At 38.9% G+C, this 72,089-nt stretch overlaps 1 protein-coding gene across 6 annotated transcripts; it reads left to right on the forward strand.

The window, feature by feature from the left end:
* Positions 1-32,813: 32,813 nt before the first annotated feature.
* On the forward strand, positions 32,814-56,431 carry LOC149191628 (uncharacterized). 6 transcript variants are annotated; one of them, XR_016254285.1, is made up of 16 exons: positions 32,814-33,660; positions 34,278-34,364; positions 35,314-35,391; positions 35,676-35,819; positions 52,016-52,093; positions 52,261-52,338; positions 52,462-52,491; positions 52,619-52,672; positions 52,804-52,907; positions 53,032-53,110; positions 53,327-53,398; positions 53,733-53,825; positions 54,076-54,315; positions 54,942-54,995; positions 55,302-55,385; positions 55,498-55,650. XR_016254285.1 is itself a non-coding variant. In XM_089404366.1 (15 exons), exons 1-15 carry the CDS (start codon positions 33,559-33,561, stop codon positions 55,912-55,914), a joined length of 1,734 nt encoding a protein of 577 aa, XP_089260492.1. In that variant the 5' UTR covers positions 32,818-33,558; the 3' UTR covers positions 55,915-56,431. The 6 variants fall into 6 exon arrangements, 4 of the variants coding, with proteins under 4 accessions (XP_089260494.1, XP_089260492.1, XP_089260491.1 ...); XR_016254286.1 differs by having other exon boundaries at positions 55,504-55,650; XM_089404366.1 differs by lacking the exon at positions 54,942-54,995 and having other exon boundaries at positions 32,818-33,660; positions 55,504-56,431.
* Positions 56,432-72,089: the final 15,658 nt, after the last annotated feature.

Here is a 72,089-nt window from a genome sequence, read left to right on the forward strand (position 1 = left end):
CATTATACATTGTGGGCTAAGCACATTATCTCATCACGAGTTTTTCTTCACTTTTGGTCATAAGTTTGTCGATTCTTGGTAAGTTTTGCAAAGTATCGCTTTTGTTTTCCTTAGTGGCATTTCAATTTGCTTTTGCATATTAAGTGTCATTTTTATCCATTCTTTCTCGTACAAGTGTCATCTTGATATTGCAAGTGGCGTTTCTATTGATGCTTCACATTCCATAACCTTTCACATTCTAGTCATGATTGTGACAAGATATATGAGCACTTGTAGTGTGTTATTGACTATTACTGACCATCACTAAGCTATTTTTGAGCTAATCCTTCTCTCATTTAGTATAGCACACTTGCAGGCATAAAGTAATCACTGTGATTCCAAACTGCACCCAGTTGAGGAAGGCTTCCTTCCATAGCACATAACGCACTTCTAGTATAGAGTAGACCATCCTTTCCCACTACAATTATGACTTGTTCCCTTGCTGATCCTCCCTAGTCCATTGCGCACTTCCAATCAATAATGTGCATCTCCTTGTCTCTTATTTATGTGACCTGCGCCCAGAAGGAGTCGGTTATGAAACCGGCTCACAAAAAGATACAAAAGAAAGATCAACGCCTTAGAAATCAACCTCTTCAAGGGGGAAACCTCCTTTACATTGCACAAATGAATAATTCTTGGATGATACAAATGAAAAAAACCTCCTTTCTATATATAGGAGTCTCAGGGGTCACAATATAATCAAAGCTGACATAACCATAATAATATAAGGGCACAATAATAACAATAGTGGGCTTCTATGGGGCACAATAATAACAATATGGGGACATTAGGGGCACAACAATAACAATAAGGGCTACAATGACAATAGTAATGGGGGAATCACTAGTATTATAGGGACCTAACATGCCCCTCTTCTTCAAAAAAGTGTTGTCCTCAATGCTTGAGTAGTTTTGGATGCTTCTGTATAAAATTCTCATCCTCCCATGTGGAATATTCCACAGGTAAGTTCTTCCACTTGAAAAGATACTCCAAAATTGATCGATTTCATAGTTGTCGAGTTATTGTTTTTCTAACTACTTCAGGTTCCAATATGATTTTTCCTTCCTCATCAAGTTCTGGCAATATTGTTTGAATTGGGAGCTTGTCATCAGTAACCTTCTTTAAGCATGAAACATGGAAAACTGGGTGCACTCAGGAAGCTGCAGGATGTTCCAATTAGCATGCCATAGTACCAATCTTTTGCAACACCATGTACAAACCATAATACTTTGGTGATAATTTATTATCCTTCTTAGCTTGCTTGAGGGACATTTGTTTATATGATTGTAGCCATAGAAATACCCAGTCACCTATATCAAAACTTGTTTCGTTGCGATGTTGATCTGCTTGTTGTTTCATTCTATTATGTGCCAAAGTTAGGTTATCCTTTCAAACTTGGAGAACTTGTTGTTGATGCTCAATGTGATCTTCCACTGCTTGAACCTTAGAATTTTCTCTTAAATATGATGTGATGGACGGTGGGTGATATCCATAAAGTGCCATAAATGGGGTCATTTTTGATGCAGTATGGAAGGAAGTGTTATACCACCATTCAGCCAAAGGCAACCATTTGACCCATTGTGTCTGTTTATCAGATACAAAGAAACGAAGATATCCTTCCAAACATTTGTTTACTATCTCAGTTTTCCCATCAGATTGAGGATGATAAGATGACCTATGAGCTAACTAAGTACCAAGACAAGAAAATAATTATGTCCAAAAATTTTCAGTGAAATGGGATCTATGTCGCTTACAATAATCTTTGGGTTTCCATGTAGCTTTTGAATTGTTTCCATAAATGCAGTAGAAATTGTACTAGCTTTAAATGGATGAGATAATGCACAAAAGTGTGCGTACTTGGTAAGTATGTCAACTACCACCATGATGACACTCCTTCCTTCGAACTTGGGTAAACCTGTGATGAAATCCATTAAAACCTCCTCCCAACATTGACTTGGAATGGATAAAGGTTGTAATAGACCTAGGATCTTAATTGTTTCAACTTTATTTTGTTGGCAAACCAAACATTCTGCCACAAACTTTTGAATATTAGATTTAAGGCCATTTTAGATTTAGTTTCCATAAGAATCTTTTATTTGAGTTGGGAATTATGACATAGGTATAAGTGATCTTTGTACCATAACGAATCATTTTTCCATCTAAATGTATCAGATGTACTGGGATCTTGTTGTAACTTTTGAATGAGTTCCCAAACTTCTTTGTCATTCTTCCATTCATCCCTTGCTTCATTTATCCAATTTGGTTGGATAATAGAAATGGCAGAAAGCAATGCTTCCACATCCTCATCCTTTCTTGAGAGTGCATCTGCCACAACATTTTGCTTCCCTTTTTTGTATATGATTTCAAAGTCATAACCCAACATATTTGTGACCCATTTTTGTTGCTCTTTTAAAGATAATCTTTGTTCTAAAAAGTATTTCAGACTATCATGATCTGTTTTTACCTTGAAGTGTCTTCCCATTAGGTAGGGTTGCCATTTCTTAAGTGCATGTAGTATTGCCAACATTTCCTTCTCATAAATTGTTGAAAATGGCAACAAGAAATGCTAAAAATAGCACTACTATAAATAGCAGTTCAGCCAATGTTGATCTTAGCAACAATGGATGGAAAAACGGAAGTGCCAAAAAATAGCATTCTATAAATAGCATTTCGGGATACCTTCCTATTTTAGTCAGTTCCTAAAATAAAATAGTGAAGTAAAATTCGAATTTGATCTAAGCAGCAGTTTGTAAAATAATTAATTAATTCATCTTGAGTTAATTAGTTAAGGAAAATCAAACTTGAAGTCTATGTGGGGATATGCAATAGTTTCTCCATTAATTGAGGGATTTATCCATCAGTTAAAGAGATAAGGATGAGTTGTAATATTGAGTTGTAATTAGTTGGCTCTGTTAACATAGTCAAGTCCAATAAATTTAATTCAAACAGCTTGTTGAATTAATGTGAGTTTAGTTAGTTAATGGTTGCATGCATGTAATTGCTGCTCTCCAGATAACTGAATATTCTCTCATAAATAACTCATGCATGTCAGTTCAGTCAGAGACCCAATTGAGATCAAAGGAAGGGACAGTGTACTATCAGTTGGAGGATTTTTCCTATATAGGAAACTCATCCATGCAGAAGGAATTATCTCCTTCAGGATTACGCAGTTAGATCAGAGGTTAGTGAGTGTGTGAAGAGGGAAATTCACACAGCTGGCAGCACTGGACCCCAAGGAAAACTGCGCAAGGAAATAGGAGGCTTGGAGGGCAGAGGATAAGGTTGTGAGAGCCTTTGACTGTCTATGAGCAATATTGTTTGATTACAGAGAGAGCAGGATAGCTTGAGAGCTGATTCTTTTTGTAACTTGAAAAAGATTTCCACTTGTATGATAATACAAAGATTGGGGTTGAGCATTAAAAGTGATATAAGGAAGATATATTGAGATGGAGCGTGGAAGCATGGTGGTCGCTCGCAGGGTTTTCGATCAAATGCCTGAGCGCAATGTGTGTTCATGGACTATGATGAATGGATCTTATGCAAAGAATGGCCCTCCCCAGGAGGCCCTATATCTTTCCCACCAAATGATGGGAACATGCGTCCAACTGAATCACTTCACCTTCGCCAGTGTTCTTCCGTCATGTACTGCCTTGCCATCTCTGCAAGATGGTATGGAGATCCATGGTTGAATCAGAAGGAGAGGATATAAGCTTCATGTTGTTGTGGCGAATGCCCTTCTGGATATGTATACAAAATGTGGGAGGGTAAAGATTGCACGCGAATTGTTTGACGAAATGCCTGAACGAGATATCATATCCTGGACAGTTATACAGTTTGGATATGCGAAGAATGGGTTTATAGATGAAGCTCTGAAGCTCTTTAATGAAATGCCTGAGAAGGATGTGGTCTCGTGGAATGCAATGTTTACGGGGTTCATGCAGAATGGACACGTTGACGAGGCCTAGAAACCATTTGAGGAAATGCCCCAGAGGGACATAGCCTCATGGAATGCAATGATTGAGGGGTTTACACAGGCCGGGCTTGTTGACAAGGCTCTGAGACTTTTTTGGGAAATACCGCAGCACGATGCATTCTCGTGGAATTCTATGACCGCAGGGTCTGCACAGAATGGGCTTGTGGACAAAGCCGTTGGTTTCTCTGAAAAATGCCTTGCGGGGATGTGTTCTCGTGGACTGCGATGATTGCAGGATTTGCACATAATGGGCTTGTTGACAGAGCCTTGAAGCTACTTAAGGAAATGCCTCGGCCGAATGTGGTCTTGTGGAATGCAATGATTTCAGGATTTGCACAGAATGGGCATGCTGAGGAGGCAATGAAGCTCTTTAACCAAATGCAGGCAGCTGGCGTGAAGCCAATCTCGAAGACATTCCCCAGTATTCTCCCGGCATGTGCCAACTGAGCAGCTCTGGAGCAGGGAAATGCGACAACCCGCTTTTCTGTGGAGAAGATATGCAATGGAAAACAACAGTCTGATCACTCTGCCTCGTTCCAGATCCAGATCGTGTTCCTTTCTGGAAAAACTCTGCTACAATGGGTTATATCTTCGGATCTAGTGTAGGACCTCAAGCAAATCCTAGAATTTAGGCTGGTTATTCCCTCTGCTTCTCAACGACTCCTCCACGAAGGCAAACAACTTGAGGATCTTTATCCCCTTTCTTTTTACAGCATAAAGAGAAATGCCTCCTTCATTTTTACCCTTCGTTTGAGAGGGGGAGCTGTTGGACAGTCATCTTCAGCTGCAGATTTCTCATACAAAGATGTTGTCCATGCTCAGAAGCCCAAAAAAACAGCTCCACCAGCTCAGGCTCCCAAACCTTTTTTGGTGGACAAACTGGAGGAAACCCCCTCCATTGAAATAATGCATCCTTCACTGGATGAGCAAATCCAATAGTATGTAGAGCATGCCATTGTCTGCAGGTTCAATGGGCTATGGCCTCGCACAACAGATCTCTATCAATGGATTCACTCTAACTAGACCAACAACTGCAAGGTTCTTCTATGCGCAAAGGGTTTCTTCATTGTAGTATTTGCTTTCAGTAAAGACTACCAAAAAGCCTTAACCGAAGGCCCATGGTTTTGGGGCTCAGCAGGTTTATTCCTCAACCCTTGGTTCCCAGATTTCGATCCTTCTTCAGCAATCATCACCAAGATCCCCATCTGGGTCAGACTTCCTAATCTCCCAACGCATCTATGGCACTTTGCTGTCTTCCAAGGAATCGGCGACACTCTAGGCCGCTTTCTAGCCACATACACGTCTAGAGGGGAAAAAGGCATATACACCTTTGCCAGAATTTGTGCAGAAATAAACATGAGCAAAGGTCTACCGGATCAGATTAATCTCAAAATTGGAGACTTCCATTGGACTCAGACCCTTGATTACGAGAACACAGCCTTTCGCTGCTGAAATTGCCATCACACAGGGCACCTTCAGAGCTCTTGTCCCTCGATGCATGTCCAAAAGAAGAAAGCCAATCTTAAGCTGAAATCCAAAAGCTGGAAACCTCATGATCCTCCTTCCATGGATGATACTAATTCCAGCTCAGATGAAAAGGAAGGGGATGCAGAAGGAATGGAAACAAAGTCGGCATAGGATCCGCCTTCGACTGATCCTGAGGAATCTCCTGTCCCACCAAACTCACAGAAAAGAACTCATGAGTCCTCTCCCTCGGATTTAGACAAGGAGACCTCTCCGTCAGCCCAGCTCAGTTTGCAAATCATGCCAACTCAACAGAGTCATCTTGATTGGGTCAAAGTTGGTAAAAAGAAAGGAAAAAAATGTCGAATAGTTGATTCTACCCATGTTGGGTAGAATCCTCTACCCGCTCTTGTTTCTCTGTTCTTCTGGTTACTTCTTGCTTAGCAATGCTCTCTTCTTGGTTTCTCTTAGGGGCCGAGGTGGATAGTCAATCCTTTCCGGCTTCCCGTTTTCTTGCTTCTCTTGGTTGTAACTTCATATTGTACCATATTTCCTCTTAATAGAATTAGCTTTTACCGAGAAAAAAAAATACAAAGATTGGGGTTTTAGGTTGACGCTTTCCCCGGGTTATTTCTTCTGTGTTATGTGTGATTTATTTCTCATTCTCAGTTATATGTGTTCTCATTGATCTTGCTCAATTCGATTAAGCTTCCGCAAAGTGTTGTAGAAGTAGATCTTGTATTATGTTTTATTATATTGCATAATCTATTGATCTACAGTGGGAATTTCTACATGGTATCGGAGCCAAGTTGATCAAAGGAGAGAACAATATACAAGAAGGGAGAAGTTCTAAGTTTGAGGTTCCTGAATATAGAAATCGAGTTCTTATCACATCTCAATTTCACCAATGGCGTTCAACGGTTTAAGACTCGAGTATGCCCTTGATGGCATCTCGAACTATATATCCTGGAAGGATCACATGGAAGCAATATTAGAGGATAATGGTCTAAAGGACTTCATTGATCAAGAAGTCCCCAAGCCCGTAGCAGCTAATGCTACAGAATTGGCGGAATGGAAGAAATGTGTGGCTAGAGCAAGGAGAATCCTCCTTGAGGGAGTTCGAGACCACATTGTCTCGAGCCTCCATGGGAAGGAGGCACCATTTTCAATGTGGAAAATAATGAAAGATCTATATTAGAACAACAACAATCAGAGGAAGTTGGTGCTGAAAGACAAGCTTGGGAAATTAAGTGTGAAAAGGGCGACACAATCTCTACGTATCTGAACAAGCTCACCACCACCAGGGATGAGCTTGGAACTGTAGGGATCATGACAACCGACGATGACATGGTGAGTCTTGCTCTTCTTGGTCTTCCTAAGAGCTGGCATAGCTACCAAGACTCGGTTAATGGAAGAGAGAAACTGCCAGATTGGGAACGAATTTGGTCGGATCTGATGCATGAGGAGATAAGAGGAAGCACCAAATATGGTTCTTCATCCAAGGAGGATGAAGAAAATTATGCCTTAGCAAGTAAGGCAGAAATGGAAGGAGAAGGACTCTCATCCCAAATTGAGTTCTTCCTATGGTGGGAAGAAGAATGACAAATCGAAAGTGGAATGCTTTCATTGTCATGAAGTGGGCCATTATGCTACGAATTGTCCACAGAAGAAATCCAAGAAGGGTTCCTCGAAGGGATCTGATGGTGAGGCACTGGCCTCATAGTTTGAGCTAGATTTCTCACTTATCGCATGCATGGTTTCATCCATGGTGGGATGTGGTTGGTTTCTTGACAATGGAGCTTCTTTCCATATGACCAGTGACAAGATTTTGTTCAGTACCTTGGAGGAAAAAGATCTCTAGATACTCATAGCAATGGGTAATGATGAAAAGTATAGTGTCTTAGGTGTAGGCACGGTTGTTTTTCAGAGGGAGCATGGAGCTCGCATTACCTTGACCGATGTCAAGTATGTACCAGGACTAAAGAAAAATTTGGTGTCGATCGCAATGCTGGAAGACAAAGGCTATGATGTAGTCTTCAGTAAGGGAAAGGTTTTCCTTCGACACATCACCACGAGACAGGTGAAGCAGATCGGTTCACGAGTCAAGAACCTGTATGCTCTTGAGGTTCAATATGCATGCAAAGCCTTGAGGAGTAAGGCAACTATTAGATACTTGGTGGTTGAGAGGGAGAGTACATTACCCTCAACATGCAACGCCAGAAGAAGTCTCAGACAATTGTGGAGGAGCAACAATTGGTGAAGCAGCTTCAAGAGGTTGTGGAGCAGCCACAACTAGAGAAGCCGAGAGGAGATCAAGTAGAGACATCTACTCATGCAGAGACCTCCAGTAAGGGGAAATTTCGAGTCAAGTGGGCAGAGCGATCGCATGCATCCATACCTCGAGGTGGGAGGTGGGCCAATGTGGAGTGATAGTCCCAAGAAGGCTGGAATGGGGGCAGGATCATTGAGGTACCCAACCTCTTTGATTAGACCTTGCTACGGGAGCCCCGATGAGGAGTAGCAGGACTGGCTGAGTGGCTAGAGGCAGATGCGGATGGAGCAGCAGAGAGAGATATAGTGCAGGAATCCCAAGACAGTGCAGAGCTAGCAGTCTGCAACAATGTGAGAGGCACAGGAGTGTTGCACCAGTGCAGGATGGCACAGAGAGGTGTGCAACAGTACGAGATGCATGGAGTGTTGCAGCAACTCAGAGGTCACAGAGGGAGCACTTGTCAATGGCAGATGGAGCTTCAACATCAGAGGGTGTTTCTAGCCCAATAGAGAGGTTAGTTGGGAGTTTTTTTTTTGTTTCTAGAGTTGCTAGAGCAATAACACTTGGGAGAAGTGTTGCATGCAGAACATTCCAAAGGTTTAGGATCAGGTTCGAGTTGAATGCCTTTCTTGTTGAGAGGGAGTGTTGAAAATGGAAACAAGAAATGCTAAAAAAAAAGTGCTAAATATAGCACTGCTATAAATAGCAGTTCAGCCAATGTTGATCTTAGCAACAATGGATGGAAAAATGGAAGTGCCAAAAAATAGCATTCTATAAATATCATTTCAGGATACCTTCCTATTTTAGTCAGTCCCTAAACTAAAATAGTGAAGTAAAATTCGAATTTGATCTTAGCAGCAGTTTGTAAAATAATTAATTAATTCATCTTGAGTTAATTAATTAAGGAAAATCAAACTTGAAGTCTATGTGGGGACATGCAATAGTTTCTCCATTAATTGAGGAATTTATCCATCGGTTATAGAGATAAGGATGAGTTGTAATATTGAGTTGTAATTAGATGGCTCAGTTAACTAAGTCAAGTCCAGTTAGATTAATTCAAACGGTTTGTTGAATTAATGTGAGTTTAGTTAGTTAATGCTTGCATGCATGTAATTGTTGCTCTCTAGATAATTGAATATTCTCTCATAAATAACTCATGCATGTCAGTTCAGTCAGAGACCCAGTTGAGATCAGAGGAAGGGATAGTGTACTATCAGTTGGAGGATTTTTCCTATATAGGAAACTCATCCATGCAGAAGGAATTATCTCCTTCAAGATTGTAGTTAGATCAGAGGTTAGTGAGTGTGTGAAGAGGCCAATTCACATAGGTGGCAGCACTGGACCCTGAGGAAAACTACGCAAGGAAATAGGAGGCTTAGAGGGCAGAGGAGAAGGTTGTGAGAGCCTTTGACTATCTATGAGCAATATTGTTTGATTGCAGATAGAGCAGGATAGCTTGAGAGCTGATCCTTTTTGTAACTTGAACAAGATTTCCACTTATATGATAATACAGAGATTGGGGTTTTAGGTTGTGGCTTTCCAATGGTTATTTCTTCTGTGTTATGTGTGATTGATTTCTCATTCTCAGTTATATGTGTTCTCATTCATCTTGCTCAATTTGATTAAGCTTCCGCAAAGTGTTGTAGAAGTAGATCTTGTATTATGTTTTAGTATATTGCATAATCTGTTGATCTACAGTGGGAATTTCTACATAAATAGCTTTGTGTAAATGCTTTCCTTTGATTTGATGTCTTTCGAAAGCAATGGGTCTTTCTTCTAGCAATAAAACAACACCAATTCCATTTCTCGAGGCATCACATTCCACAATAAAGGTTTATGTGAAGTCTGACATAGCTAAGACCGGTGCTTGTCACATTACCTCTTTAAGATGTTCAAAGGCCTTCGTTTCTTCTGGAGTCCATAAAAATGTATATTTCTCCAATAATGTTGTTAGAGGTGCTGCTATTCTCCCATAATTCTTAACAAACTTGTGATAATACCCTGTCAACCTGAGAAATCCTCGCAAATGCTTTATGGATGTGGGGATTTTCCATTCCTTAGTGCCTTTAATTTTGCTAGGGTCTACCTTAACACCTTCATGAGATACAATATGACCGATATATTCCACCTCTTGTACTCCAAAGAAACATTTGGAGCTTTTTGCATATAATTGTTTCTCCTCCAATAGTTTGAGCACCCTATCAACATGTTGAACATGATCCTTCCAAAACTTGTTATAGATTAGTATATCATCAAAAAATACTAACACAAATTTTCTAAGGAAGGGTTTGAAAATGGAATTCATCAAACCTTAAAATGTAGAAGGTGCATTGGTAAGGCCAAAAGGCATGACCAAAAATTCATAATGACCCTCATGACTTCTAAATGTTGTTTTCAGAATGTCTTTAGTCTTCATTCTGATTTGATGATATCCTGAACAAAGATCCAACTTGGTGAAGTAAATTGATCCATGAAATTCATCCAATAGTTCATCAATGACAGGAATGGGAAATTTATCTTTAATAGTGAGCTTGTTGAGCTTCCTATAATCCGGACACATGCGCCATGATCCATCCTTCTTATGCACCAATACTACTGGAGTAGAGAAAGAACTTTGACTAGGTTGAAATATACCAACCTCTAGCATTTCTGCAACCATACGTTCAATTTCACTCTTTTGGGCATAGGGATATCTGTAAGGCCTGATGTTTAGAGGAACACTTCTTGGAATCAAATGAATAGCGTCATCATGATCATGAATATGTGGGAGACCTTTGGGATTCCCAAATACCTTGGAATGGTTGTCCAAGGTTTTTTGGAGATCTGGAGAAATAGATGATTTTGATGTGGGAACCTCTAGCGAACATAATTGTGCAATTACGCCTCGTTGTTCTTTCTTTGTAAGCTTAGAGCTGATTACCTTTCCTGGTTTCCCTACGATACTTCTTAATTCTACTTCCTTTCCTTCCGAAGAAAAATTCATGAAAAGTTCTTTAAAATTAAAAGCTATTGTACCCAAAGATTATAGCCATTGGACTCCTAGTACAACATCAACACCACCCATTGGAATGGAAAGCATTGGGCTATTCAATACATATTATCCCATGGATAGCTTTATATTATGGCACTTTCCATAACAATTTATGGTTCCTCCACTTGCAACCATCACTTGAAACTATGGTGCTGGATATAGGAAGAAATTCAATTCCTTAGCTATATTACAATGAATAAAATTATGGGTACTGCCTGAATCAATCAACACTATTACATTTTTCTTCTTGATATGTCCTTCTATCTTTATAGTTTGAGGAGTGGTAATTTCGGCCAATGCATTACAATATATGGTCGAATTCATTTCTTCTTTCTCTAGGGTTTGTTCCTGGAGTATATCCTCTTCTTTTGATGTTTCTTGTTCATTTTCTTCCTCCTCTCACAATCTATGTAAAATAATTTCTTCTCAGCACACTTATGACCTTTAGTGTATTTGCTATCACAACTGTAAAAAATCCCTTTTGCTCTTTTTTCTTCCAATTGTTGGAGTGTAAACATTGTAGGTTGTGGAACTCTAGGGGAAACAACACTTCCATCCTTATAGTTGTGAGTGGTATGCTTCCTTGTTGCCGTAATTTTTCTTTCCATTTTTGTTTCCAACCTGAATGCCTTCTCCAATGATTCAGGTTCCCAAAGGCGAACCTCATGTTGGATGTTATCCTTTAAATTCCCTATGAACACATCAATCCTATGATCCTATGGAATATATTTTACCCTAATATTTAATCTTTGGAAGTCCTCAATGTGCTCCATCATTGAACCCTTTTGTTTGAGGTTTATCAATTGACTAAAAAAAGTGTTGCTTTCTGTATCCTCATAATATGCTATCATTTCTTCCATAAAAATTGTCCAATTGACAATTTGTTTATGAGAGAAAAGTCGTCGATACCATACAAACTAATTTGGTTCCAAATATAAAGTTGCAATGCGTACCTTTTGTGTGTTTTGCACATTATTGAGATCGAAATATTGCTCCATTTGTAGTATCCATGTTACGGGATCCTTGCCATCAAACTTCTTCATATCGATCTTTGGAACATGGTGGGTCTTCAATCCAAAATTAGAGTCTATGAAATCATGATTAAAATTTCTTTTGTTCTCATCATGAGTTTCCTTAACTGCCCTTTCACCAGTAGTAAGCATTTCTTGTAGCAACTTAGTCAAATCTTTTTTCAAATCTTCCATCTTAACGTCCATGCCATTCATCTTAGCTTCCATGCCATCCATATTAGCTTCCACGCCATCCATCTTACCTTGCACGCCATTCATATTAGCTTCCACGCCATTTATCTTAGCTTCCACGCCTTTCTTTAAACCATCAATCTTAGCTTTTGTTACCTTTTGTGAGAGTGGAATTTGTTGCACTTGATCTCATAATTTTGATATATCATGTTGTATTTATTCCTCTTCTTCATGAGTCATGCTAGAGATTTCAGGTTGCTTACTAAGTGTTTCCATTTTCTTTCTTTGGGGCATCAATTAATGATAATTATTCTTCATTATGCCCTTTGAACTTCAACCTAATTTTTCAACCCAAACTTATGCAAAATTTTAAAAAGACTACACACATTTTTTCACTTTGTAGAAGCTCGATATTGAATCTGTTGTAGCTCTATAATTGTAGATCTCCAAGGTTTGAAATTTCTTCCTGCGGTAGCCCTCTGAGTCCTCTTTCCAATGCCACTAGTCTGATCACAATTGGATTATCCAAGAAAGATTTATGCCCAATCTCCCAAGATGACATGCTTATATAATTTTTCAGTAGAGCAAACTTGTACGACGTGCCACATGTCACTTTTTCGACCTTCAGATTTGAAAAAGATACACAGAAAACTATAGTCTGTCATTTTTCTGTAACTTCTTACAAAATTTCAATCTGATACTCTGAGAGAAAGTTATGACGATTTTCCCAAGGTCACCTGTTTGGAATGTAATTCGGGAGTCTGCAAAAACCCTAACTTCCTGAGATCATATCTCTGAAAATATAGCGATACAAGACCTGAAATTCAGACCCAAGGTTCATAACGATTTAGACTCAAATGGGTTTTTTTTGCTTTTGAAATGTCACAGCAAAAAAATAATAATAAATTTATAGCGAAAATTCCACGATGACCTGTTTGGAGTAGCGAAACCCTAGAATCCAAAGCTTTGATACCAAATGTTATGAAACCAACTCACAAAAAGATATAAAAGAAAGATCAATGCCTTAGAAATCAACTTCTTCAAGGGGGAAACCTGCTTTACATTACACAAATGAACAATTATTGGATGATACAAATGACAAAACCTCCTTTCTATATATAGGAGTCTAAGGGGTCACAATATAATCAAAGCTGACATAACAATAATAAAATAAGGGCACAAAAATAACAATAGTGATCCGAATTTAAACAGGAACATAACACATTACAGAGATAACCATAAATATAGAGATGAGATAACCATAAATACAGAGATGCAGTGGAAAGAATACTTCATTTCATTACTGTAAAATACTGAAATATGCTTACAAACAGAAATAGACATAAACCAGCTAGGGCAATCGTAGCTTATCTTTGAGAAGAGATGTGGCAGCTACATGCCTCTGAACTGTGTTACAATGAGGCTCGAAGGCCTATTTATTGTTGAGAAACAATGGAAACCCTTAACATCCCAAAACCTAACCCTAGAAGATGAAACACCAAATTGTAGGCCCCGTCTTGGGTAAGTTGGTACATCAACTTCCTGGGGTCATAACTTTGGCACCCTATCTCCATTTGACACGTACAATAGCTCGTTAGAAAGATCTATCTGAGCACTACAACTTTGGGAAGAACAACATTGGTCAATGGACCCATGTTGCTCCCAGATTTCCCAAAAAATGTTGTTTAGGGCCTCAAAACGGCTTTAGAAGTTCAGGACCCGAAAAAAAACTGCTAAAAATAATAAATTTTGCTACAATTAAGGAAACTAAAAAACTGAAAGAGACAGTTGTGAGTGTCCAAATGGGATAGGTGGGTGGCCACCAACATCCATCTGGATCAAATAGTGGGCTTCTATGGGGCACAATAATAATAATATGGGGACAATAGGGGCACACCAATAGCAATAAGGGCTACAATGATAATAGTAATGGGGGAATCAATAGTATTATAGGGACCTAACAAAGTCCCTCTCTCTAACAAGTGCACATGGTGCAATTTTAAGCCCCATTCTTTACTTTCTTATGCACTTTGATCCCAACTTGCATCCTCTCTTCCTTGCCTTGGTGCAATGCACACTTCCAATGGCTAGTAAAGATACCTTGTCTCATCTTTACAAGCTTTTTCTCCCAACTTGTTGCATCCTTCTTAATTACTATATTTTGCATATTTTACATGCAATGTCTATGAGATTTCCAAGCAATGATCTTTTCTCACCATGAGTGATCTTCCACTTGCAAGTGCTACAGATACATGATACATTAGTCTCTCATTATATGTTGAGACAATGCCTCCCACCACTCGATAGGCTACATCAAAAGAAACTTCAAAAGCTAGTACTAAGGAGGCAGTGGAATGGCCTAGGCTAATTGTTCCCATCTTATCATACACGGAATGTTTCATTGATAAGTCTCTCAAAGTCTCATGGAAATATATAAAAGATGCCTTCATGCAGAAGTAATTCTTGGAAAATCTAGAGGGCAGGGAAGTATACATAAACATAAAGAGGTCTAGGATGCATAGAGTAGAATGTAGATTTTCAATACTATCATGTGTAGAAGGCATTGAATGGATTTTGCTACATATGGACAACAAGAATCTGGTTCTCAGCAGTGAAAGCAGGAATGAGATTTCCACCTACCATCCACATGATTTGCATTCCTATTATAAGATGGTAACTCCTAAGCACTATTTGAATACACAATATTATGCAACATGGGCTAACTTGAATACCTAGGGGATTATCAAATCATGGTGGCAAGAGCCTACAAAGGTTCTCCAAAATCCAAGTGTGGTTTACAAGACTATGCCTTTGAGAAAATTCTACCAATATCTTATGGTGATGTGCTGCAGATTCCATGGACAGAAGAATGCATAATAATTTGAGGAGAGATGGATTTATTTACTCAACCAAGTTGTTTGCAATGGAAAGGTCTTCAACTGGGCTAAAATTATCTCTCACGAACTACAGATTAATATACAGCAGTCCAAGACAACTTTACAAGCCAAACAGTTGACAAAATTATACATGTCTGCTTATCTACTAGACGGAATTTGTACTCACTGTGCATTTATAGGGATGGGATGGAATTAGAATCCTCAAGAGAATTTGTTTGTCTATTTCCATTGCAGACTATAATCAAAAGTCAGTTTCTGAGGAGTATATACAAAAATGGTTGAGATTGCAGTTTTATATCAGTTGATTTTTTAGACTTAACATCCCTGCATGACACATCAAGTGAAGGAGGAACTCTATGAGATTGTGGATTGGTTTGCTTCACCACAAGGCACATACATCAGAGTTTTTGGGTGCCAAACTACCCTCACGTTATCTTGAGATATGTGATAAACAAGGTGGTCCTATAAGAGGTTTCCAAAGAACGATATGAGGAATTTTGATGGCAAGGATCCAATAACATGGATACTACAGATGGAGCGATATTTTGATCTACATGACACGCAACGTGGAAATTTCACCACTGAAATCCTATTGCAGCAACTAGAATTATTTCTTCTAACTATAAATTAATTAACAGATTATTGTTATAGTAACAACGAAATAATCACATTGCAACCTTCACAGAAATATTGCGGAAAATAAAAACGCTAGAAACTGAGAAATATGCTGGCACACACATAAAAAAAATATGACACACTTATTTTCGGACAAATGTCCCCTAAAAATCCCAACTTGGGAAAACCAGTGTAGCAGTTGAGGGTTTTAATTATTAAGCAGTGGTGAGAAAATTATGAGTACAATATATGGATGCCCAACTGGAAATCCAATCAACATAATGAACTCGCCATAATATTTGTGAGGCAAATACCTCAACACCATGCCTGATCCTTCTCTAACAACTGGAAAAACTAGCCATTCATACAACCTCTACGTGAGCCTCTGCATAATTCTTGTGTAGAACCTAACTCGCTAAGCTCGAAAATGCTGGAAAAATGACATCCTAGCTGACTCTGCCTCTCAGAGAAATCCGCTTGGCCTCCTAGAGAATTTTTGGACAAACAACAACTAAAATTCTCTTCCCTTCAGCAAAATAGATCTCCCTTTGAAGTTATCTACGGTGCCTTTGTGAAACTTCTCTGGGAAATACGGCCCTTCTACTGTTGACTCTCCGGATCTAGACGACTTCCTCTGGACTCACTGTCTCTGCCCGTCTCTGTCTCTACTTCCCTTCTCTGGCTCGAACTATTTTGGTAACTATTGTTGCTCTTTGGAAAATTAAACTGCCCAAAGAAATCGATCTTAAGAGTGTCAAGTGTACGTTCTCCATCTACCCATCAAAATCCTCTTATAATCTCCAGTTGGGACTCCAATGACCAAGATTAAAACATAATCGATGGCTAAGATTATTTCTGAATCAATCTATGTGATTTTCTAGATGATTCACACTTTTCTCAATTAATACTGATCAATTAACCCTTTTTCCTAAGTTTAGACTTAGGAAATATTTAAAAATAGGCTAATAATCTATTTGAGATACTTCTAGGTGGAATTTCCATAAAATATTTATGGGTTACGGATAACTCTTGTATTTTAGCCTCTCCACAAAATTTTGACACTAGAACACCTCCGATGCTACAAAAACTAACACTCCCTCTTAGCAAGGAAGGTGTTCTAGTGTTGCACTCGTGCTACAACACCATGTCTTTGTATCACCCTCTGTCACACTGCTAAAGTTTGGCCATTTTGACTGCTTGCCACTGCTCACCAACCCTTGTGCAACTTTGATGTTGCATCTGTGTTGTTGATGACACTTCTATATTGTTGCCAACTCTGCATATGCATTGTAACTCCCTCTCATCTGTTGTTGCTACTACTGCAACTACTACAATTGAGAAGCATCCAAAATATTGAATCAACTATGTCTTTGTGTTGCATCTATCTCCTAACATTTGACTACTACTAGTCTCTGCACTATCCACTGGGGAATCTGCGTTGTTGTTGACTCTGCTACTGAGCTTCCTGCTCTACTGTTAATAGTGCATCTATGCTCCTCAGAATCTGACTGCAACTATCACTATGGAATCTGACTGCATCACTGACATTGATCCATCCTGCTACTGAATACTATGGGCCCCCATAGCAAGGTAATTATCCATGAGGAGGACATCTCAATGGACCCTACCCAAACACTGCAACTCTAGGGCTATAGCTCCACATCACCCCAACTCACTCCTCGAGATATAACTCCTATCATGGTGAAATCTTCCTCCAACCTAGAGGATAACTTATCTATCTATTTGTGTTAGTTTCTGTCGCATCGGAGGTGTTATAGTCTCAAAAATTTGTAGAGAGGCTAAAAAACAAGAGTTCTCCATAACCCAGAAATCGTTTCTAGAAATTCGACCTAGAAGTGTCTCAATTATATTATTAGCCTATTTTTAATTATTTCCTAAGTCTAAACTTAGGAAAAGGGGTTGATTAATCAAAATGAATTGAGATAACGTGTGAATCATCTAGAAACTCACACAGATTGATAGGGAATTAATATGGGCCCTTGATTAAGTTTTAATCTTGGTCATTGGAGGTTCAACAAAGGATTATAAGAAGAAGTTGATGGGTAGATGGAGAACACGTTAGTGGAGTTAGATTTCCTTGGAGAGTTCAATTTTTTCAGAGAGCCAACAATTGCTAGAAGAGTTTGAGCTTCAGTAAGGAATTAGATATAGAGAAGGGAAAATACAGTGAAGTCAGAGGAATATTTTCAGATCCAGTGAGTACATTGCAGGGAGAGGCTGAAATTTCTCTAGGAAGTTGCGCAAAGGCTTCAAAGGGTAGTTCAATTTTCTGAGGAAGGAAGACATTTTTAGTTCTAGAGGCAAGGCAAAGGTTCCAGAGGGTCAAAGAACCATTTTCCCAGTCAACAGTAGGCACGATGGCTAGACTGGCAATCAATTCAAGTAGCATGTGTGGTAGGAAGCTCAGGTTGACGTAAAGCCTGCGCAGGCAAAGTTATACGACTAGCCTTTCAGAGCTCAGACAATGTCAGGATTTCTCGGAGTGAGGGTAATTTCCCTCAAATTACTTTTACAAGTATTTTATCTGCAGGATAGCCAACATTTGGCATCCAAATTGTACTCAAATTATTTCACTCTTGCTTAATAATAAAAACCCTCAACTGTTGCACCGGTTTTCCCAAGTTGGGTTTTTCCGGGGACATTTGTCCAAAAATAACTATATTAATTTTTATGTGTGTGTACTAGAATATTTCTCAATTTCTAGCACTATTATTTTCCTGAGTTTTATTTATGAAGGTTTCAGTGTGACTTATTCGATATTTGTCATAGCAAATAAATTATTAAATTAATTAACAATTACAAGAATAATTTTCAGTTGTTGCAATAGGATTTCATATTTGGAATTTTCACACAGTGGATGTTGCCACCTGGTCCTACTTCTCCTGCTTGTCCTTCTTCCTGAGAGGACACTGAGTAGTGTAGTGGCCAAACTCATCACACCTGAAGAACTTGAACTTAGATAGGTCCTTTTTCTTCTTCTCATGTTGTCCCTGATTGGGACCCTTTGATGTTAGGGCCACATTCTCCTCTTCCTTCTCACCCTTCACACACTTGTTGTTTCTTCTACTGATGGTGCTCTTTAATAGAGCTCACCTCATCTCCACCTGTTGTAGGTCTGACCACATCCAGTCCCATCTAGGCAAATTGTCTCGGCCCAGAATACATTGGACAAAGAATTTCCACTCCTCTAAGACAATGTTTAGTTCCAACTATACAAGCTTTGTCACTTGAGGTGCCTCCCTAATGGTTGCAAGATGATCATGGGCCTCCTGAATCCTAGTCAAGAAGGGATCTATGCCTTCACCCTTTTGCATCCTTATGCTCCTAAACTTTTCTTATAGGAACATCTTTTGTTGCTCGGAAGTATTTTAATATAGCTGGTCGAGAGCATCCCACATCTTCTTGGCAGTATTCTTATAAGATATATGTGAAGACTATATGGTTCCTGACTCCATCCAGGAATTTATTTCCTGTATTCCTTCAACTGATCTGCATCTTAGAGAATTGCTACCACATTATCTACATATGATTTCAGGCCATATTCATCCAGAAGGAAGGACATTCTAGCCTTCCAGATGACAAAGTTGGAGGCTCCATCCAACATGTCCTAATATCTAAGCCAAGTTGTGGGCATCTTGAGTCTGATTGAAAATCTCCCTCTCCCCTACTTGGTTGTTGAATATGTTATTCACACTCCCTTCTGAAGTGAGAAAAACTGCCTGTAGCAACTGCCAACTGCAATATGAGAAAATCAGATTTCTAGGCTAGAAACCCTCTGAGAGAAATTATATTTGTATGTGCCTTTCTCTTCCACCCGACGTTGATTATGCTATTGCAAACTGCTACAAAACCATTATGCACCCAAACAAGGAATCTACTCAGTGAAAGCTACTGCTGCCCCCTCTGCCTGTTGGAATCACCTTTTCTAGCAAGTCGAAATTTTCTACCCACCTACACTGAAAAAAAAAAAAATTGAACTTGCTCAAGCAGATTGCACTGCCTGGCTTAGGTTCCGCACAACCCCCAAAAAATTCGTCTTATTACTCCCTCTAAATAACAATTTTTTTTACTTTCGCTTCCCTTCAGATCAAAATTGCTCTGATACCATGTGAAAATTTCACTACTGAAATCCTATTGCAATAACTGGAATTATTTCTTCTAAATATAAAATAATTAACAGATTATTGCTACGACAATAATGAAATAATCACACTACAACCTTCACAAAAATACTGCGGAAAATAAAAATGTTGGAAACTGAGAAATATGTTGGCACACACAAAAAAAAATATGACATACTTATTTTTGGACAATTGTCCCCGGAAAAACCCAACTTGGGAAAATCGGTGTAGTAGATGAGGGTTTTAATTATCAAGCAACAGTGAGAAAATTCTGAGTACAATCTATGGATGCCCAACTAGCAATCCAATTAGCAAAATGAACTAGCCAAAATATTTGTGAGGAAAATGCCTCAACACCCTGAATGATCCTGCTCCGACAACTGGCAAAACTAGTCAGTCATATAGCCATTGCGTGAGCCTCTAAGCAGTGCTTGCGCAGACCCTAACTCGCTAAGCCCAGAACTGCTGGAAAAATGATGTCCTGGCTAACTCTGCCTTTAGGGGAAATCCACTTTTCCTCTTGGAGAATATATGTACCAACAACAACTGAATTTATCTTCCATTTCACAAAATCGATCTCCCTTTGAAGCTATTTGCACAACTTCTCTAGGAAATACGACCCTTCTACTGCTAACTATCTGGATCTGAAAGGCTTCCTCTGGACTCACTTTCTCTTCCCCTCTCTATCTCTTCTTCCTTTCTGTAGCTCTAACTCTTCTGGCAACTGCTACTACTCACTGGAAAATCAAACTCCAAAGGAAATCGATTTCAAGTGTGTCAAGTGTATGTTCTCCATCTACCCATCAACCTCCTCTTATAATCTCCAGTTGGTACTCCAACGGCCAAGATTAAAACATATTCGATGGCTGAGATTATTTTTGGATCGATTCGTGTGAGTTTCTAGATGATTCACACCTTTCTCAATTAATACTGATTAATTAACCCATTTTCCTAAGTTTATACTTAGGAAGTATTTAAAAATAGGCTAATAATCTAATTGAGATACTTCTAGGTGGAATTTCTAGAAACAAATTTTGGGCTATGGAGAACTTCTGTGTTTTAGCTTCTCCACAAAATTTTGAGACTAGAACACCTTCAATGCTACAAAAAATAACATGCAAAAGACACAAAAGGTACGGATTGCATCTTTATATTTATAACCCAATCAGTTTGTATGGTATCAGTGGCTTTGTTCTTGTAAACGACTTGTCACTTGTTCAATTTTTATGGAGGAAATGATAACACATTATGAGGATACAAACAGAAACACCTTCTTTAGGCAATTGATAAATCTCAAACAAAAGGGTTCAATGGCGGAGCACATTGAGGACTTCCAAAAATTGATTATTAAGGTAATTGATATTCTAGAGGAACATAGGATTGACGTCTTCATAGGGACTTTAAAGGATAACATCCAACATAAGGTTCGCCTTTGGGACCCTGATTCACTAGAGAAGTCATTCAGGGTGGCAATAAAAATTGAAAGCAAAATTATGGCAACAAGGAAGTCTACCACTCACAACTATAAAGATGGAAGTGTTGTTGCTCCTAGTCTTCCACAACCCACGAGGTTGACACCACAACAATTGGAGGAAAAAAGAGAAAAAGGTATTTGTTACAATTGTGATAGCAAATACACTAAAGGTCATAAGTGTGTTGAGAAGAAATTATTTTACATAGATTGTGAAAAGGGGGATGAAAAGGAACAAGAAACATCAAAAGAAGATGATATACACCAGGAACCAACCCTAGATAAAGAAGAAATGAATCTGACCATATCTTGTAATGCATTGGCGAGAATTACCACTTCTCAAACTCTCATGGTAGAAGGATATATCAAGAAGAAAAAGGTAACAATGTTGATTGATTAAGGTAGTACACATAATTTTATTCATTGTAAGATAGCTAAGGAATTCAATTGCTTCCTATATCCAACACCAGAGTGTCAAGTGATGGTTGCAAATGGAGGAACTATAAATTGATTTGGAAAGTGCCATAATATTAAGCTAACCATGGGGGAATGTGTATTGAATAATCTAATTCTTTCCATTCCAATGGGTGGTACTGATTTTGTACTAGGATCCTAATGGTTACAATCTTTGCGGACGATAGCTTTTAATTTCTAAGAACTCTTCTTGATTTTTTTTAAGGAAAGGAATGGAAATTGAATTGAGGGTTATCAGTGCAAGGAAACCAGGGAAGATAATAAACTCTAATGGCATGACAAAGCTTTTGAAGAAAGAACAACAGGGTGTAATTACACAATTATGCTCGCTAGAGGTTCAAACATCAAAATCATCTATTTCCTACATCTCCAAAAAGTCTTGGACAATCATTCCAAGGTATTTGAGACTCCCAAAGGCATCCCACTTAATCATTATTATGATCATGCTATTCACTTGATATCAAGAAGTGTTCCTCTATACATCAGGCCTTACAGATATTTGTATGCCCAAAAGAGTGAATTGAACGTATGGTTGCATAAATGCTAGAGGTCGATATAATTCAACCTAGACAAAGTTCTTTCTCTGCTCCAATAGTATTGGTGCACAAGAAGGATGGATCATGGTGTATGTGTCTGGATTATAGGGAGCTCAACAAACTCATTATTAAAGATAAATCTCCCATTCTTGTCATTGATGAATTATTAGATGAATTACATGGAGCAATTTACTTCACCAAGTTGGATCTTCGTTCACGATATCATCAAATTATAATGAAGACTGAAGACATTTTTAAAACAATATTTGGAACTCATGAAAGTCATTATAAATTTATGGTCATGCCTTTTGGCCTTGCTAATGAACCTTCCACATTTTAAGGTTTGATGAATTCCATTTTCAAACCCTTCCTTAAAAAATTTGTGTTAGTATTTTTTGATGATATACTAATCTACAACAAGTCTTGGAAGGATCACATTCAACATGTTGATAGGGTGATCAAACTATTGGAGGAGAAACAATTATATGCAAAAACATCCAAATGTTTATTTTGAGTACAAGAGGTGGAATATTTGGGTCATATTGTATATCATGAGGGTGTTAAGGTAGACCCTAACAAAATTAAATCCATTAAGCAATGGAAAATTCCCACAACCCTAAAGTACCTTTCATGATTTACCGGGTTGAGAAGGTATTATCACAAGTTTGTTAAGAATTATGGGCGAATAGTAGAAAGATGCATTTTCTTGGACTACAGAAGCAACTAAGGCCTTTGAATATCTTAAAGAGGCAATGTGTTAAGCACCAGTCTTACCTACACTAGACTTCACAAAAACCTTTATTGTGGAATGTGATGCCTCGAGAAATGGAATTGGTGTTGTTTTAATGCAAGAAAGAAGACCCATTGCTTTTGAAATTCATCCAATCAAAGGAAAGTCTTTACACAAACCTATTTATGAGAAGGAAATGCTGACAACACTACATGCACTAAAGGAATGGCAACCTTACCTAATGGGAAGGCACTTCAAGGTAAAAACAAATCATAATAGTCTTAAAATACTTTTTGGAACAAACATTATCTTCAGAAGAGCAAAAAAAATGGGTCACAAAGATGTTGGGTTATGACTTTGAAATCATCTACAAAAAGGGAAGCAAAATGTTGTTGCATATGCACTCTTAATAAAGGACGAGGATGTGAAAGCATTGCTCTATGCCATTTATATTATCCAACCTGATTGGATAGCTAAAGCAAGGGATGGATGGAAGAATGAAAAAGAGGTGTGGACACTCATTCAAAAGTTGTAGCAAGATCCTAGTATACCTGAAACATTTATTTGGAAAATGACTCAGTATGGTACAAAGATTGCTTATATATCTGTAAGAATTTCCAACTCAAACAAAATATTCTTTTGGAATCGCACACCTCCCCCTTAGGAGAGCACTCAGGATTTTTAAAAACTTACCATAGGGTTAAGAAGGATTTTTTTTGGGATAGCCTTAAATTTGATACTCAAAAGTTTGTGGCAGAATGTTTGGTTTGCTAACAAAATAAAGTTGAGACAATTATGACCTTTAGCCATTCCAATTCAGCGTTGGGAGGAGGTCTCAATGGATTTTATCACAGGTTTACCCAAGTTTGAAGGAAATAGTGTCATGATGATGGTAGTTGATAAACTTACCAAGTGCACACTTTTGTGCATTATCTCATCCTTTTAAAACTAGTACAATTTCTACCCCATTTATGGAAACAATTCAAAAGATACATGGAAACCCAAAGATTATTGTAAGTGACAGAGATCTCATTTTCACTAGAAATTTTTGGACGAAATTATTTTCTTGTCTTGGTATTCAATTAGCTCATAGCTCATCTTATCATCCTTAATTTGGCAGGCAAACTGAGACAGTGAACAAATGTTTGGAAGGATATCTTTGTTGCTTTGTATATGATAAACAAACACAATGGGTCAAGTGGTAACCTCTGGTTGAATGGTGGTGTAACACTTACTTCCGTATTGCAACAAAAATGACCCCATTTATGGAACTTTATGGATATCATCCACAGTCCATCACATCATATTTAAGAAAAAATTCTAAGGTTCAAGCAGTGGAAGATCACATCGAGCATCAACAACAAGTTCTCCAACTCTTAAAGGATAACCTCGCTCTAGCGCATAATCAAATGAAACAACAGACAAATCAACATCGAAGTGAAATAAGTTTTGAGGTAGGTGTCTGACATGTATTTTTAAGGCTACAACCATACAAACAAATGTCCCTCAAAGAAGCTAAGAAGGATGATACACCCAAGTATTATGGTCCTTACAAAGTGTTGCAAACAATTGGTGTTATGGCATATAAACTGGAGATGCCTACATCTTCCTGAGTACACCCAATTTTCCATGTTTCATGCTTAAAGAAAGTTATTGATGATAAGCTCCTAGTTCAAACAATATTGCCAAAACTTGTTGAAGAAGGAAAAATCATATTGGAGCCTAAAGTAGTCATGGAAACAAGAGCCCGACAGTTACAGAACCAATAAATTTCAAAGTATCTCATTAAGTGGAAGAACTTACCCGTTGAAGATTCCACACAGAAGGATGAGAATTTTATATAGAAGCATCCATAACTACTCAAGCGTTGAGGAAAACATTTTTTTTGAAGAAGAGGGGCATGTTAAGTCCCTATAATACTAGTGTAGCCCCCTTGTTGTCATTATTAGTGTAGTCCCTTTATTGTTATTGTTAGTGTAGCCCCCTATTGTTATTGTTGTGTCGATGTAGCCCCCATATTATTATTATGGTGCCCCATAGAAGCCCACTATTGTTATTGTTGTGCCCTTACATTATTTATGTAGGCTTTGATTATATTGTGATCCCTTAAACTCTTATATGTACCAAGGAGGTCTTGTGATTTGTATCATCCAAGAATAGTTCATTTAGGTGATGTAAATGAAGTTGCCCCCTCGAAGAGGATAATTTTCAAGTCGTTGATCTATATTTTCTTCTGTTTTGTGATTTGGTTGCATAACAAATTCAACTTCCACTACAAGTTTGAAAATTTCAGTGATTTGACCTGATTTCAGAGATTTAACCAGTGTTGGCTTTTGTTGACTTAAATTTGTTGGAGGAGACATGGGATCATTGTGATAGTATTGATCTTGGTCTTGGGTCTTAGATATCTCATTTTGATCTGATTCTATAAGAAGGATTGTTTGGGTTTTCCCCCTTGTGGGGTTTTGCCCTAGCTTGGAGCCAAACTTCTATGTCCTTTGTCTTTTGTGATCTTCATGTTTTGTACATTTGGTATTTGCTTGATGAAGAGAACATTATATAAGTAATAAGAAGCCAACAAACATTAACAAGTAATTATCAAGTTAAGAGACACCAATCATTTTCTTCTAGCACTTGTTTTCTCAACATGGTTTCAGAGCTAAGGTGAAGGGAAGGCAGTTTGAAGAGCACTACTTGTTGGCATATTTGAAGACAATATTGTAGTAGTCATATATCCAAAGAAAGAAGGCTTGAATATATTATTATTGAAGATATCCTCATAACAACTATCTCTCTCAAAAGCTCTTGGAAATATCATCAAATTCTCTCTCATTCATCAACGTTCTTGAAGACACTCTTACAACAGACATGTCCTTCTTTGACAAGAAAGTCATCTATTATTTTCTCTGGCTAATCCTCCTAACAAAATGGAACTATTTGCAAGGAATGGAACAAGCTTGATGAAGCTTCTAATTACAAAGCTTGGAAGAAAGGAATTGATCTAGTTCTCCTGGAAAATGAAGTTATGCAATTTGTTGAGGGAAAAGCTCCAACACTGGACAAAAGGAATGCTCAAGAATTGGTCAAATACAATAAAGGAGAGATAAGATCTCAAATGATTCTTTTTGAGTTTATCAAAGATCGTCTTGTCTCTTTTGTTTTAGATCTATCCACATCCAAAGAAGTCTATGGCAAATTGGTCAAACTATATTCCATCAATACTACCAGTCATAAGATATCTCTTGGGAATCAATTATATAGAACTAGAATGTCCAAAGAAAAAGATGTGGCCTCATAATCTGTGAAGATATCAAAAATAAAGGATCAACTTCAAGGACTTTGAAAAATCATATTTGATTATGAATTAGTTACTTCCATACTCAATTCTCTACCTCTATCTTGGAATAGGTTTTGCTAGTGGAATCTATGTAAAAAAATATACTCCATCTTTTGAGGAAATTTCGGCTCTATGTGTCCTAGAAGAAACAAGGTTGAAGGAAAAAGATGATATTGAACCCCTTAATGAAAATTCTCAGGTATTTGCTACCAAATCAAAATGAAGTTTGGGAAATTTGGAAGATTTCGATCTCATCACAAATACAACAACAAATCTCATGGAAACAAGGATATGTCCAAAGTGAAATGTTTTGGTTGTCATGAATTTGGACACATAAGCATAGATTGTCCTAAGAGCTCAAACTCTAAAGATGATAGAGGCACAAAAGGAAGTAAAGAGATGAAGCACATCCAACAAAAGATGAAGAAGCTGAAAATAATCCCAAGGCTGAAGACAATAAGGACCTCTACTATTGAAGAATTTTGGAAAGTACCATGTTTGCAAACAAATTTGTTTTCAATTGTTGTGTTGAGGCTTTTGTGATCCATATCAAGTTTAAGAGAGATTCTTCGACGTAAATCACATGATATTTCATTTGTGACACGTAAATGTCATGTGATTTACGCCGAAGAATCTCTCTTAAATTTGTTTTCATTTATTATTAGAAGATGTCAGTTAGAGTAGCAATTGCAATTACATTTAAAGGATGAAAGTTTCTTTTGGAATTCACAAGTTTGAGGTCATGGAGGTCTAGTTTAAGAAGGAGCATATAGTTTAGAAAATACGAGGTCATCAAAAGTTGTCTTCACACTATTCCACAAGTCACAAAATTCTACAGTCAACGTAGCAAAGTTTAGAAGCAATCAACATGACATTTAACAAGAAAGTACTACAAGAGTAGCAGAACATAGCAAGAGACAAGGTAATTTTTGCAACATCATAAAGATTTCTTCAACATTATATTTGTTTCTAGTACCAATGAAGATAAGAATATCTCAATCAAGCATTTCAGAAGCAATGATAGGTTTTAACAAAACAAATAGAAGGATTAAATGAACGTGGTAAACTTTATACTACAAGTTGAATATACATTGAATACAATCAATTTAAGGGCAACATGGAAGCTAGTTTCAAAAGATAATGCTATTATGTAAAATAAGTCTCATGATCATAGAAGATCTTGCAATCTAGAATCAAATCAAATTCAAGCTCGACTCATGGATATTATATTTAGAGGGAATTAGAAATAAGACAATTTACATGTTGATCAAATACTTTACTTCTACATAGTTGGGCAGTAAGTCAAAAGATACTTATTTTCCAAAGGAAGTTGGTTGACAATTGGTAAATATATGGAAATATCACTGGAAGGTTTTGATCCAACAATTATTTGGTTCAAACATTTAATTACATCTATGACAAAGCTAATGTTGATACTACTGATGGACGTTTCCACTTAATAGTTTTTCTTGCAGGAATATAAAGCTAGATAATGCGAAGGAGATAATATCGACTTTAGGGGGAGCTAGAAGTAGAAATTAACAGGAAGGATCTTACAACTTGAGATTTGAGGCTACATCGATTGATTTAGTAGTAATAAGAAAATATAATATTGGTGATTGAAACATCATATGGGCTCCTAGAAGAATACTTAGCAGATTCTCGCGCATATGATATGTTGACTGGTATAGTCAGTAATGAAGCAAAATGTTTGATGGGCTACTTGATGACATGTTAGATTTTTTTTTTGATATTGAACAGGGCTATGTGAAGATTGGCAGAGAACTTGGAAGGTCGAAGTGCTTTATGATTCGTGACATGATGCAGAAAGAAGTCATGAAACAACAATATGTCTCCATTGACGAAGCAGATAGTCGATGCATTGATGATATTTATTTCTATAAAGAATGATGGTTATGGCAAGCTTAGGCTTGTGGTTATTTCTCCTTGTTTGAGAGGGAGAAAGGATCTCTTCTCTGATTGATAGGGAGTGAGGGTGGACACTATATTCTCCATGTGTCATGTACTATGGCTAGGACTAACAACCATAAGCCTAGTAAAGGCACTAGCTTGGAGAATGGTGGATTGGGTAAGCATCAAGGACATACATTCTTGAGTCATGTATTGTGATTGACTAGGATTAACATCCTAAGTTGGATACATGGACTTGGTAAAGAATGGTTCGGAGGACGTACTTTTCCTTGGATTAGGAAATGGTCCTATGAGGTCATACCTTAGGAAGTGTCCAAATTTATGTGCCTCCCAACATTATGCTCTGATCTGGTGGAGAGATAGAGCTTGTTAGTCAAGGCATTACTATTTTGACAATGTTGTTTATGATGATGTAAATCATCATTGATGCTCACCAATCTAGATCCTTTCTTATATGAATATTTCAACTTGAGAGTATCCTGTTGCGTCATTATGAATACCTTCCTAGTTAAGAGGGAGTGTTGAAAAATGTAGTTAGTGTCGGTCTTCATAATGTAATAAAATGTAATTTTTATCCTTGATTATATTCATTATTATTATTCTATTTTTGGTCAGATCATGTTCATCATGCTTATAGAATCAATTGAGTAAAAAGTAATTTATAAAGAGTCAAAAGAAATGTATCTGAGTCTAGTCCCATTTGGACTTCTTGTAAGAAAAGAAAACGAATTTAATTTTTAAGTCAAAGTGTCATCACAAGACAAAGTCGGCCCTCCTTGGACAAGTGGACCCTAGAGGCAGTTATTCGAACTTCCTGGACATGTATAAATAAGTCCACTTGACTTCATTCAATTTTCATCATCATCACATCGATTTCTATGCTAAGAAGAGAAAATAAGACAACCAAAGTCAACGGAAAGAGAGCCAAAGTCAAAGGAGAGAGAACGAAGTCAAATGAGAGAAAAATATGGGTTTTATACCCTAATTCTATTCACACGTGTGAAATTCTTGTGATTTTTTGAAGCTACTACAAGGCTGAAATTCGGCCTCCACTGTAGGTTTGAAAATTTCAATGATTTAACCAGATTTCAAATATTTGACCAGTGTGGACTTTTGTTGACTTGAATTTGTTGGAGGAGACTTGGTGGAGGGCTGACTTGGGATCATTGTGACAGTCTTGGTCTTGGCCTTGGGTCTTGGATATCTTAGTTTGATCTGATTCTATAAGAAGGATTGTTTGGGGTTTTCCCCCTTATGGGGCTTTGCCTTGGCTTGGAGCCTAACTTCTTGTGTCCTTTGTCTTTTGCGATCTTCATGTTTTGTACATTTGGTAATTGCTTGATTAGGAGAACATAATATAAGTAATAAGAAGCCAATAAACATTCACAAGTAATTATCAAGTTAAGAGAAATCAATCATTTTCTTCTAGCACTTGGTTTCTCAACATTCCCATGCAACTAGATGATAGGTGCGAAGTTAGAAGGTTGTCAAATGATGTAGATGGAGATCAATGCCAAGTTTTGTCAACTGCATTGAAAAGGGTGATATCCAAGTATTTGGGCATCCAAGGGTATTTACAAAGGTTTCCTCTCAAAGGGCCCAGATGTCGAATGTCCTAGATGATGTAACATGAGAGTGATGGAACTTGGAGAAGATAGAGCAATATGCATCTAGGAATCCAAGCATCTAGATCATAAGTGTGGATGAATTATAGTAAATTCTTGGATGCCGAATGCCAAATGTGGAACCCATGCATTGGAATTTGGAGGCAACATAATGGGATGTATCTAGGTATTTGGGAATTTGGGAAATTTTGTAAGTGCACCCTCTAATGAACTCTTGGATACCAAATGTCGGATGCTAGAGATGTCAATTGTGTTGGGAGTTATGTGGAGTGTACCTGAGTATTCCTAAACCCTACATGTAATAAACACTGATGTGGCACATTAATGAGGCACAAGGGGGAAATTTTGGGTGACATGACATGCTAATGTGTTGCAAAAATGGTAAGTTGACGTGGCAAGATGACATGGTGATATGTGGTCAGAAGGGTTGACATAACAACCAACATGTTGTTTATGTGGCAAGTAATGTGGAATCTAGATGAATCAAAGATACACAGGAACTCAAATATCCAAAGATCTAGCTCAAAGTAAAGAGGGACACTTACATTGTCCTCAGATTCAAATATCTTAGATTTCCTAAATGTATTAGGAGGCTGGAGTTTCTGAATATATCCCGAGGTCCAAAATTTTGTATAATGATAACGTTTATAAAGTCCTGGATCTGGATGCAAGGGGTGGTTGACATGTTGAGTTGTGATGCGACCTTGTATGGTGGTGACAAGTGGGAACGAATGTGATATGCTAACCACATGTTATCTGACATAACATTGTACAAAGGAGACATGAGGAAAGCGACTATCACGTGTCAATGGCACATATGTAGACATGACACTTAGGGTGCAAATTTTTCCTTTGGGCATACTTTTGTGTTCAAAGCTCACATTTTGGTGAATTTTATACCATAGAAAGCTCTCAGTAAGAAAGATATGACAGTAGCCTCAAAAGGAGCTTTAAGGTGGCTTCAAGAAAATGAATTTTTGATAACCCCCATCTCAATAAAGTAACTTTGGAGGTCGAGTCTAGACACCTATTCCCTTAAAAGGGCCTTGAGGGGTTAATGTCATTACACACTCTTGAATATGGTACACTTGATGCTATTTTTCAATAATGTGAGTTGATGTTTTGGGCTAATGGAATTTTATGTGTAGTATATCTTAAAAACAAGAGTTCATGTCATGCTCTTGGGAACGAGACTCTTTGTGAAATGTTGTATGGCCACATTCCTTTAGTGAGGCAGCTCATGGTTTTGGGTTCCACCCGTTATGCCTTAATTCTTAAGGAGAAAAGAATCAAACTTGGTGTAAGGAGTCAAAAGTGCATCTTCTTGGGGCACTCAAATACCACCAAGGGATATCATCTTTACACTGAGGTAAACAAGAAGTTCATTCTTTCCAAACATATGATTTTTCTTGAATCCACCACGAATGACAAAAATGTTGAGTGACAACTTGATCATTTGGATAACTTCACCCATGTAAAGACATATCATGAGTTTGTTGATGAGATTTCACATCTTGAAGGGAAGAATCCCTATCTTAGGTTAATTGTTGGAATCTCCTTTTGAAGTGCCATCTCCCCTTCATGTAGAAGATCCAACTACCTCATCGAAATCGTTGGTTCAATTAGAAGATGTGATTAGGAAGATTGAAAGGTTGAACCTCGATGAGAATTCAACACCATCTCAATCAATGGAGCAGCCTATACCATCTTAGAAAGGCCTCAAGTGGCTCATAAAGATACTTGAAAGATTTTGTCCTAATGATGTTGGAAAGACATGAACCTATAGTTCAACGAAACAAGATGGAGGTGATATAGGTAATTTAGAGTAAAGTGATGTAAATGATAAGGATGTTTCATATGATTGTGAATTGACTTTATACACTAACTTTGAACCAACTTTATTTGAAGAAGATGCTTCTCATGATGAGCAAAAAGTAGCCATGTAGAGGAGTATGATGCTCTTCTTGAGAGTGGGATGTGGCAGGTAGTGGATCCACCATTTGGAACCAAACCAATTAGCTGTAGGTGAGTCTCAACAAGTACAAATTAGATGGCTCACTTGATAAACATAAGGCGAAGCTTGGGTTGAAAGGATGTACATGGAAAGAAGGCATAGACTATGACGACTTTTGCCCCCATAACAAAATGGGCAACCATTCATGCATTGTTGGCTTTGGCAACGTGTAATAAGTGGATGATTCATTATATGGATGTGAAGACATCATTCTTGAATGGAAACTTGAAAGAAAATGTGTACATGCATCAACAAAAAAGATTAACTATAAAAGGTCAAGAATGTAAGGTATACAAACTCATCAAATCTCTATATGACCTAAGAAAACACCTTGCACATGTTATGAATCCCTTAATAACAACATAAATCCCATAATAGTAATGGAAAATAAACTATCCTATGGAATACTGAAAAAAGAAAGAGAAGAAAGGCTACTTCAATGTGATGAATTTGTGCCTAATAAATTGATATAAGTAAGGGATTAATGTTTAGTGAAAAAAATTAGATTCAGTCATTACAATATTCCTGGTATGAATTTAAACATACTTGGAAAAAATATAATAATAATAATATCCATTTTTAAGGTCACAGCCAAGCCAGACACCAAATTGGTGTATGAGACCCCCGATTTGACTGCTAAGTCTACGAAGGCATACATACTCTACCCCCCTCTGGTTTTGAACCTGTGACCTCTTAGGAGGAAACACATGCTCTTAACCATTAGGCCCACTCAAGCTGTATATTAGGCCCACTCAAGCTGTATTTATGAGACCCCCTTGTTTGTGGGACAAGGGACCCACCTCCGCGCAGCGATTTGACTGCTAAGTCTACGAAGGCATACATACTCTACCCCCCTCTGGTTTTTGAACCTGTGACCTCTTAGGAGGAAACACATGCTCTTAACCATTAGACCCACTCAAGCTGTATCACAACCATTTTATCAACCACCCTGAATAATCCCAATATAAAACTAACTAACCCACAGTTATAGCATCTCCATTCATGCCTTGGATGGCATCAATATGGACAGGATGACGAAAATAATAATTAAAAAACAGTATTTTACCAATGGTCCACCGATCGTCGAATCGTCGCCTCGGTTGGTTCTCCAGTGTTGCGCTTGTCGCAAGTCTTATCTTTTTATTGCGCTCCTCTATATTCCATGGTTTATCAATGTCTTGTTTCTACGGGGGTTTGTACCAATTTCTGTGCACTTTGCGCCCACTTTGGCATAGATCAGATTAGTACAGTACAGTACAGTATAAATCTGAAATACTATAATTCGTAAAAATCACAGGTACGCGTTATACACCACACAAGTTCTCGTCAACATGATAGCTTAAACAAAAAATAGTTAAAGAGTTCAATCTGGGCTTTCAAAGACCAGGTCTGAATCAATGTATAGCATGAAAATACCCTGCAATGAGGAAAAGTATTGAACAGTCGAAGTAGAGAATATAGCTTCCGAAACCGATGCGTGGCAAGCAACGTATTTCGAAAATTTTGCTTGAAACCCTTACTGGAGGGTTTATATGCTTCCTGAGCAAAATAGAGCGTATAGATAGATATATTAAAGTTAGGGCGACATCATCTCTTTGTTTTATGTTTTAAACCTTTTTCCATCTTCTTTCCTTATTCCTTCCACTAACGAAGAAGGGACGGAACATAGCGTTCGTTGGGGGGTTGGCCATAAATTTGGTGTAGTTTCGACAGTTGGAGGCCTACAGATAGGTTTACAGTGGGGGGGGGGGGAGAGAGAGATATGGGGTTCAATTAATTTGACAAGAGTGGCATTTCTCAAGTTATGGAAGGAAAACTTTACTTTGCCGTTTTGCATAGACAGGATGATATCAAGGCGTCATGGCTTCCTCGCCCAGCCATTTGCTTCAGCGTTGATAAGGAACTGGTATGCTTAATTCTAATTACAATTTATGTCCGTGAGTTCATTGTGATTTTGATTTGATCAGCAAATGAATGGTTGGCAGGGCAATTCATTCCGCTAACTAGACAAAACGGGGGTTGTTGATTAAAAATCGTGGATGAGAACCCTCCAGTATCCATTATTTTTGGGTCATAAAAGCACTATCCCTTTCTTTTTGGTTTTTGCTTGCAGTCAGTATACATGCTGATTAACCGGAGACATACCTTTTTCAATTAGAAAGGCTTTTCAACGTCTGATATATATATGTCCTCTTCTCCTGGTATCAAAATAAAAAGCTGAAGATAATCAAAGCATCTGATTAAGAATTTTAGGTTTTTTCTAAAATTTTGTTTCCTTGCTTGAAAATTGTGCTATGAGATTTCCTTTTTAGTTGTGGTTGTTGTGTGATGAAATCTCTTGGAGAGACTATTAATTGAAAGTAGTTATTTCGATGTGTTTGTAGGGCAGGGAAATGTAGAAGGAAGCGTTCTTCCTCTTCTTTAGCTTTTTCCCCACAAATTGTGCTGAATTTGAATTTCTGGTATAAATGTTACAATGATTTTTTTTAATTGTTTAAATTAATTATGGAATTGACGAAGCAGGTTTATGAACCCTTCTACGCTGATTTTGGACCTCTTAACCTTGCTTGTACCTATCGGTTCTGCTGGAAGCTTCATGAACTCTTGAAGGTGATTTATGAGCTATTATCTTATTTAGATTATATATTTTATAATAAGTGTTCTAAACTTTTAAGTTTTAACAATTTGCCTCTGGACATTATAATCTGGATTCTGGTTGACAAAGTATTTTAATTCTGCAAGCTGAAATCACTATTATGCTCCTCAGGCCTTGTGCCGTATTTTGTTTCTTATTTACTTGCCTCATAAAACTGATGTGGTATTCTTTCTTTGTCATTTATTGGAACTCTACTTTATTACACTGATTTGTAGCCCTTGCCAGTTTGATTAGACAATTTATTCAATTTCGAGTTTTTTATGTTGCAGAAGCTTCTACTGAAGTGAAACATCAGACTCCTAGTAAAGTAGTTTTGAATTATGGCCACTTTGGGCAGTTGTGAAAGAGATATTGATATAATTTTTTTTTTGTTATTTTTATTTTCTGGTTTGCTGCTGGTGCCTCAACGTAGGTTGGCATCTTCCTTCAGTCGTGCCTTTTTCAACCATTTCATGAAGTCTGTCCTTAAAAGGAACACACAAGTTGATAAATGGATTAGATCCATTGGTTTTTCTATCACTGCTTGGAACTCTACTTAAAATTGGCCCATCTGGGCAATATTTTTTCTCAGTCTATCTCTATCTCAGTAGGATTGCATGCTGATGTACAATAATTAAACTAAAGAGGGCAGTAATCTTGTTATCTTTGTAACTTCTCGCCAATTTGTAACTTCTCATTGTAGTTGGTGAGGAAGTCATTATGTTATCAAGTAATTTATCACAGAACCAAATATTGGAAAAGTGTGCAGATAATCAAAATTATTATTGTTTTGAAATTGTGCATATGAGCAATTTTTTTAAAATATTATTAATTCATTTTTAATGTGAATCACCAATTCCAAATATCTCTTGGACTTTACAATATGTTAATTTGATTGGTTTCTTTTCTTTTCTGAGTGGTCAGGAAGGAGAGGCACATGGACGCTGTGTATGCTTCTACTGCAGTTCAGATCCTAAGAAGAAGGCAAACGCTGCTGTTTTGGTTTGTGATCTTTTTCCTCTTTCATGCTTATCTTTTTTTGTTGGCTTAGTTGGGAGAGCCAACTATGCCATTATTACGCTAAAAATGAATCCTTCTATTGTTATGGCTGAAGATGAAGCTTTCTAGCTCTTTGATATTAATTTCTCATATTGAAATTATCTGTGTTTTCATGATTAAGCAATGTTTTCTTTAAGATATATAGTTTGTGCAGAGTATCACGAATTGGAATCAAACAGGTTCAGTATGATTGTATATCCTAACTACTGTATTCATCTTTCTTGCAGCTTGGAGCTTACTTGGTGCTCTTTGAAGACTGGGATCCTGAAGTTGCTTACACTCCACTGGCACTATTTGAATCATATTTGCCATTTCGGGATCCTACTTGTGGAATTTCAACATATCATCTTTCCGTTCTTGATTGCCTCAGGGTAAAATTCTCTAGAATGCTATTTGCTATTTCCAGGTTTTTTTATTAGATTGATAAGGCAAGTTGTTAAATTTGGCAACTAGGGCCAAACTCCACCTTGGACAGCTCAAATGATGCAGCTGATTTTTTCATTGAATTCCTCTTTCCGAGAAGTGTAGGATTGATCTAAAGATCATCTCATTTTGACATGTACAAATGGAACTATGAATTTCGTTTATGGACAAATTGTCAAGGTCGGCCAATGATCTAATTTAGGCTCAGAAGCTCAAAAATCACGTCTCTTCACCCTCAATGTTGTGTATATATAGAGGAGTCATTTCCCTCATTTGGACACACATCAATCACTTATCTTTCTCTCTCCTCTCCTCATTGGTTTGTATAGCAAGCAGGAGCATCCTTCTTCTCTATGCGTTGACCTGTTTTGACTAAAATTGCAGGCCGAAATTTCAGATCTGTTTTTGGGCTATAATAGGGACGTTGACCAACTTTGACTGAGGGTCAAACTTCATCTTTTGACTGCATTTTTCAGGCAGGAAAATCATTTTTCTGAGGCCGCAGCTCCGGCACAAAAATCGAGGTGTTTGCAGCTGTTTGGCCAATGTTGACTGCAGAAGTTGACTGTGCGTTGACCAAGTTTGACCAGATTTTTCGTGACTATTTTGGGCTGATTTGGTCTATCCTTGAAAGCCAAATTGACTGGGTTTCACTGAACTGATTTTGAGGAAGATTTTTGCTAAGTTGACCAACATTGACTTTTTGGTTAGGGCATCCTGTTCGCTGCAGCTTGATTGGACAGATTTCACTGTAATTGGGCAAGTGAATTTTGTATATTGTACTCTCTTGCTACTGAACTTTTGAAGAATAATAAGAAGACTTGATGAAAGGGTTTCCCCACATTGGGGTTTTTCCCTGGCATCCGCCAAATATTGTGTCCTCTTGTCTTGGCTTGTCTTCTGCTTTTTATTTATGTTCTATCTGCATTTACTGTCATGCTAATGTGATTGCTAATCTGAAAATTGATATTGGGCTAATAAGAACAATTGAAGTAAATTGCTCTTAAGCATATAACATACCATTGTTACCTAAAATTAACATGGTATCAGAGCTGAGGTGAAGACAAATCCCAACCAAGAGTGAAGCTCAATCACTGAGAAGAGCAATCACTGAGATTTGTTGAACAAGGACAAGAGTCAATGGCCTCCGCATCTTTCTTCAAACCTGATGACAAACTCAATGATAATTTTGATTATCATGCATGGAAGATGTCTCTTGATTTGACTTTGGAAGGGCAGGATGTTATGGACTATGTGCAAGGAAAGATTACTGAACCTCCTTCAAATGCACTAGTTGCCGCTAAGACAAAGTACAAGAAAGGTGAAGTCAAAGCTAAGAAGATCATCAGGGATTCTATTAATAAGCATTTGGTTACATACATCTCCAATTTGAACACATCTAAGGAGATGTATGACAGTTTGGTTGGCATGTTCAAAGTTAGCAATGCAAACCAAGTCCTCTTTCTCAAAAACAAGTTGAAGGACATAAAGAAGGGAAAAGGTGAAGATATTCAATCCTACTTCATGAAGATTACCGAGATAAAAATGATCTTTCAATTGGAGAAGTTATCGCTGATAGGGAGCTCACTCTTATTGCCCTTGGAGGTCTCCCTCGTGAATGGCATGTGTTCAACACTACTATCCTCAACAATGACAGGATTCTAGGTTTTGATGAATTGTTGACTAAATGTACTTAAGAAGAAACAAGGATGATGAAGAGAGACATGCCTTCAAATAGGAATGATCCTACTGCATTTTCGCTCATGCTAAAAAGAAAAACAATGTAGTTTCAAAGAAGCAATGTCAAGGAAGACCGAGATTCAAAGATGGAAGGAAGGGAAGATGCTTCATTTGTAACAGGTTTGACCTCTATGATAGGGAGTGTCCGAATAGAAGGGATACACTTCATGATGATGACAACCACAATCACAACAATTTCAGGAGTAAAAACAATCAAAGGAATGATAGATTCAACAACAATGGAAAAAATAATGCTCCTGCTACTCAACATGGAAATGGTCGACCTCCCAAAAGATCAAGAAACTCTAGGTATGATGAATCTAATGTTGTAGATAACAAGCAAAAATAATTTTATCTTATATCTACCCTCTCTACTGCCTCTCCTCCAGATACTTTGGGAAATTGGTCGATTGATAGTGGTGCCTCAAGGCACTTCACTAGGTATAAGGAAGCTCTTTTGAATCTGATAGAAAATGATACAAATTTGGAAATCATTCTTGGAGACAATGCCACCTATTCCGTGAAGGGAGTTGAGAATGTTACTCTTTAATTGAATCAAGGTAACACCATTCATCTACAAGACGTTCTATATGTACCTGATCTAAAGAAGAACCTGGTATTTATTTCAGCGGTGGAGGACAAAGGATTCAAGGTGGCATTCATTGATGGAAAGGTACATGTTTGGAATAGAAATTTCAAAAGAAGCATTTACTCTTGGATTCAGGGTTGATATCCTATATCAAGTTGGAGGAAGCCCATTGGGAGCTATGTCTTATGACACATCTCTTCAATCCGAATTATGGCACCAAAGGTTTGCTCATCTACATTATAAGGCTCTATCTGATGTGAGGAAGATGGTGACAGATATGCCCGAATTTAAAGAAGAACATGAGGGTGTTTGTCAGGGATGTGCCGAAGGAAAACATACAAGGGGAACATTCCCCTCAAGTTATAGCAAGACTATTGACATTTTGCAATTGGTTCATTCTAATCTATCTGGTATGATGCCCGTGACATCTTTGGGAGGATATTTACATTATGCTATCTTAGTGGATGACTTCTCTCGCAAAATTTGGATGTATTTCTTGAAGAAGAAGGAAGAAGTGTTCACATGGTTCCATTCTTTCAAAGCCTTGGTCGAAAATTAAACTGGGAAGAAGATCAAAATATTGAGGATCGATAATGGAATCGAATATGAATCAAATGAGTTCAATGACTATTGTAGAGAAGCTGACATTAAGATGGAGACTACTACTGCATATACTCCTGAGAAAATGGTGTTGCTGAAAGAAAGAATCGTTCTATTATAGAAGCCACTCGTGCCATGCTTCATGATCAAAGCCTTTCGAAGTTCTTGTGGGTGAAAGCTGCCAACACTGTTGTGTACGTTCAAAATAGATGCCCTCATCAAGTGTTGAACTCCAAAACTTTCGAAGAAGTTTTCACCGGTAAGAAACCTGATGTTTCTCACTTTAGAATTTTTGGTAGCCTCGTATATTTTAATGTACCGAAAGAAAAGAGAAGTAAATTGGATGCATCTGGGAAGAAAGGAACATTTGTGGGCTATAGTGAAGCTTCTAAGGCATATAGAATCTATGTGCCTGGTCAAAGAGAAGTGGAGATAAGTCATGACGTCACCTTCGATGAAGATGTTGCCCTTGGAAAGATTAGTAACCTTCCTATTCCAAGGAAGGACAAAGAAGTAGATACAGGAAAGCTGTAGGAATTTACAGGGTAAGTTCCTCAGACAGAACACCAAAGGACACCGCTCACAAACAGATCACAGATCAATACACTAGTATTTTGACGTGGTTAAAACCCTCAAAGAGGGAAACAGTCCACGGCCTGAGCCAACGCAGCCACTTCAGGCCATTTATTAATAAAAGAATGAAAATTTACATATGCTTCTCTCATAGACAGATTATCCTACAAATGACCCTCCATGCTCTTTAAATAGAGATCATGGACCAATCGGGTGTTAGGCCACGGATCAAGTGTCGGTAATATCGAGGAGAGAATGAAGCGTCGGATCACTACATATCGTGACCGTCAGATTGTAAGTTACAAAATGTACATAGTAAAGAAACAAACTTTACCTAACTCTATACCTAACTCTATACTAGACCAAGTTATACTTAACTATTTCCTATGTGTCGGAATATCCTAACATCCCCCCTTAAGAACAACTTGGGATAGGATTGAAGGATTTACAAATATGACACAATAGGAGAAGGAAGGAGGCACTAGAGCCTATCCCCCCTTAGTGACAACTTCCTAAACACCAACCATAAATCGAAGTTTAGTGAACTTCGCCTCTGTGAGAGCCTTTGTGAAGATGTCTGCAACTTGATCATCTGTTGAACAATATTGCACTTCAAGAACATGGTCATGAAAGAGCTTTCTGATGAAGTGCATGTGTAGTTCAATGTGTTTGCTGCGCTGATGTTGGACTGGATCTTTGCATAGTTGAATGACACTTTGATTATCACACCAAAGTGTAGTCGGATGCTGCTGCTGAAAGCCAAACTCTGACAGGATCTGACGAAGCCACAAGGCTTCCTTACTAGCTTCTACGGCACCACGGTACTCTGCTTCTGCTGAAGAAAGAGAAATGGCACCTTGTTTCTTGCAAGCCCATGTAATAGGTCCTGAACCAAGAGTGAACACATAACCTGCAATAGACTTTCGATCATCAGGGTCACCAGCCCAATCGGAATCAGTGAAACCAACCAATAGAGGAGTTGCTTTGGCACTGTAATGAATCCCAAACTGAACTGTACCTCGAACATAACGAAGTATTCTTTTAGCTGCTTTCCAATGACTTTCACGTGGGTTTTGCATAAATCGAGCAACAAGGCCAACATCAAAGGAAAGGTCAGGACGAGTATGGGTTAGATACAAAAGTTTTCCTACAAGTTGACGGTATAAGGTAGCATCAACTTCAGGAGAAGTACAAGTGACTGAAAGTTTGACTCCAGACTGAAAGGGAGAAGGGGTTGGCTTACAGTCTTCCATGTGAAAATGGCGTAGAATATCACAAGCATACTTGGACTGAGAAAGGGAAATACCTTCCTTGGATTGCAAGACTTGAAGACCGAGAAAATAATGTAAGTGTCCTAAGTCTGTCATTTCAAACTTCCTTTTAAGGCTAGACTTCAAATGGTTTATAAGGTTGAGATCACTACCAGTCAGGATAAGATCATCAACATAAAGAACAAGAATGATAAGAGACTTGCCCACTTTCTTGGTGTAAATAGTATTGTCAGAATGACACCTAGAAAAGCCATTTTCTAAAAGAAAGTTATCCACTTTGGCATACCAAGCTCGAGGAGCTTGCTTGAGACCATAAAGGGATTTCTTAAGCCGACATACAACGCTGGAGTCTGTTTGTATAAAGCCAATAGGTTGTTCCATATAAATTTCTTCATGCAATTCCCATGCAAGAAGGCAGATTTAACATCCATCTGATGGACTTCCCATTTGAAAGAGGCAGCAAGGGAAAGAACAAGGCGGATAGAGTTCATTTTGGCAACAGGGGAGAAGGTTTCAGTGTAGTCAATGGCTTCAACTTGGGAAAAACCCTTAGCAACAAGACGAGCTTTATGTTTATCAACTGGAATATGGGCCCATGCTTCACTTCCAAAAACACGAAGGTGACTTACATCTGGTTTGATTGAGCTCCATGCTTCTTCTGGAGTGATATTTTTTAAAACCTTAGTAGGAGTGCGATTTATTATGTAATTTGCACAGTTAATTGCTTTTGCCCAATAATTAAGACTAAGTCCTTTAGATTGAAGCATACAATTAGCCATTTCCTTTAAGGTGTGATTCTTCCTTTCAGCTACACCATTTTGTTGTGGAGTATATGGAACAGTATGTTGCATTTGAATTCCATTCTCAGTGCAAAAGTTGATGAATGTGTTTTTAACATATTCTCCGCCATTATCAGATCTTAGCTTAAGAATTTGATGTCCAGATTGTTTTTCAACAAAGGCCTTAAAGGCCAAGAACATGTTAAATACTTCACTCTTGAGTTTTAAGAAGTATACCCAAGTGCGTCTGGAGAAATCATCAATGAAAGTTAAGAAATACTTGTAGCCAGAGAATGAAGCAACTAGAAGTGGACCACATAAATCACTATGCACGAGCTGTAAAGGGGCTGAGGCGTGCCAAGAGGCACGTTTTTCAAAACTGTCCTGATGATGTTTTCCGAGTACACATTCGGAACAAACCATAGTTTTCAAAACCGTTTTAAAAAACCGGTTACCGGTCTAACCGGTCGGTTAGCAAGGCCACCGGTCTAAACCTGCCAAAAAACCCGGTTGGAAAGGCCCTTTCGCCCATTTTTTGCCCTAACCGGTGAAAAACCGGCCGGTTCCGTCCTAAACCGGCCGGTTTTAGGCATGCCCACCAAAACTTGCAAAAAGTGTATTCCTGATTGTGGTTTAGGGGTTTTGGGGGGAAACTAAGGGTGGCCGGTTTTAGGCATGCCCACCAACCCTAACAATGTTGGCAATTAATGGTAATGTTAAATTCTTAAAGTAAAAGTGACATTTCCTTTAATTTTTATTTTCATCCTTTTACTTAAATTTTTAACATTACCATGAAATGACTCAGGATGTTTGAGAGTGGTTTCGACCTCATTGGATTTCATATGGAGAAACTAGAATTTTAGATTTCACTCAAAATTCAGCAGACTTAATGGTTTTCAGGATTTCATGGTTTGGGGGTAAACAGTAAATGCAATTAGAGCTCCAAATGATGAGCAAAACTCCTGATCTAGATCCCATTGTGTTGGATGATATTGATCCAACATCAAAATGGGTGGAGGAGACTGAAGAACCTGTGTTTGAGGTTGATTTTGATATCGACATGGCTTTAGCAGGGGTTGAAGCAGATTATGTGGTGGCATCAGAACCAGGATCAGTAGCGGCATCAAGGAAAGGCAAAGAACCAATGGAAGGCACTAGTCATGCAGGTCGACAAACTCGTGCTTCCATTAGGTCCACTTCTATTGTCATTGGTGGCATTGATACTGAGGTTGCAGATCAGGCTGAGGCGTCTTCAGACTCTGAACCAGATGATGTCTGTAGCTTCTAATGATGATCCTGTGTCTAGTAGTGGTTATGAACTTGATGATTGATCATGTGTACACTGTAGGCTTGTAGTAGGCCAATGGCCTCATAGCTTACAACATTGTTTTTAGACTTTATAGGCCATTTAGAGCCTCATTTCTTATGTATTTTGCTATTTTGTCGATGATATGTATTGCACTCTGTGCCATTTTGATATATTCACCTTTACATGGTATATAAATGAGCAAACTTTGCATATTTTGTCTCTATTAGCTTGGAATCATGGTTTTACATCTTAAAAATAGTTTTGTTTCATTAAAAATTAATTATTTAATGTATTTTTTAAAAACCGGTTCGTTTAGACCAAACCAGTCCCGGTTAGACCGGTTCCGGTCGGTAAACCGGTTCATTAGGTGGACTGGTCCGGTCACCGGTTCCGGTTTTAAAAACATTGGAACAAACACCATCTCCGCAAGATACCATTGGAAGACGTGTCACCATATTTTCTTTACATAGATTCTGAAGAGAGCGATAGTTTAAGTGACCAAATCGCTCATGCCAAAGTTTGCCCACTTCATCATTATGAGCAACAAATACTGAGGGAAGATTTGATGACCCAAAGTTGTGAAACTTATACAACCTTGTAGAATCATCAACAATGCCAGTAGCTAAAATCTGTCTAGGATCTCTTAGGTCCTTAATTACAACATCATGAGGTGAAAATTCAACGATTTTACCTTCACCTGAATGAGTTATTTGATATACAGATAGAAGGTTGCAGGATAAGGTTGGAACACATAATACATCATTAAATTGACTATTGTCTATATGAACAGTTCCAGTCCCTACAACACTAAGAGATCTATCATCACCAACATACATATTTTTGGTGTTACAATCATTTAAAGAAGAAAACATGGCTTTGTTTTTGGCCATGTGATAAGAAACTCTAGAATCAATGAGCCACTCATGAGAATGAGAACAAGAAGATACATTTAGTGCATAGCCAGACCGAGATGCTTGACAACCACATGCAGAAAGTGACATTCCTGAAGATGAAGTTGAAGTTGAAGAGTGCTCCAAATGGATGTTATGCTTCTTCATTGCTGCTTCCAAGGCTTCCATCTTCTTAAAGCATTTGGATTCTAAGTGGCCATCTCGATTACAAAATTTGCAATGTCTATCAGTCTTCTTCCCTTTGTTTTTATTTGTCTTATCATTTTGTTGAAATGATTTTTCATTTTGAGGCTGAAATTTCTTAGGACCATTGTTTGGTTTAGGACTATTCTTTTTAGGATACAACTTCTTAGGATTCTTTGGATTTGGTTGCTGCTGGGCGGCTAATGCTTTCTTAGAAGAGTTTCCAAGATGAAGAAGACCAAGGTGTAAGAGTTTTTCTTGTTCTCTTATTAAAGAATCACAAAAGGAATCAAAGGAAGGGGACTTGTAGGTTTGTCCTTGAGAAATGAAGGCTTTTCTTGTAGAATGGAAGGTGGAAACAAACACAGAATAGGTTGGTCCCAACTTAGTAAGAATGGAGTAGATAAGGCTACTATCTTCTTTCTTAACCTTAACACCTTCCAAGAGAAGTCTAACTTGGACAAAAAATCTTCAATGCAAGAAAAATTATTGGGGTCCAATGTAAGCAATTCATTTTCAAGTTGATGGGCTTTAAGTTCATTTTTAATTCCAAAGACATTAGTAATCTGTTTCATTGCCTCATCAGGAGTATCAAGTTCTGCAATATGGAATCTAAGATCTGGAGAAATAGACATCCCTATCAATCCACGTGCTTGGTCTTGCCTATTTTCCCATTTAGCTGCCTTGTTTTCATCTTTTGGTTTGGTCTCTTGGCCTGTGGCTATTCTGTAAAGACCTTTACTTCTAAGTAAATTCACAATGTAGGAACACCATTGGAAGTAGTTGGTGCTGTCAAGAATAACTTGGCATGGGCTTTCCATTTAAAAAAAAAAACTGAAGCTATAGATGCTGAAACTAAGTGAACCAATGGAAAGATCTCGAAAAATTAGGCTGTTTAAAAAAAAACGGTTCTGAAAACGGCTTCCGGATGAAGAAGTTATGGCTTTTTGAAAAAAATTTGATGAAGTCGCCGACGAAGTGCGGGAATGTGCGGAAATAAAAAATCCGCCCCCACAAAATGGAGACTTGAACCCAAGACCTCTACTCTCATAAATTAGCTTTGCACCAAGTGAGCTATACAAAAAGTTTGAGAGAGAGGGGGGGGGGTTGATGCTTTGGGTTGCGTGCTTGCCTTGAAAAAACTCTTTTTCCCTACAAAACAAAAAACACAAAACCCAACGCGGAAATACAAAAAAAAACGAACCTTGCGGCTCGAAGTTAGCTTTACCCGGAAACTAAATATTTTTCTCAATGTTTCTGATTTTCCGAGATCACACTAAGGCACAGCGGAAAAGAGCATACGCATGAGAAAAATCCTTCCTTTCTGTTTCTGATTTGCCCAGATCGCACAGAGTCGCAGGGCAAAGAGCATACGCAGAAATGAAAGGTATAGATCCGGTAATAAAAAAGGCTAAATAAACTGAAAACCGAAATAAACAGAGAGAAAATAACTGTAAACTGCAAATAAACACTGTATACCTCCAGATCTTAAAAATGACGCAGCTAGGGCTACCGGAAACCTTTTCGTGTGAAACGAAAGGGGTTCCTCACTGGAATAGATGCTCCCAACACAACAGAGCAGTCCTCTCGGCCCGAAAGCAGTCAAAAACAATAGATCTAGGAAACGGTTGTCGAATGCAGTTCTACCGGCTTCAGATTTGGATCACCAACGGACGCGGCCCTCAAATAGCTCTGATACCATGTAGGAATTTACAGGGTAAGTTCCTCAGACAGAACACCAAAGGACACCGCTCACAAACAGATCACAGATCAATACACCAGTATTTTGACGTGGTTAAAGCCCTCAAAGAGGGAAACAGTCCACGGCCTGAGCCAATGCGGCCACTTCAGGCAATTTATTAATAAAAGAATGAAAATTTACATATGCTTCTCTCATAGACGGATTACCCTACAAATGACCCTCCATGCTTTTTAAATAGAGATCATGGACCAATCGGGTGTTAGGCCACGGATCAAGTGTCGGTAATACCGAGGAGAGAATGAACCGTCGGATCACTACATATCGTGACCGTCGGATTGTAAGTTACAAAATGTACATAGTAAAGAAACACACTTTACCTAACTCTATACTAGACCAAGTTATACTTAACTATTTCCTATGTGTCGGAATATCCTAACAAAAGCAGGGCGAACCACAAGATGAACCGATGCTCAAAGTTGAAGGACCAATGGATCCCATTGATCCACCTCCTCATGAGCCCTCCTCCTAAAAAAGGAGACCCTCATGGCTGAGGGAAACTCTCGAAGATGCTGAGAGACATATTGCACCAAGAGGGACTTTTCGTGAAAGTAAGAAGCCGAATAGGTACCGAGGGTGCTTAACTACCATGGGCACCATTGTTCAAACTGAGCTTTGCACATTCGAAGAAGTTGTGAAGCACCAAGTTTGGAAGGATGCTATGAACGAAAAGTATGAGTCGATTATGAAGAATTATGTCTGGGATGTGGTCCCTAGACTCAAGGACAAATCTGTTGTCACCTCAAAATGGCTCTACAAGATCAAGCATGGAGCTGATGGAAGTGCTGAAAATTTCAAGGCCAAGTTTGTTGCTCGAGGTTTCTCTCAAAAGGTGTGGACCACGATGAGATATTTGCACCAGTTGCCTGATATACCACCATCTGTTCGATTATAGCCCTTGCTGCCTCACAAGGAGGGAACCTATGCCAGATGGATGTCAAAACTGCCTTCTTGCATGGTTCAATTAAGGAGAAAGTCTATGTAGAACAACCCAAGGGGTTCGAAGTTCAAGATCGTCAGACACATGTATGCAGGTTGAAGAAAGCTCTCTATGGGTTGAAGCAAGCTCCCTGAGTTTGGTTTGAGAGGATCGACAACTATCTAATGAAGTTGGGTTTTACAAGAAGTGAAGCTAATCCAAACCTTTACTTTAAGGTTGAGAATGACAAACCTTTCATCTTGGTACTTTATGTGGACGTTAATTCCAAATTTAACCAGAGGACTAGAGCTGGTCTACCTAGTTGTTGGGACCAGTAATGAAATCTACTTTCTTAGAAAGTATATGGAAAGGAACTATTGGTTGTTAAAAGAAAAGTAGATACAACACATGAAAAGACTGCAATTCTAAAGGGAAGAACTGTAGTGAATTATTTGTAGAGGGACTTCCAACTTCTTTGGTTGATGAAGACACTATTTGTTGCAAAACCTAATTATACAAAGCTTTCAAATTTGAAAGTTGCATTCCAGAAAATGATCCAATGTAATCTTCCAGATGAAGTACTTTGGAAGAAGTGTGAAAGGTTAATTACTCCTATTGAAGTTGAAGTTCAAATGGAGAAACCAAGGACCAATCTTCAAAGTTAACGTTCCACTAGTCATATGACTTCTCAAAAATGAGAAAATATCGTTTTATAACGCTGTAAAGGAATTTTTAGCTATGAATATTTAAGTAGTTATAGAAATTGTTGGGTATGTGTTATATTCTTTCCACGACTGGCCCTGAAATAAATTTTATGGGTGGTTTTTGCATGGTTTTCGTGCATGGTTTTGGGCATGATGGTTTTCTTCCCATGGTATTTTGTAGATCCGGCCAAGGGAACTACGATTATGTTCTAATCCAGAGTTAGTGGATTAGGGTTTGTGAATGCTTCGACATGTATATATATGTATTGTTACATTGAAAGGAATATAATGAAAAATCAATCTGGTAGTCTTGGTTTTGGTATCCAAGGGAAAATCTTTGTGTATGTTTGTTTTATGTTCTCGCCATTATTTTTTTGTTTTAAGAATTCATTTGAAGGTAATTTCCATACAAGGTTAAAACCTACATTTGTTATCATTGAAGTTTCGGCTTCAAGGGGATGCTTTTATTGTTGAGGGGTTTTGCTCGGGTCTGTGGTAGACCATGTTCAGTGGGAGATCTATGGGATCGATTCTTGTGATGAAAGGCGATGGAATGCAGTGGAAAGATAAAGATCGAGAAATTTAATGGTCAGAGTTTTGAGTTGTGGAAGCTCAGTATGTAGGATCTGTAAGTGGAATGAAATCAGTGGATTGTTGTAGATCTAGGCACGACACCCATAGGAATGTCAGTGGAAGACTGGGGGAAGTTAGATCGAAAGGTGAAGAGTACAATACAATTGTGTTTCTCAGTTTCAGTATTATTGAATGTATCGGTGGAAGATACGGAAAATGCTTTGCGGGAAAAGTTAGGGACTTTGTACTAATCTAAGTCTTTGGTGAACAAAATTGTTCATGCGCAAAAAAAATATATAATTTGAGGATGAAGGACGAAGACTCGATTACAGAGCATCTGAACGCCTTTAATACTGTGGTAGTCTAGTTGTTATATTTTGATATAAAAATTTAAAATGAAGATAAATGCATCAATTTGTTGTGTTCTCTACCGGATTCATTGGATAGTTTGGTTGTTGCTATAGGTAGCAATACAACTACTTTGAAGTTTGAAGAAATAGTCTCATCCTTGTTGTCAGAGGAGATGAGATAGAAAAATATGGAGAGCTATAATGGAGATGCCTTGTTTGTGAGAGGATGGTCCCAAAAAAGAAATATAAATAGGTCCTCAATTGAGAGACCTAAATCCATAGGGAGATATAAATATCCAAGAAAACCTGTGAAGGTATGTTGGAAATGCAGAAAAGAAGGGCACTAAATAAATGATTGTAAATCTGAAACCCCTGAGAAAGGAAACAAATCTGAAGATGCTCCTTTTGCAAAGGTCAAAACCACCTTAGATGAAGGTGGGGATGTGTACTTGGCTTCTTTTTTAAGTACACATGTAGATCATGAGGCATGGTTGATTGACTTAGGTGCATTCTTTCACTTCATTCTCCATAGGGAGTGGTTTTGTGAGTACGATAAATATGATGGTGGTGATGTCTTCCTAGGGGATTACAGGAAGGATTAAATCATTGAATGGGGAAAATTCAAGTTGAAAATTGAAATTGCAAGGTGAAAAGATTATAACACATCCTGGTGTTCTGCATATTCCTGCATTGTCCAGAAATCTAATTTATGTAAGCAAGATAGATGATGTAGGTGTAAAAATAGTGTTCAATAAAGATACCTAGAAGATGTTTCAGGGAGCACTGGTATTGGTGTGGGGAGTTGAGATTGGAACTTTGTACAAGCTTATGGGTAGCATTATTATAGATAGATGGGTGCAATAGTTCTGTGATTCTTGAAAGTGGAGAAGAAAATCTAGTGGTCTCTGGAGAATCTTTCTTACAGGTGCAGACCCTCTTATTCATCAATGTGAGAGGGAGTTGGCTTCTAAGTTTGAAATGAAGGACCTAGGACTGATGCATTATTTTCTAGGGTTGGAGGTCAGGCAAAAGCCAGGTGAGATTTTCCTTTCTCAAGGAAAATACATGGTGAAGCTACTTGAAAGATTTGGGATGGTGGACTGCAAATCCGTGACTACTTCGATGGAACTTAACTTCAAGAAGTTATGCCTTCGTGACTACTTCGATGGAACTTAACTTCAAGAAGTTGTGTGAAAGTGGTGCTGGGCTCGATTTGGGAAATTCTTTTGAGTATCGTCAACTCGTGGGGGCCCTGATGTTCTTGGTGAACTCTCGTCCAGACATATGTTTTGCAGTTAATACATCGAGTCAGTTTATGGTCGAGTCTCATCACATACATTGGATTGCTGCCAAGAATCTCTTGAGATATCTCCGGGGCACAATCACCTATGGACTGAGATACACTGCTGGGAATGTGAGGCTCCATGGTTATTCTAATGCTGATTGGGCTGGTAGTGTGGTGGATCGTAAAAGCACATCGGGATGTTGTTTCTCTCTAGGTTCTACTTCGATATCCTGGATGAGCAGGAAGCAGAAGTTGGTTGCTTTGAGCACCACTGAAGCTGAATATATTTGCTGCTAGTATGGCATCTTGTGAAGCTATTTGGTTGAGGAAGCTCTTTAGTGAGCTCTTTGGACATGTGTTGGATACCATCGTGATCTTCTACGACAACCAAAGTGGGATTTGTCTTTCTGAGGATCCCGTGTTTCATGACCGCTCCAAGCATATTGATACAAGGTACCACTTTATTCGGGATATTGTACAATGGGGAGCAATAAGGCTCCATCACATTGGGATTGATGATCAAGTCGCAGATATTCTTATGAAGCCCCCGGGGAAGGTCAAATTCTTAACCTTCCGTGAACAGCTTGGAGTCGTGGAGAGACCCTCTTATGAGGGTCCCGTTTGAGTTAGATATTGAGCTTTGGGAGTTCCGGGGGGTTTGGGGTATTTCTTGGAGCGATGAGCGACCATAGTGTGAGTGGTTCAGCTTCTCCTAGTGGTGCACGATGTACAGAGTGAGTGGTTCACCTTCTCTTGTAATACCCCATGATGGTTGAGATATGCGTAGGATGAGTGGCTCACCTTCTCCTATGGCATATGAACAAGATGAGTGGTTCACCTTCTCTTGTTGATACATCCTACCCATGCAGTCCGAGACTCATGTGAAGTACCTCTCATCTGGCCAATGAGTAGGGAAATGAGGATACGGACCATAGACTATAGTACTACCGATGGACGCATCGTGTACTACCATACTCCCTATGCCAGGATGTTTGATGTTGATTTGGGATCAATGGAGATTGACTTTGGGTCATTGGAGAGTGGTATGATACACTCTCGATTATTGGAGACTGATTTCAGGTCAGTGAAGAATGGTATGACACATTCTCAATCATTTCTTCTTCATTATTTCTTCATGGTTCAGCAGAGCAAAGTATAACAAGGATGTTAGAGATGGCACAAATTGTCAGATGATTTGAAAGGTGGAGTTCTTCCTAGTTGAAAGGGAGTGTTAAATTTTTCAACTAGGGTCAAACTCCACCTTGGACAGTTCATATGATGCAACTGATTTTTTATTGGATTCCTCTTTCCGAGGGGTGTAGGATTGATCTAAGGATCATCTCATTTTGACATGTACAAATGGAATTATGAATTTATTTCATTTATGGACAAATTGTCAAGGTTAGGCCAGCAATCTAATGTAGGCTCAAAAGCCCAAAAGTTACGTATCTTCACCCTCAACGTTGTGTATATATATAGGAGTCATTTTCCTCATTTGGACACACATCAATCACTCATCTTTCTCTCTCCTCTCATTGGTTCGTACAACAAGCAGGAGCATCCTTCTTGTCTATGCATGGACCTGTTTTGACTAAAATTGCAGGACGGAATTTCAGATCTGTTTTTGGGCTATTATAGGGACTTAGACCAAGGGTCAAACTTCATCTTTTGACTGCGTTTTTCAGGCAGGAAATTCGTTTTTCTTAGGCCGCAGCTTATGGCACAAAAATCGAGGTGTTTGCAGCTGTTTGACCAGCATTGACTGCAGAGCTGTTGACCGCTGAAGTTGACTGTGTGTTGACCAAGTTTGACCAGATTTTTCGCGACTGTTTTGGGCTGATTTGGTCTATTCTTGAAAGCTGAATTGACTGGGTTTGATCGAACTGATTTGGAGGAAGATTTCTGCTAAGTTGACCAGCGTTGACTTTCTTGTTAGGGCATCCTATTGACTGCAGTTTGACTGGACAGATTTGACTGTAATTGGGCAAGTGAATTTTGTATATTGTACTCTCTCTTTGCTGAACTTTTGAAGAATAATAAGAAGACTTGACCAAAGGATTTCCCCACATTGGGGTTTTTCCCTGATATCCACCAAATATTGTGTCCTCTTGTCTTGGCTTGTCTTCTGCTTTTTATTTATGTTCTATTTGCATTTACTGTCATGTTAATGTGATTGCTAATCTGGCAATTGATATTGGGCTAATAATAAGAAAAATTGAAGTAAATTGCTCTTAAGCATAGAACATACCGTTGTTACCTAAAATTAACACAAGTTCATACTGTAGTAACAGGTGCATACTGTGTAGAATAGGTTGCTTTACGTTAAAATAGAGTTATATTGCTTCTGCCTTCAATGCTTGGCGTGATGAAAATAATGTACATTTTTTTATAACTGTAACTGTATATATTTGCTGTCCTGACTTTTATCATTTTCTTTTGGTAGTAATGCTTGTGTTGCTGCCCTCTTTTACTTCTCTGTTGGTTCCTCTTTACTTTCATGTTACCTTTGTAGTAGTGTCTCTGTATTCCCTTTGATTTCTGTTATTCCTTCTGCACCTTATCTAAAAAGAGTGGCCTAACATTTTTTACTGTGTTTTAGGCTTTAGCAAAAGGCAAAAGGATTGGATGGATTGATTTCAATGACTTCAATGTCATGGAATATGAGTATTTTGAGAAGGTATACTTTTTTTCTTATATTTTGTACAAAGAGTTTTTGAAACATCTAATGACAGTTCCTGATTAGTCTATCCATTGTACATATTGTTTGTCAGTGCTCATTTTTGGTTGATATCTGTCATTCAGATATCAGATTTCCCAACAAATGACATATATGTTGATTTTTAGGTTGAAAATGGTGATTTAAACTGGATAGTTCCCAATAAATTTGTGGCCTTTAGTGGTCCTCGAGCAAGGTGTATGGAGGTACATGTCACCATTTGATTATTCTGTTATTCTACTTTTTAACATGTGGTTGAATTGTCTTTCTAGCTATACCATTAATAATGATACTGTCTGATTTCAATAAAGGTGAATATTGCATGTCAGGTCTCACTCTTGCTATTAATGTGGAACCAAGTAATGTAGACTCGTATCATTTCTTGGTTTGTTATTCCTGTTTGCAACATGTTTGAATGGGACATTGTTAAACTGTACTTCACCTATCTGTTGCTCTTGTTGAAGTGCCTTTTGTTTATCTTTGTAGATGTCTGGAAGTCGCACACTGATGCCAAAAGACTATGTTGACTATTTTAAACAGGTTTAACTCTTATAAACTTGTGATCTGAGCTTATTTGATTTTAGCATGAGCATGTGCTAGTGAATAGCCCTGTCTTATGTTTCGTTCTTTATGTATAATATAGCACGATCTCTTATTTGTGGTTGTTACAGACAGGTGTTACTACCGTGATCAGACTTAATAAAAGAATGTATGATAAACGTGGTTTCACAGATCATGGCCTTTTATTCTACGATCTCTACTTCCCAGATGGCAGGTTTGCACTATGAGTGTATGTTATAAAACAATCTCAATTGATATATTTTTCCAGTAATTTCCTGTTTAATGAGTTTTAACTTCTAATGCATTTTTTCGTTTGCCTCTTAATTTTATCTTGTCAGCTGCCCACCTGAGTGGATTGTCCAGCAATTTTTGAAAATTGCAGAAGGAAGTCCTGGATCAGTGGCTGTCCATTGTAAGGTGAGTGACTTGCTCCATTATCATCCTTCAATGAAGTTTTAGTGGACAGTTAATATGTCATATTTTCCCTAGTCTATCCTGTTTCAGTTGTTATCTAAGACAATAGATGTAATGGTGTACTTATGTTTCAAGTTTCAACTTTTGTATTTATTGACCTTTTGCAATTATCGAGTAGTAAACTATTTATTGACTGATTCGTCTTGTTGGAGGTGGCAGGCAGGATTGGGCCGAACTGGGGTGTTGATTGGTTGTTATATTATGAAACATTACCGCTTCACTGCCAATGAGGTTAGTTATTTCCTTCTACTATTTTAAGTTAAATTATTGAATTAAACATAGAAACATAACAGTGCAGTTGCTAATGGGATCTTAGATATCCCGTTTCAAACAGGATTCAGGATCCTTTGCATGTTTTCTCTGTCAAACTAGACTTCAGTTTTAAATTGGAATCAAACAACCCTTCCTCAAATTGAATTGATTTTATTTATCCTTTTGGCTATCTAGATTCTAAATTAGCATTGGTATTTGTTTATGATGCAATAATTGCTTATAAATTAGTGTGCTGCACGGGATATAGAAGCAGGCTTTCAAATGGTATTTTGTATTCTGAACAATGAAACAGGTTTTAGGATATTTACGAGTAGTTAGACCTGGAAGTGTTATTGGTCCACAACAACATTTTTTGCGAGATATGCAGTCATGCATGTGGAAGGCTGTAAGTATTAACAAACTTCTAATTAATTCAAAACTGCAATGCGTAGTTTCAAAATCCAGAGTTAGTTTGTATGTATAAACTATATTTGTGTACGACGTGCAGTCACTCATGTGGAAGGTTGTAAGCATTGACAAACATTTGATTAATTCATGACTGCAAAGCATACTTCAAAATCCAGAGTTAGTTTCTATGTATTTAGTGATTCTAATTTTGTTTATTTTTTTTGTTTTTTAATACTTGGTTCCGTTAGGGTGAATTGATGAGGCACCAAAAATCTGATACCAACAGAAATACCAGGGAGGATATGCTGCCTGCAGCTCGTGACTCTGTTTTGGCATCAAGTGATCTTGCTCTTGAATCAACAATGGATGCTCTATATACAGGGACAAAAACCTATGAGCACAGGAAAGGAAATTCTCCTGGATTGAAAAAGTATTCAGCAAATCCTGTTGTCAGAAAGACAGGTTTTTCAGGCATAAATGAATCAACTGTAAGTAAAAGTAAATTTGAAATTTTATTCAATGTTTGTCCATACCCAAGCTTTGGTGACACCTTTTTCCAGCACATTGAGATGGCCTTAATCTTTTAGAAAGTTTTTTTGCCATAATTCCAAAACTTATGGACTGATGGTAGGGCTGTTTACAGATACTTTAATTCTTTGTAGGATGAATCTTTCTTATTTTGTTGCAAGGATATGATACTTTGCCATGGCTGAATCATATATCTCTGCTTAATAAGGTTTCCAGAATGGTTTGGGCAACATGGACTATGGATTGCTTCACATTTTCTTCACATGCTTTAAACTATTAATCGCCCATGATTTGGCTCTGGAAATCTGACTTTAACTTCTTAATGCCCTTGAAAAGTTACTATACAATGAATCAACTGTTGCTCTAATAATCTGTAGAGACTATTAGCTTTTAGAGAATTCCATATAAAATATATGATATATGAAGACTTCACATGTATTGTTTTCCATTTCTTTCTGTGATTTGATATATTCTATACCTTTTTCGAGTTAAAGTACATAATTTTAAATTGATCCCACCATCATTGGTGCTTCTCTCTATAGAGAAACAAAATGTTGCTATTGATATATTATGAATGTGACTTCAGTTGACAGTCTTTGCATGGTAGCTTCTGGCTTTAGGGTGCTGAATTTCAGTCAGAGTAACTTCATGCATTATGAAAGTCTTTGATTTGATGTGATTTAAGACACTAAACCATTTATGTCAAAATTCCTTTTAAAAGCCTTCTTCAAGAATTCCCTTCTCCTGCTCCATTACCAGGGATTTGATTAAGTTGAGATGTCTGCTTTACTTCCATTCAATATTCAGTTATAACGAGAGCTGCTAAAGCTTCAAAATTTTCTCAAAAAATAAAGCAGTTTGTATTACAACTTCAAATGATTCATATTCAAGAAAGTTATGAACTGTTTATTCTCTGCACTGACCTGAAATTTGCCATTTACAACAGAAAGTGAAGTCCAGCATGTCAAAGAACATTGGGACAAGCAATTCTGCTCTCCACATGAAAGAAAGGCGAAACCTAGAAAACAAGGTGCACCTATTCAGAATGTCTCCTTGCAGAGAAAGAGACGGGGAGCATTTTTGTAGTGGACTTTCACTTTTTGATTTCTTTTGTGCTAACTTCACATATGTTATCTTCCTAGGTGAAGCTGACAAATGATAGTAGACCTTTTGGAGCAAACATCTCACCTTTGAACCCACTAACAAAAAGGTCAACTTCAACAAGAAGCTCAAATATGCCAAGTGTTTCTGAGTGCAATGCATCAATGCGTATAGATTCCTGCTCCACAGGCACATGCAGAAAGCCATGCCTATTTAAGGAAAATCCTTGCCCTTACAATTGGCAGCCTCACTTATCTTTATGCTTGAACAATCCTTGTAATCAAGGAATATTGAGGAATGCAACTGTTGATTGCAAGGTCCTCTCTGCAGATGTTTGTACACAAAGAATTATCAATGCTGCTGGACAACCGAGAAAAGTTATGTTTCCCTTCTCTCAAGCTACTCAACATGTGATTCACAATTCCTCTGGATGCATAAGATCTGGTTCAACTTCCTGAGTCCATCAAAACAAGGTAGGATGAAGACTTGTGATACAGATATTGGGAGTTGGCAGAGCTTGGCTCAAACTGTTGATCAACAAATTGCAGGGAACCTTCCAGGGCACAGGGAGAATGTGGGTGTCTAATAAGCACCAGGGCCAAGTTTGAACTCTGAACTTCACCAGGTCAAAATAAGGCGTTATTCTTTTCAAAATGAGCTGGATACAGATTTGGTTATTTTTATACAAATGACAAAAAGAGAGAGAACTATAAATCCTATGTATTTGTATAGGGTGCCATATTCATTTTTTGATTTGGACCCTTTCAGAGAACAGCTGCAAGAAATCAAATGGTGTCAATTATTTCTTGGAAGCGATCGAATTAATTGTTACTAACAAATGTTTTTTACTGTATTTTGTAAAAAATGTTTTTGCAATTGATATTGCATATACTGTTATCCTGTTGAAGTTTAAATTACGGTGCTACTGACTGTATTTAGTGTAGTATCTCTTTTCTTTATATTCTTTCAGTTCAATGTTAAGCCTTTCATTGTTTTTATTCTACTGCATTTAGATGAGAACTTAATAAAAAGTTAAAAACACACCATGTAAAAAAAATATTAGGTAGTTTTTAAAAAGATAATGTTTCAGTGTTTAAACGCAGTGGCTTATTTTTTCTATATAGGGAATCACAATTAAAAAATGGATTATTTTTGTGCCTTGTTGACAAATTGAAGTGAGTCCAACCAAATAAATATATGAGAACCCTGGAACAGTGCCAATGATATATCATTTTTTTCTTAAGCATTGTTTTCTAAGAATGCTAATCCCTGCACTTTAATACCTTGGTTTTGACCCTCAGAAAGTATGGGATCAGACTATGTGTAAATTGTAAAAGTGTGGTTATAATGATGGGAATAGAGCCATGTAGATGTAAATAAATAACCCTGTAGTGTAAATATGGTTGTATGGATCCCTAGTACAGAGTTCAAGAACAAGGCCAGACTGGTGAATGGATAGGTGTATATCTATGCTAATTATATTTTCTATCGACCATGTGGTAGACTTTTCATGTTACGCTCAAAGCAAGTAAATATATATGTTGAAATATCATGTAACAGTCCAAGTTTGTTGCGGAGAGCATGAGAGAGGTTAACAGTCGACAACAGGGGAAGAGGAAAAGCGGCCCCATGAAAAATAAATCCTCTATTGCCAATTGTCAGCATAGGAGTTTATGCCCTTTTCTGTCATGTCTCTAATGAAACTCATCCACCACTCCTTGGAATAGAGAAAACCAATATAAATGCCTATGTCTAGAAGAGAAATAAATCCTCTATTGCCAAGTGTCGGTATAGGAGCTTATGCCCTTTTGTTAAATTTTAGGTATGCTCTATACTTAGAGCAACTTTATTTCAATTTTCCATATTAGTTCAATATCAATTCCAGCGTAGTAATCACTTTTAGTATGATAGTAAAATGCAAATAGAACATAAACATAAATCGTAGAAAACAAGCCAAGACAAGAGGATACAAGATGTGGCGCGAACGAGAGACAAACCCCAATGTGGTGAAACCCTTGATCAATTCTTCTTATATTCTTCAATAGTTCAATAGAGAGTGATAATGCATATACATCAGAAGTCAACACCTTGACTTAACAAGATTAGGGATCAAAGATATTCACCATGAAGATGACATAATAGTTTTCATGACAAGCATCGCAGATTTGAACTCGGGTGAACGTTGATTCCATCACCATGCTGCACCCATCACTGTGCTGCACTCATCATCACTATGTTGCACTCATAACTGTGCTGCACTCATCATAACTACGTTGCACTTCACTGTGCTGCACTCATCATAACTATGTTGCACTCATCATCACTATGTTGCACTTCACTGGGCTGCACTCATTTTCACTATGTTGCACTTCACTACGCTGCACTCATCATCACTATGCTGCACCATTCATGCTGCATACTGCAATATTGTCACGGAATAGCCTTAGCTGCTTGCTATGGCTTGCAGCCTACCAAAGAGCTAGCTGTAACTTGTAAATATGATATAGCAAAGGCACCTTACTGTACCGCATCCGAGATATCAAACCTCCGAGATGGACATCCTAAACTATCCTCTATAATACAGATCTCTGCTCCATCCATGACTGCATTAGTCACCGAGATCTTACACCGAAGACTGTAGCTATGCCGAGATTGAACTACTTCTTGTTACAGGTCTTAAGGCCTGCTTCATCCATTTGATTGTGAGACAAGACAACACCTATAGGTATGCTGTCTATACATATGCTGAGATAGGATACTGCTCCTTGTAATGCGAGGTTAACTTATGATGTCGAGGTTGACAACAAGAAGTCAGATCCATTCAAGAATGTATCCAGACCTGTTCCACACGTCTGAGTTTGTGACTGCTCTCACTGTATCTCCTTATTTGTGTTAAGGCCCCTCCTATGACTGCGATAAGCCTTCTCATCAATGTGATGATCATCCTCTATTAGGACAACGTTTATAGAGCTCCTTCCTTGACAGCGAAGAGCCCTCATTATTATTTGCGGCTAGGGTATATCCTCTCATTAGGACTACCTCTAACTGTGTGAAAAGAAGACTACAGCGAGGGCACCTTTTGGAGCATCCATTGGCAGCGTATATAGTCTTCTCCTTGCTGCATAGAAAGGTCTCCTTTAGGATAGTGTAGGAACCTTTCTTAGACTCCTCCATGACAATGTTAAGGTTACTTCACTGACTGCATTTGGACTTTTACATTAGGGAAACATAGAACCTAGGACACTCCCTCTAGGGCGGCATATACTCTTGGTGACTTCTCCTTCCACCAAAACCCAAACGACTGGTGAGGAAGAGATCACAAGAGATGAGTGTCCAAATAACTAGAAGGCCACCTCTATTTATACTGAAATGTTGAGGACAAGTGGGGGCAATTTGGTTGTTGGCCGACCTTGATGAATTGTCCCATAACACAAATAAATTCATATCTTCATGAATACATGTCGCAATTGGATGATCTTTACACCAATCCTACACCTCTTGATGAGAGGAATTCAAGAAAAATATCAATTGCCATAAATAAGTAGACCCACATGGAGTTTGGCCGTAGTTGCCAATTTTTAACAATCCCTCTCAACTAGGGAGAACTCCATCTGCCAGTCCATACTATCTCGGCCATTAGTGCTCTGCACTGCTCTGCTGAATTATGAAGAAGAAGAAGTGATTGAGAATGTATCATACCATCCTCTATTAACCCGAAGTCGGTCCCATATAAAAGAGAGTGTCTTACCGACCCGTAGTCAGTTCCAATAAAGAGTATCATACTATCACTGATTCGAAATCAGTTCCAAATAAAGTGAGTGTTTCAAAACACTCTTACTGACCCGAATTTAGTTCCAATTGATTCTAGATCAATATCATCTTAGCATAGGGAGTATGGTAGTAACACGATGCGTCCATCGGTACTACTATGGTCCCTCTCCTCATTTCCCTACTCATTGGCCACATGAGAGGTACTTCCCATGAGTCCCAGAGTACATGGGTAGGATGTCTCAGCAGGAGAAGGATGAACAACTCATCCTGCGTACATGTCGCCAGGGGTATCCCAGGGCAAGGCTGAACCACTCACCCTGTATACAACAAATCACTAGGGGAAGGCTGAACCACTCACCCTATGATTGCTCATCTCTTGAAGAAGTACCCCCAAGCCCCCTGGAGGCCAGACCTCAATGTCCATATCATACAGGACCTTCAGGAGAGACTCTCCACGACTCCTAGTCGTTCTCGGAAATTCAAGAATTTGACCTTTCCCAGGAGCTTCCTCTGAATATCGGCGGCTTGCACATCAGTCCCAGAGTGACGGAGCCTTCTTGCTCCCCATTGTACCATATCCCAGATAAAGTGGTACCCGATGTCTATATGCTTGGAGTGATTATAGAACACAGGATTCCTCAACAATCGAATCCCCCTCCGGTTGTCACGATAGTATCCAACACATGTCCAATCAACTCACAGAAGAGCTTCCACAACCAGACAACTCCACAGGAGGCCATACTCATAGCTATGTATCCGACCTCATTGGTGCTAAAAAAAATCGACTTCTGCGTCCTGCTCATCCAAGATGTCGAAGGATAACTCAAGGAGAACCAACACCCATAGGTGTTCTTGCGATCCTCCACATTGTCTGCGTAATCAACATTGGAATAACCATGCAACTTCACATTTTTGACAGTGTATCTCAATCCATGAGAGATTTTACCCTGAAGATATCTCAAATGATTCTAGGCACTAATCCATTGAGGCTCAACCATATATGAGCTCAACGTGCTAACTGCAAAACATATATCTGGACGGGAGTTCACCAAGAACATCAATTTTAGTATGAGTTTATGAAACTCAGAGGCATTTCCCAAATCAGGTCCAACGTCATTACCACATAACTTCTTAAAGTTAAGTTCCATCGAGGTAGTCACGTGTTTGTAGTTCATCATTCCAAATTTGGAATCCAACTCCCGCTTACTTTTGCAAATGAGAGGGTCTATACCTGTCAGAGGGAGGTTGTCCTCATAAGGTACCAGTATGAGAGGTCTATCATCCAAAACCTTCAAGCAATGGTTTGAATCGGCTTCACTCCTAGTGAATCTCAACTTCATCAAACAATTGTCTATCCTTTCATACCAAGCTTGGGGTGCTTGCTTCAAACCATAGAGGGATTTCTTCCACCCGCATACACGAGATTCCCGATCATGAATCTCAAACCCTTTAGGTTGTTCCAAATCTGTGGACTTGCTATATGAGGGTAATGGTCCACTTGTAAGTTTTCCTTCGGTACATCTTAGACATGTACCTCCATGCTCTTTTTGAATTCAGGGATCCCTGTCACCATCTGACGTACATCAGGTAGGGCCCCATAATGAATGGGCAGAGTTCCGGTGCCATAGAAGAGATGTGTCACATAACATGGTCCCCAATGGACTTCTTACAACTTGATACAAATTGTTAACCCTGGACTCAAAAACATCTTTTAAAAATATGTACCTTTCCATTGATGAATGCCACCTTGAAACCTTTGTCTTCCATTGCCGAAATGGACCCCAGGTGCTTCTTGAGATTAGGTACACTAGCTTTATCCAATTGAAGAGTAACATTCCCTACACCCTTTACGGGATAGGTGGCATTGTCTCCAAGAATAATCTCCAAGTTTGTTTCCTTCTATCTTAGATTAGAGAGAGCTTCCCTGTGTCCGGTGAAGTGCCTTGAGGCACCACTATCAATATACCACTTATATGAAATTTTTTTACATTCTAAATCATAATTTATTTATTACAATGTTATAAGTATTATAGGAATTTAAACCAAAGAGGATAATAAAGCTTTCATATTTCATAAAAACTAATATAACACTAGAATCTACATATTAGATTATAGCAAATTTACTAATCAAACCCCTAAATGTTGCAAATTCAATATAAGACAATAATTGATTAATAATAATATTATAAGTGATGAAAATTAATTTAGCTTTCTTAATTGAAAAGTAAATCATGACTTAAACAAAAAAATTTAAATAAATTACATATATTTAACACTAGACTTTACATTTATAATGAATTAACTAATTAAATTCCCTAAGGTTGCAAAATTCAATACTTGACACCAATATTTATTTACAAGATTAATTAAATTTCATAACGAGTCATTTATTAACCTAAGATCAAGAACACTTAAAAAATAAATAAATAAAATACATTTAACACTAGACTTTACATTTTTAATGAATTAACTAATTAAATTCCCTATGGTTGAAAATTCAATCCTTGACATCAATTTTAATTCACAAGATAAATTAAATTTCATAACCAGTCATTTATTAACCTAAAATCTAGAACACTTAGAGAAAAAATTACATTCTAAGCACATTTTATTAATAATAATCTTACAAGAAATTCTGGTGGTTAATTTAAAAATTTAAAAGCTTTCTGAATTAAAAATTAAACCATTACTAATTAACAAGAGAATTTACAAATAGATTATAATTAATTAAACCCTAATGGTAACCTAAAATTTAGGACACTTAGAAAAAAAATTGCATTCTAAGCACATTTTATTAATAATAATCTTATAAGAAATTCAGGTGGTTAATTTAAAAATTTAAAAGCTTTCTTAATTAAAAATTAAACCATTACTAATTAACTAGAGAATTTACAAATAGATTATAATTAATTAAACCCTAATGGTTTAATTTTTAATTGGTAAGTATACTACCAAATTATTTAGAATTTGGCCGACTAAATCTCTTACACAATCCATATATATACTCTCATGACTAGCTCTTGGATACTTCATCAATATCTTCTTAAATCTATTGACGCATTCCTGATGATGGACTCACTTGATAGTCCGAAACGTTGGATTCATAAAACTATATAACAGGTTATTCCTCCTCTACTAAAAATTTTCCTCACCCATATAAATTCATTATTTAAAAATATACCACTTTTCCAAAGTGTCCGGAGGAGAGGTGGTGAAGAGGGATTACTCCTCTTGCTTATCCGAAACAACATTTGATTCTTCATACCTGGAGATCCTTGAAGAGTTGGCCATTTTCTTTCATTCCTTTTTCCCTTTGCCATTGTATCTGTCATTCCTTCGATCATTGAAGATGCCACTGGAATGATTGTTACCATCATCAGGTGATGCGTCCCTTCTATTTGGACACTCCTTCGCATAATGGCCAAACTTATTGTAAGCAAAGCGTCTGCCTCTTCTTCCACCCTTAGTGTACTTGTTCTTTGTAGCTAGTGCATTTTATGGAGGCTCAGGGATTTTATCCTTCATGTAATCCAATACTTTTTGCTCTTCCAATGTTAGATTCAGAGACATCTTCCATCCATGACCAGAGCTTGTCTTTAGTCAGGAAGAGGGATGAGCAACCCATTGAGCATTTGACCTTGTCCAACTGTCTTCGGTGATTGCTCTTTCACTCTTGCTTGGGCTTTGTCTTCACCTTAGCTTTGATATCATGTTAAATTTTAGGCATGTTCTATGCTTAGAGCAAATTTACTTCAATTTTCCATATTAGCTCAATATCAATTCCGGATTAGCAATCACATTTAAAATGATAGTAAAATGGAGATAGAACATAAGCATAAATCGCAGAAAACAAGCCAAGACATGAGGACACAAAATGTGGCGCCGGCAAGGGACAAACCCCAATGCGGGGAAACCCTTGATCAATTCTTATATTCTTCAATAGTTCAACAGAGAGAGAGATAGTACATATACATCAGAAGTCAACACTCTGACTTAACAGGATTAGGCATCATAGATCTTCACCATGAAGATGACATAATAGTTCTGATGACAAGGACTGCAGTTCTGAACTCAGGGGAAGGTTGTTTCCATCACCATGCTACATCCATCATCACTATGTTGCACCCATCATCACTATGCTGCACTCATCATCATTATGCTGCACTCATCACTGTGCTGCACTCATCATCACTATGCTGCACTCATCACTGTGCTACACTCATCATTACTATGCTGCACTTCACTATGTTGCACTCATCATCACTATGCTGTACTTCACTTTGTTGCACTTATCATCACTATGTTGCACTCATCACTGTGCTGCACTCATCATCACTATTTTGCACTCATCTTCACTATGCTACACTCATCATCACTATGTTGAACCATTCATGCTACATATTGCAACACTGTCATGGAACAACCTTAGCTGCTTGCTATGGCTTGCAGCCTAGCAAAGCAGATAGCTGTAGCTTGTAAATATGATATAGCAAAGGCACCTTACTGTACCTCATTTGAGATATCAAACCTCCGAGATGGACATCCTAAACTGTCCTCTATAATATGGATCTCTGCTCCATCCATCACTGCATTAGTCATCGAGATCTTACACCCAAGACTGTAGCTATGCCGAGACTATACTACTTCTTGTTATAGGTCTTAAGGCCTTCTGCTCCATCCATTTGATTGTGAGACAAGACAACACCTACAGGTATGCTGCCTATACATATGTCGAGATAGGATACTGCTCCTTGTCATGCGAGGTTAACTTATGATGCCGAGGTTGACAACAAGAAGTCAGATCCATTCAAGAATGTATCCAGACCTGTTCCACACATCCGAGTTTGTGACTGCTCCTAGGGCATCTCCTTACTTGTGTTAAAGCCTCTCTTATGACTACGATAAGCCTTCTTATCAATGTGATGATCATCCTATATTAGGATAGCATTTATAGAGCTCCTTCCTTGACAACAAGGAGCCCTCATTATTATCTACGACTAGGGTATATCCTCTCATTAGGACTGCGTCTAACTGTATGAGAAGAAGACTACAACTAGGGATCCTTTTGGAGCATCCATTGGTAGCGTATATAGTCTTCTCCTTGATGCATAGAAATGTCCCCTTTAGGATAGTGTAGGAACCTTTCTTAGACTCCTCCATGACTGTGTTAAGGGTTGTCCTCCATGACAACGTTAAGTTTACGTCATTGACTGCGTTTGGACTTTTACATTAGGGCAGTGTAGAGCCTAGGACACTCCCTCTAGGGTAGCGTATACTCTTGTTGACTTCTCCTTCCAGCAAAACCCAAACGAGTGGGGAGGAAGAAATCACAAGAGATGAGTGTCCAATTGACAAGAAGGCCACCTCTATTTATACTGAAACGTTGAGGATAGGTGGGGGCAATTTGGTTGCTGGCCGACCTTGACGAATTGTCCCATAACACAAATAAATTCATATCTCCATGAATACATGTCGAAATCAGATGATCTTTAGATCAATCCTACACCTCTCGATGAGAGGAATCCAAGAAAAATATCAGCTGCCATAAATAAGTAGACCCACATGGAGTTTGGCCCTAGTTTCCAATTTTAACACCTTTTCTACCAAGCCTTTAATGAAACTCATCCACCACTCCTTGGAATAGAGAAAACCAATATAAATGCCTATGTGTAGAGGTTGGTGAGCAAGGAAATTTGACATGGTTATGTACAATTAGCTTGAGGAAATGTGAGATCCCTCCATCCTTATGGGAAACTTGTTCCTCTTCTTCGGTCTAATTGTGACTTTTGTCATTCTCATGGCCATCTATTCATGGAGGTGCAACCACTACCTAGGTTATGCATGATGCACTCTTGTTTTACTGCCGATACAAATCTGATCATGCCCAAAAATTGCCGCCGTGAAGAGGGGATTTGAAGCTCTGGGATGAGCAACAGATGGTTGTAAAAGAGCATAGAGGCTACACAGTTTAAGAATATTTCCCTTCCATGAAATTGCTGCTTATTGATTGTTTGAGAACCAAAGTTTTATGGTCACAGGGAATGCCCAGAAGGGAATCAGTGAAATGGTTTCTCATTGCCTTAATTGAAGAGAAATGAAAGGGAAGAAGATCCTCTAGGAACTATTGAGCAGAGAAATGAAGAGTCTTCCTTGTGTAGGACAGTGGAGGAGAATGTTATTATTGGTTGGTCGCTGGATGAGTTGTTTGGAGTGTTCTGTGGTGAGTAGAGCCATTAAGATTAAGAATGATTGGTTGGTTGAGTGCATTGTCTCTATAGTTTGCTTCCTTCGACTTGGTGGCTTCATAGCCCAGTGTGGGCGTGGCATATATCCTATATACCTATGGATTGGTCAAAATGACTCACACATAGTCAATTTTTTTGACTTTCCCTTAGTGGGAAGACAAATTTCTTTATCTCTATTATTTTAGAATTTGCTTCTTTATTTTGTGTCATGGTTATGAATTTGTGCATTGTGTGCATGTGAATGTGCCTAACTCTAGTTACAATCATGGTTTCCTCTAATCTCAATGTTCGTAAATTAAGTTTCCATGCATTCTTGCACATGCATTTGCATATTATTTTGGATTTTTTCCCAAAGGAAAAATCCTAATCATCTTATCTATAGAGGGAGTACCTATATATGGCTTCTTGTCCTGTATGATTGTAAAATAGTGACTTTTCATTGGTCCCATGATCCAGGTGGATATTGGTGGCCACCTGCCAAGTCCACCTGGACCCCCACCATTGTCTTTCTCAGCATTTTCAGTTTCCTTAATTGTAGCACAACTTACTATTTTTAGCAGTTTTTCGGGTCCTGAACTTCCGGAGCCGTTTTGAGTCCCTAAACAACGTTTTTTGGGGAATCCGAGGGCAACATGGGTCATGGACCAATGTTGCCCGTTCCAACAATGATAGTGCTCGGATAGATCTTTCTAATAAGCTATTGTACGCGTCAAACGGAGATCATATGCCAAAGTTACGACCCCGGGAAGTTGATGTACCAACATACCCCCAAACGGGGCCCACAATTTGGCGTTTCATCTCCTAGGGTTAGGTTTTGGAATGTTAAGGGTTTTCCATTGTTTCTCAACAATAAATAGGCCTTCGAGCCTCATTGTCACACAGTTCAGAGGCATGTAGCCATCACATCTCTTCTCAGAGATAAGCTACCATCGCCCTAGCTGGTTTATTTCCATTTCTTGTTGTAAGCATATTTCAGTATTTTCCATTAATGAAATGAAGTATTATTTCCGCTGCATCTTTGTGTATATGGTTATCTCTGTAATTTGTTGCGTTCCTGTTTAAATCCAGATCAGTGGTATCAGAGCGGTCTGCTTTTTCTCTGTTTTTCTTTGCATGTCCCCAACAAGGTCGGGATATAAGGAGTTAGGGCTTGAACTGGTTGAACCTTTGCAAGACCAGCCTCGCAAATCCCGACGGCCTCCCATGGCGGACGAGAAGAAAAACGAGGGGGCAGGAGATCCCATCAAAATCTTGCTCGAAGAAGCCCTCGAGCGACAACGAAACGCGATGATGGACAACTTTGCCCAGATCCTTCAGCGGCTACCCAGAAGCAACGCATCGGCTTCCAGCAGCTACTCTGGAAACGCCACACCCTTTAAGGTAAAAGTTAATTTTGAAATCCCCATATTCGAGGGTCAGATAGACGCAGATGCCGTAGATAAATGGTTAAATCTGCTAGAAGGTTATTTTTCTGTTCATGAATTTTCGAGTCGGGAAAAAAATGTTTTTTCTCTCCTCAAAGCAGCCCCCCACGTCAAGGACTGGTGGGAAACCTACTGCGAGCAGAAGGATGAAAATACTGGCTCACTATTTTCAGCCGCACCCACCTGGGATTCGTTCCGGGATGCCATCAAGGAGCAGTAATACCCTGTCGGGAGCTATGAGGATGAATACATAAAGTGGACCACGCTGCGGCAGGGAAGGGACCAAGACGTGCCGGAGTTCACCAATCTTTTCCATACCCTTCGCACAAAGTTGGGTATCAAGGATTCAGAGCAACATTTGATACTCAAATACCGTGGCTGCCTGCACAAGTACATCCAGGAAGAAATACAATTCCTAAACATCCCCTCGCTCGGCGCAGCATACCGGTATGCCGTCAAGGTCGAGCAGAAGTTTAAACAAAAGAAGCGAGACTTTGGATCTGCGAATCCAAAGCAGGGGAAAGGTGCCCCTAAACCACAGAACAAAGGACAAAGCCAAGGCGGGACAGCCCAAGACAACCAGCCGAAGCTGCAAGCAAAGAACAGCGCCGCGAAGCCGAGAAAGGACACTGGAAAATGGTGCGAGTTCCATAAGAGCTCCACTCACAACACAAGTGAGTGTCGGGCCAAGCAGTCACTGGTGGCTGAGCTAAAGGTTTCAGAATCAGATGCATGTTCCGACTCTGAGTCAGAACCCGATAAGGGGTATGAAAAAGGGAAGCAGATCATTGATGCGGACCCCAGCGCCACTGTTGCTACCGCAAAGATCCAGAAAAATGAACCCGAAGATCCAGAGGAGGAGGAGCGTTTCTTCCACTCCCAGATGTGGGTAAAGGGCTCCCCGATCCAGTTCATTGTTGATAGCGGGAGTCAAAAGAACCTCATTTCGGCAGAGGTCGTGAAGCGGTTGGGCTTACCGACCACAGCACATCCACAACCATACACCATTGGGTGGCTTCACCAATGACGAGATCTTCGCGTGAGCCAGTAGTGTCGCCTTCCATACAACATCAAGCCCTTCACAGATGAGGTATTGTGTGACATTGCTCCCCTTGAAGTTTGTGATGTATTACTAGGACAACCATACTTGTGGAAGCGACATGCTGTGTATGAATCAAGGCCCCGTGCTGGTATTATTACATTGGGAAATAAGTTGTTCAGGATACCAGAGGTAGCACCACCTGCCGCCCTCTCTTTGATTACTGCAAAACAATGCAGTAAGATCATTTCCAAAACCAGGAAATTTGTTTTCCTGATGATACGCCCTCAAGGAAAGAAGAAGACAGTGGCCGCGGCCTCCAAACGGGGCCCCTCTGCACGACAACTACAGATGGACAAGATTGTGGAGGAGTACGAGGACATCTTCACCTCCCCGGCAGGGGTTCCTCTGCACTGTCAAGTCAAGCACTCCATCGATCTGACCCCAGGTGCGCCGCTACCCAATGGACCAATTTATCGGCGCTCCGTTCTGGAGAACGATGAAATCAAGAGGCAGATTCAGGAGCTCCTGCAGAAAGGTCACATCCGTCCGAGTTCATCGCCCTGTGGGAGCCTGATCGTGTTGGTACAGAAGAAGGATGGGACGTGGAGACTCTGTATTGACTATCGGGCGCTGAACAAGATCACTGTCCGTAATAGGTACCCGATCCCGCGGATTGATGACCTCCTAGACCAACTAAAGGGGGCGAAATATTTCAGCAAGATCGACCTGAAGTCGGGATATCACCAGGTACCAATCGAACCCTCCGATGTGTGGAAGACTGCCTTCAAATCCAAGGAGGGCCTCTTCGAATGGTTGGTCATGCCTTTCGGATTGACGAATGCTCTTGCAACCTTTATGAGGCTAATGGATGACATCTTGCGGCCATTCACCAACTCCTTTGTAGTAGTATACTTGGATGACATTCTGATCTTCAGCCAGAGTTGGGAAGAGCACCTCCACCACATCCGACAGGTTCTCCAAACACTGCGGCAACACAAGCTATGTGCCAATTTGGAGAAATGCACTTTTGGCATGACCCAGGTTCAGTATCTTGGATACATCATTGATGAACAGGGGGTGCATGTCGATCCAGCCAAGATCCAAGTCATTCAGGATTGGCCCTCTCCAACCACTCTAACAGAGCTCCGCAGCTTTCTAGGTCTTGCCAACTTCTACCGCTGGTTTGTGTTGGGGTTTTCTCATATTTCTTGGCCCTTGAGTCAAGTCACCAAGGGCGGGGCGAAAGCAAAATTCTTTTGGTCTGAATCTCAACAGAAGGCATTCAGGGAGTTGAAGGATCGCCTCTGCACGTCACCAGTGCTCGCGTTACCAGATTTACAACAACCATTTGAGGTCGAGACAGATGCCTCTGACTATGCTATTGGGGTAGTCCTTACTCAACATGGACATCCAGTGGCATATCACAGTGAAACACTTTCAGACACAGTCCGGAAGTACCCCACTTATGATAAAGAGATGTATTCCATTGTACAGGCCTGCCGACAATGGAAGCATTACATTTTGGGGAAGGAAACGGTCATCCACACCGACCACCGACCTCTGCAGTTCATACAGACCCAAGGGAAATTGCAGAATGATCACCATCAGAAGTGGTCTACATACCTGCAACAGTTTCACTTGAATATCAAGTATAAAAAGGGCAGCATCAATAATGTTGCAGATTGCCTCAGTCGACCACCGATCATGGCGCTAACCACCGTGCTCAACTCTTGTGGGCACGAGAGTTCTGATTGGCCACTTCTCTACAAAAGCGACCCAGAATTCGGCCACACATACCAGACACTCTTGGAGGGTCGGTAGGTTGCAGATTTTCACCTCCAGGATGCCCTATTATGCCACCTCGGTCACCTTTGTGTTCCTTCAAGCGAGCGTGCCAAGATGATTTGGGAAGCACACTACAGTCGGGCTGCTGGGCATTTCGGGGTCGAGAAAACAGTGGCAGTACTGCAAAATTATTTCTATTGGCCGAATCTTCGACAGGATGTTGGGAAGTACATCCGCTCATGTACTGCCTGTGCCATTGCCAAACCGGCCATCAAGAAGCACGACCTCTATACCCCGTTGCCTACCCCTAGTCGACCTTGGGAATCCATCTCCATGGATTACATGTCAGGCCTTCCTTCCACTAAGCATGGAAATGACTATGTTTTTGTGGTCGTCGACAGGTTCTCGAAGATGGCCATTATGGTGGCCTGCAAGAAGAATATCACAGCAGAAGCCACTGCTAAACTCTTCTTTGAACGAGTGTGGGTGCACTTTGGGATCCCACAGTCTATCATCTCAGATCGGGACAGTCGGTTTCTCAGCACATTTTGGTCCAGTCTCTGGTCAATGCTGGACACCAAACTCACGAAGTCCACAGCCTTCCATCCTCAAACTGATGGCCAGACAGAGGTTGTCAATAGGATGATTGTGCACATTCTGCGCATGTATAACTCAAAGCATCCACGCACATGGGACGAGAGCCTCCCCTATGTTCAGCACAACTACAACCGAGCTCTTCACAGCTCCACTGGCCATAGCCCTTTTCAGGTGGGTTTGGGATTCCAGCCACTATGCCCCATTGATGTGGCCATGCCACTTGTAGCTACTCACATGAATTCAGCTCATGTCTAGTCCGAAACAGATAAGGCCACCAGCTTCATTGAGCGCATCCAACATATTCGCCAGCAGGTCCATGACATTCTTGAGAAATCAAATGCCAAGTACAAGCAGCGACATGATCAACATCGGGTGCCACACAAGTTTCAGGTGGGCGACAAAGTCTGGTTGCATTTGCAAAAGGAACGCCTTACTGGAGCCTATCGGAAATTGAGACCACTCCGATATGGTCCTTACACCATTACTAAGGCTATGGGAGACAATGCATTTGAGCTCAGCATTCCCCCATTCCTTGGCCTGCACCCAGTGTTCAATGTGGACCGCCTTCGGCCATACTTTCCACCATTGCTAGACACATCCGACATTGCAGAACAGCTCAAACCCACAGAATTAAATCCAGATTGCATGGAACAAGCTGCAACTGATCGGATCATGGACACACAGATCAAGAACACTCGCCAACAGAATATCCAACTGTATCGAGTTGTCAAAGCAGGCCAACTCCTTCAGCAGGGCAAGTGGCTCACCAGGGAACAAGTTCAGCAGAAGTTTCCTCATCTCATGGAGGAGCTCAACGCAATGGGGACCATTGCTTCCTAAGGGGGGAGGAATGATCCAGGTGGATATTGGTGGCCACCTGCCAAGTCCACCTGGACCCCCACCATTGTCTTTCTCAGCATTTTCAGTTTTCTTAATTGTAGCACAACTTACTATTTTTAGCAGTTTTTCGGGTCCTGAACTTCCGGAGCCATTTTGAGGCCCTAAACGACGTTTTTTGGGGAATCTGGGGGCAACATGGGTCCATGGAATGGACCGATGTTGCCCGTTCCAACAATGATAGTGCTCGGATAGATCTTTCTAATGAGCTATTGTACGCGTCAAACGGAGATCATATGCCAAAGTTACGACCCCGGGAAGTTGATGTACCAACTTACCCCCAAACGGGGCCCACAGTTTGGCGTTTCATCTCCTAGGGTTAGGTTTTGGAATGTTAAGGGTTTTCCATTGTTTCTCAACAATAAATAGGCCTTCGAGCCTCATTGTCACACAGTTCAGAGGCATGTAGCCATCACATCTCTTCTCAGAGATAAGCTACCATCGCCCTAGCTGGTTTATTTCCATTTCTTGTTGTAAGCATATTTCAGTATTTTCCATTAATGAAATGAAGTATTATTTCCGCTGCATCTTTGTGTATATGGTTATCTCTGTAATTTGTTGCGTTCCTGTTTAAATCCGGATCATCCCATATTTTCCAGTGTTTAGTTCATAGTAGATGTCCATTACATGAAGTATTTCATCCATATTTTTGTTGAAAAGGATGGTTATTTAGTGAAAACTTAAAAGAACACCCCCTATGCTGAAATAATCAACAAGACTAAGGAAATGCATGTATTTGGGAGGGGCTACTTAAATAAATAGCTTCACCTATATTCATAGAGTCAAAATAGGACTCTGGTACATGGAAAGGAGAGACTCTCCAATGTGCTCTTGATCCGTAACATCAATCTGTAACCTGGTGGAACTGTCAC

Source organism: Pinus tabuliformis, chromosome 2_2, assembly GCF_031772625.1.
Source record: "Pinus tabuliformis cultivar Carrire ecotype Pingquan chromosome 2_2, CPIR1, whole genome shotgun sequence".
NCBI classification, from domain to species: Eukaryota; Viridiplantae; Streptophyta; class Pinopsida; order Pinales; family Pinaceae; genus Pinus; species Pinus tabuliformis.

Excerpts from the sequence above, each read along its gene's own strand:
- LOC149191628 (XM_089404365.1), top strand. The coding sequence starts at position 33,559 with ATGGAAGGAAAACTTTACTTTGCCGTTTTGCATAGACAGGATGATATC. Across the intron at positions 34,365-35,313 it reads AGCTTCATGAACTCTTGAAG|GAAGGAGAGGCACATGGACG; the intron begins GTGATTTATGAG and ends CTGAGTGGTCAG. Across the intron at positions 53,399-53,732 it reads ACCGCTTCACTGCCAATGAG|GTTTTAGGATATTTACGAGT; the intron begins GTTAGTTATTTC and ends ACAATGAAACAG.